General features: G+C 35.4%; 6 protein-coding genes across 10 annotated transcripts in view; 1 reads left to right on the top strand and 5 right to left on the bottom strand.

Moving 5' to 3' along the window:
• Positions 1-558, bottom strand: part of LOC149786915 (uncharacterized) — an 8,126-nt gene extending 7,568 nt beyond the window's left edge. For both annotated transcript variants that reach the window (XR_016425229.1, XM_089978292.1), the window contains exon 1: positions 1-558. This exon is cut by the window's left edge and continues 379 nt beyond it. The gene's annotated coding sequence lies outside the window, so the exon portion shown is untranslated.
• Positions 559-23,461: 22,903 nt separating this feature from the next.
• On the bottom strand, positions 23,462-57,793 carry LOC149786911 (uncharacterized). Of its 2 annotated transcripts, XM_089977437.1 has the most exons (5): positions 56,029-57,793; positions 42,893-43,018; positions 28,740-28,902; positions 27,087-27,256; positions 23,462-26,631 (listed from the first exon to the last, which is right to left on the bottom strand). In XM_089977437.1, exons 3-5 carry the CDS (start codon positions 28,863-28,865, stop codon positions 26,442-26,444), a joined length of 486 nt encoding a protein of 161 aa, XP_089833563.1. In that variant the 5' UTR covers positions 28,866-28,902; positions 42,893-43,018; positions 56,029-57,793; the 3' UTR covers positions 23,462-26,441. The 2 variants fall into 2 exon arrangements, with proteins under 2 accessions (XP_089833563.1, XP_089833565.1); XM_089977439.1 differs by lacking the exon at positions 42,893-43,018 and having other exon boundaries at positions 56,029-57,792.
• On the bottom strand, positions 33,601-33,963 carry LOC149786914 (uncharacterized). Its single transcript, XM_089975997.1, has one exon. It carries the CDS (start codon positions 33,961-33,963, stop codon positions 33,601-33,603), a length of 363 nt encoding a protein of 120 aa, XP_089832123.1.
• On the bottom strand, positions 48,863-51,447 carry LOC149786913 (uncharacterized; the record flags this gene model as incomplete). Its single annotated transcript, XM_089975996.1, has 4 exons — positions 48,863-50,175; positions 50,508-50,656; positions 50,865-51,036; positions 51,309-51,447. Coding segments are annotated over 4 exons (642 nt in total), but the record flags the coding sequence as incomplete, so codon positions are not given.
• Positions 51,441-54,898, bottom strand: LOC149786912 (uncharacterized). The gene is made up of 6 exons (XM_089977436.1): positions 54,687-54,898; positions 54,322-54,402; positions 53,705-53,822; positions 53,156-53,386; positions 52,291-52,819; positions 51,441-51,565 (listed from the first exon to the last, which is right to left on the bottom strand). The coding sequence occupies exons 4-6, from the start codon at positions 53,224-53,226 to the stop codon at positions 51,548-51,550; spliced, it is 618 nt and encodes a 205-aa protein (XP_089833562.1). The 5' UTR covers positions 53,227-53,386; positions 53,705-53,822; positions 54,322-54,402; positions 54,687-54,898; the 3' UTR covers positions 51,441-51,547.
• Positions 57,794-58,528: 735 nt separating the features above from the next.
• LOC149786910 (uncharacterized) lies at positions 58,529-71,795 on the top strand. Of its 3 annotated transcripts, none has more exons than XM_089978289.1 (4): positions 58,529-58,579; positions 64,568-64,667; positions 67,228-67,344; positions 71,152-71,795. In XM_089978289.1, the coding sequence occupies exon 4, from the start codon at positions 71,188-71,190 to the stop codon at positions 71,503-71,505; it is 318 nt and encodes a 105-aa protein (XP_089834415.1). In that variant the 5' UTR covers positions 58,529-58,579; positions 64,568-64,667; positions 67,228-67,344; positions 71,152-71,187; the 3' UTR covers positions 71,506-71,795. The 3 variants fall into 3 exon arrangements, with proteins under 3 accessions (XP_089834415.1, XP_089834414.1, XP_089834416.1); XM_089978288.1 differs by having other exon boundaries at positions 58,574-58,595; XM_089978290.1 differs by lacking the exons at positions 58,529-58,579; positions 64,568-64,667; positions 67,228-67,344 and adding an exon at positions 68,574-68,873.
• Positions 71,796-72,089: the final 294 nt, after the last annotated feature.

The following is a 72,089-nucleotide window of genomic DNA, read 5'->3' as shown; positions in this document are numbered from 1 at the left end:
AGTACCCCATTATCAAGAATGGCAAAACTTTCTTTAGAGTCGATTGCGTCCATTTGTCATTTCAGGCAATGGAATTGTGTTGATTTGAAGAGGCAATGAACTGAAAGTGATAAATGTTTCAATAGCTATAAAATCACACATTCATCGCAAGTAGTGAAGCTATTACATGTGGATAAAGCGTTTTTCCTGGACCAACGAGTGAATAATTGTGAGAAATGCTAAATATTACGGTGTTATTTCCAATTCAACATATTTAATCACTTTCGTATGTTATTTTCAAAATATCACTTTTAAATCACGAGATTGTTGAAAACATAACTCCAGCCTATGTGGAATGCTATCTATGCTATTATACGTAACAGCAATTGAAATTCTAAGTATAAGAATAAGACTAAATAGGAAGATTGAAGGTATTACAGTTCCAAATGTAAAAGACGAAATAAAAATGCTACAGCATGCAGACGATTGTACAAACTTTATTATAGACAAAATTCCTTTAAACACCTAGAGAAGGAATTAGAACAATTTGGTAAGGCCTCTGGGTCATAAATAAATCATGAAAAGACTGAAATACTGAAAATAGGGAGCTAGAGAGGAAATCACTCAGGATTACCACCACGACTAATTAAAGAAAGAGTGAATGCATTGGGCATTTATTTTGGGATAAGAGAAGAACAAGAAAACTATAAAAATATGAAACAGAAATTAGAAACGAATGTGAACACATGGGCACTTACGCCATTATGTCTAATGGAATGGGCCCAAGTGGCCAAAACGTACACGTACGCGAATATAAATTTTATTACCAAGTCTATTGACATAGAAAATACAAATTTAGAAAAACTAGATAAGGAGATTATTAATTACATATGGGATTTTAAGACCCACTACGTCAAGAGGGAAACTTTCAATAGAGCACAAGAGAGGGGGAACTAGCACTCTCCAACCCCATTTGGATAAAGACTGCAAATATTATAAATATATTTAAAAAGATTAAAGCAATACCAACATCACCATGGGAGGGAATATACGTCTACTGGTTTGGGTTCACAATGAGAAACAGGGGGGACATTTATAAAAATAATAAACTTGTAAAAAAAAAACTAGAAATGCCAATAAAATTTAGACATATCAAAGAAATACTAACCAAATATAGGGATATAAAAAGTTTATGGGACCAGGAGGAAAACTAACATATAGATACATTTGAGAGGAAATAACAAAAGAAAAACTAAAAGTAAAGTAGAACAGGAGAACATAGAGATTAACTGGAAAAGAGCATGGGGGCACTGGACCAAATATGCTCCCTAAAAATACAAAGCCTCTGCTTCAAATGCATGTACAATGCATGGTTGATAGGAGAGGTATCAGTGAGACGCGACATGGTCAGAGTATCGCCAAAATGTCCACTGTGTAAAAAAAGCCCCTTTTAGTAAACTACACACAATGATACAGTACGAGAGCAGGAAAACATGTAAATTGAAATTGATAGAAGAAATAAACAAAGGGAGGAGATATCAAAAGGCAAATATATATATGGATGGAGACTTCAATAAAAAAACTTTATACAAAATTACAGAGTACATAGCAGACACCATGATGGCCTGTGGGCAAATAATTGTGATAAAGAGATAAAGAGAAGTATAAGGGAAAAAAGTGATTTTCTTTCTATCTTTTGTGGATTGTTTTTTTCTTTCTTTTTTCTTTTTTTTAATTTATATATATATATATATATATATATATATATATATATATATATATATATATATATATATATATATATATATATATATATATATATATAATTCTTACCTAACTTAGAAAACGTAATGACACAATATACAAAGATACAGGGAACCTACATGGGGAAAGTAAAGACTATGATTTCATGGGGCTAAGTCACATGGCGCTACGCGAAGTGGACAGGCCCATGAAAGAGTTTTGAAAAAATTCTCCATGAAGAGCATAAACAGACCAAACTCAGACATAAAATACAAACAGGGGCTAATTCATAGTTTAAAATTTTACTTACTCTTTATCTATCTTAAAACCATACAGCTCCCGTACTGTATGGTCTGACCAACCCACATGTGGAAAATAAACAATTTTGGATTCTTTCTAATAAAATATTTAGATATATTAATAAAAGGAGGCCTAACTCGACTCAGGAGAAATACAATGAAAATAAAGAAGTGAGGACCTTGCATCGAGCGTAACCTACCTATTGAGTGATACTACTAGAGCTACCGCGAGGAACGACACATTAAATTAGATTAAAGCAATAGAAAAAAAATTCCCAACAAAAAACAAGGGGGAAAAAAATGGAAAAAAATATAGTACACCGTTCCATCGTCAAAATTCAAAAACCAAAACTATTTAATCGAATATATCAATAGAATACATCGGATCCTAAAGCCAAATTAGTAGAAAAGAAATACAACTGGGAAAAATAACACTGAATCTAAAATTGCGGTCTCAAACATATATATAAAATAGCATACACACAATACAGCATCACTACATATAGCAGATACTGAGACCTAGGCGACCTCGAGCAAAGGTCACAAAAAATACAAGAGAAGGAACTTCGAACAAGGTGAAAAAACACAGGCTTGGACGAACAACCATTTAGACAACATTAAGGAAACATAAATACCCCATCAAAAATTCTAAGACTAAATTTTTTATATAAAATTCTATTTTAAAATAAAACATACTACATATCTGAGGGGGAAACACAAAAACATAAACCTTTTCAGTTTTTTGGAACTGGGGGGGGGGGCATCTGTCTGGTCCCCCTCCCCCCCCCCCCCCCCCCAAGTAATTAACAGCAATCCAACAGCCATCAAAAACCACCTAGCTATGACTTGGAAAGGAACTACTATCACAATTTACCTTACACTCTCAATTTGACCAGCTAGAAAAAAGAAGAAAGAAACATAATATAGAACAAAGCTAAAATTGGAAAAGAATTACTATCCAAATTGCCTCAACACACTTAATCTACCCAAACAGCATTATCTCAGAGGGAACGTTGCCCTCACCCACAACATCAGATGAAGTTTCAGTAAAAAATTTCAAATAACATTTTGTGCTTGCGAAGCGCAGATGTCCACACTTACCTGCTGGACTATTCATAGTAAAATTAAATATGTTTTGCTTTCGTAAGTATGTTAATACAAACTCGAATATGATTAGTATTCCTATATATGGTGCAGCACAATAAGGTGTACATATAGTACAGCACAATAAGGTGTATATCCAGTACAGCACAATAAGGTGTAGATACAGTACAACACAATAACGTGTAGATACAGTACAGCATAATAAGATGTAGATATAGTACAGCACAATAAGGTGTAGATATAGTACAGCACAATAAGGTGTACACACAGTACAGCACAATAAGGTGTAGATACAGTACAGCACAATAAGGTGTAGATACAGTAGAGCACAATAAAGTGTAGATACGTTACAGCACAATAAGGTGTAGATACAGTACAGCACAATAAGGTGTAGATACAGTGCAACACAATAACGTGTAGATACAGTGCAGCATAATAAGATGTACATATAGCACAGCACAATAAGGTGTATATATAGTACAGCACAATAAGGTGTACACACAGTACAGCACAATAAGGTGTAGATATAGTACAGCACAATAAGGTGTAGATACGTGACAGCACAATAAGGTGTAGATACAGTACAGTACAATAAGGTGTAGATACAGTGCAGCACAATAAGGTGTAGATATAGTACAGCACAATGAGGCGTAGATACAATACAGCACAATAAGGTGTAGATATAGTACAGCACAATAAGGTGTACATACAGTAATGCACAATAAGGTGTAGATACAGTACAGCACAATAAGGTGTACATATAGTACAGCACAATAAGGTGTACATACAGTACAGCACAATAAGTTGTACATATAGTACAGCACAATAAGGTGTACATAGAGTACAGCACAACAAGATGTACATATAGTACAGCACAACAAAGTGTACATATAGTACAGCACAACAAGTTGTACATATAGTACAGCACAATAAGATGTACATACAGTAGAGCAAAATAATGTGTACATATAGTACAGCAAAATACATATAGCAAAGTTAGGAGCTACCACGACTAATAATAATAATAATAATAATAATAATAACATTATTATTATAATTATTATTATTATTAGAAGAAGAAGAAGAAGCATAACAGAATTAGAAATAGATAAAGCGATTTACCAATTAACTAGGAATAAAGGTTCTGGGTTAGATTGGATAACGCCCGAGTTTTATCAAAAGTTCAAAAAAATTTTAATTCCAATAACGAAAATTCTCAACAATATCATTTATTAAAAAAATCAAGAAATGATAGAAGGTATGAAAACAGAAGTTATTACACTCATCTTCACAAACAAAGGCTAGACTTCAGACCTAAACTATTGGAGACCAGTCTCGTTACTTAATATTGATTGCAAAATACTCAGTAAATATTTAGCAAATAGAGTTAAACCAATAATAAGGGTACATAAAATATCCAAACCAAACGTATGGTGAAGAAGGCAGAAATATACAGAATAATATACTTTCAATAAAGACAATAATAGATTATATGGAAACATCTAATATTGATGGTGCTTTAATCCTCATTGATCAGGAGAAGGTGTTTGATAGGGTAGAAATGAGTTATATTTTGCAGATAATGCATAAATTTGGATTTGGAAATGTATTCCAAAACTGGATCAAAACACTTTATAAGAATATAAAATCATTGGTACAGACCAATGGTGCAAAAGCCAATCCGTTCTCAGTAAACGGTTCTGTAAGACAGGGGTTTTCCACTATCTATGTTAATGTACGAAACAGGGATAGAGGCACTACATAATGCAATCCAAAATCATAAAAGAATCCGAGGAGTAAGAGTAACTAACATGAGGGAGGAGTGTAAAACCTTCCAACATGAGGACGATTGCTCCAACTTCATAACTTCAAAGCAATGGTATAAGTATTTAATGCAGCAGTACAACCTTTTTGGATTAGCCTCGGGTTCAAAGATAAACCGAATTAAAACCGAAATACTACTTATAGGCAAATGAAAGGAGAATTATCAAGCGCTCCCTACAGAACTCATAAGAAATCAAGTTAAAGGACTAGGAATAAATCTAGAGAAAGTCAGCAAAATGCTAAATTTTTTACAAATTAGGAAAAAATTAGAGAAACATGCTATAATATGGAATTATAGGCAAATAAATTTATTTGGAAAAATACAAATTGCGAAATTGTATTTATGCAACTCGATTTGGTACGAATTTGACGTATCGGACTTTGAATTTATATATCTAAATACATTTGAATCGTTAATAATAAAATTTATACGGAATGGGATCCAAAATTTCCAAAATACACATTATAAAAAGATAGGAAAAATAAAGGACTCAGTCTCATGGACTTGAGTTAAATAAGTAGTAAATTATATTTCCAAATTGAATAAACGTCAGGAAAATCCAGAATATCACTGGCAGGGCATATACCTTTACTGGTTTGGCTTTCTTCTATCCAGTAAGCCTGAAATTTATAGGAATAATAGCATGACAAAATTGCAAGTGCACCCCAAAATAGCGTAAAGAATAACACAAACAATGCAAAATTACAAAACAAGCAAAGAATATTGGACCATGTTTAATAAGAATGAATTGGAAAATATGATAAAACACAATACAAAAGTAAAGCCAAACAAGGTGGAAACACTAAATTTAGAGATTGACTTGAACATAGTATGAAAATCATTGGAAAAAAATAAAAGAGATAAGCAAACAAACGAACATTTACCAATATCTACATGATGTAGGGTGGACAGGTGAAAATGCCCACAAGAGACACCTTATCTCAAACATCCCTCCTTGTCCCATGTGCAAGGGACCACATAGCAAAAAACATAATTTTATACTACAGATCCTTAAATAAACAAAGACAAATATAAAAACTAAAAGTATAAGCAAATTGGGCAATTTTGAGCCCAAAAAATCTTCCTTATACCCATAAAATAACAGACAAACTTTTGTACAGAGAAGTGATAGGCTTCATTTATAATGCTATATAGAAGATAACAGCTTTGGATTACTGAATTATATACTCTGGAAAGCCTATAAGCGGCTAGCAAAAACTCCATCAGAAAAACAAACTAACTTTGAGAAACTAGGCCCCGGAAAAGCCACTTATAATGAGCTTGCTATAAGGACACCGACATACCTCGCACCCCCACCCCCAACCAACAGACAAAGACCCGACTTCGGCATTTGAAACAAATGTAGCCGAAATAGACTCGTTAAACCAGACTATTAGAAATTAATTTCAGACAGAGAGATTTACCGTTCCTCTAAAACAAAGTGCGGGAGAAACTGGACCGAAATCCCGCCAGCTGATGACAGAAGACAGCAGGCGGTGATTAAATTACCAAACAAGACCGAAAAAGCGTGCCCACATAAACCTGCAACGTAATGAGAAACGGTTAACACAGAAGGAACTAACATAAGGACACATACGAGTGATTCATAGTAAATACCACAGGGGAGAATTAGCAGTAAATGACCAGGAAATAGAGCCAAAAAAATACAAAATAATTATTAAACACAGGCAAAACAAGAGCTAATGAAACTTAGCCAAATTGTTTTCCTTATCATGCCTACAAAGAAACAAACCAAAATATCATATTGTCTCCGAAAAGCCATCTTAGGTGCCTAGTAAAATTACACCAGAGACTCTTTTGATCTGCATATTTTCCATCACGTCCGCGTGACGGAAAAATTTCAATCCCATCCCAGGGCAAAAGCAACCGAAGCTTGCTATCTAAATAGAACCCACATGAGTTGATGTAATTAATAACAATGTCATCGTGGTCACTTTGGCTCATATATAACTACATACCGAACAAAATATTAGAAAAATGGAAAATCAGGAGCAGGACTCCCCGAAAGTGAGAGTCTTGCAACTGTAATACAATAGAAAAAAAATGGTAAAATATAGAAATAAAGAAATAAAACAATTTGTGACATAATAGTAAACGGAAGCAGGACTCTACAGTGAACAAGCCACTCAGAAGTGACACGCCAATGAGATTTAATGAAAGAATTCTGCAACCGTCCATTTGAGAACTAATGACAATAAATAAACAAAAATGACATCTCTTCCTCTAGACGATCTCAATATGGACATGACGACAGACTGATGACAATATCCACTTTAACAAACATTTTTTCCATCACGTCCGCCTGATGGAAAATTTCAATCCCTTTTCGGGGAGAAAGCAACGAAAGTTTTGATCTATACTAGAACACACATATGACGATTTATTAACGTTGATGTATTACCCTAAGGGTATCACTTACAAATCGGTGATGCTGTTTTATGTTATTTTTTAAAAATTTGATAGAATCCATCGCCTTTCGTTGTTAATTTCATACATCATTAGCTAAATTTCAGGTTTATTCAAGCATGATCTGTGCTTCTTCTTCGCCATAAACACTCCAAGAAGGCAACTGTTTATTGTTCACGTATTAGTCTTTCAAAATGTATGACTAAGCCCCCCTCCCCATTTTCAATACATTTGGAAAGGAGTGTGGTGTTTCAAATGCACTAAGAGTCGCGAATCATGATTTCTAATAAAATTATATTCGATCTCCCAGAGGAAAACTAAAAGGAAAAAAAAAACACAACAGTAATATGTTAATGCAAACTAGATTAAATGGAGGAAAAAGAAGATTTCTTACATACAGAACTTGGACGAATAATGTCTATGTACGTATGACCGGTAACATAAGACATACAAAAAGTTGCGGACAACAAATTGTTGGTTTAGTGCGTATGCTACGTTAAGTCATTAAACCTGGTAATTACTATTGATCAAATACGATGAAGATTTAATCTGCTTAGCTGATAATCTAGCTGAGATGACGCATTGAAAACTCGTGCAGTACAAGGCAGATTATAAAATAAAATACACAGACATTCATTAATGTGGATAGTCATTTTATCCTGATTGGAGAACATTGTTCTTGTTTATATCAAATGAGAAGAAACACTAACCTTAGCTGTTAAATGTCGTCTACAAAAATCTCAGCCGAATTCTGTAAATACGCCTGTCGATTGTAAGTCTGCCTAACAGCGCCCCCCTGTGTTTGTTTGGATTTACGCTAGCTGATTTACACTTTGATCAGACCGTTTACATTCCATACATTTCATTTAATACCACATCATTTGGAATATGAGCTGATCATACCAATCTGTTCTTCAGACCATTTCAACTAATGCCAGATCATTTGGAATCTGAATACATCATTTCATTTTTTGGGTTAAATCTTTTAATTCTAGACTACATAATTTAATTTAATACTACGTCATTTGGAAGCAGATTTCATCAATCCGTTTTGTTCTTTAAATCATTTATTTAATACCACATCAATTGGAATCTGAATTCATCATTTCATTTGTTGAGTTAAATCATTTCATTTCATACTACGTAATTTCATTCAATAATATGTCATTTGGAAGCAGATTTCATCAATCCGTTTTGTTCTTTAAATTATTTTTTTTAATACCAGACCATTTGGAATTTAAATTCATGATTTCATTTGTTGAGTTAAATCATTTAATTTTAGACTACATCATTTTATTTAATAGCACGTCATTTGGAAGCATATATCATCATTCCGTTTTGTTCTTTAAATCATTTTATTTAATGCCAGATCATTTCATTTAACGCCATATTATTTGAAATCTGAATTCATTATTTCATTTTTGGGGTTCAATCATTTCATTTCATGCTACATCATTTCATATCACACAACATCATTTGGAATCTGAATTCATCATTCCGTCTGATGGGTTAAATGATTTCATTTCACTCTACATCATTTCACTTAATACCACGTCATTTGAAATCTAAATGCATCATTCGGTTTTGTTCGTTAAATCATTTCATGTGACAACACATCATTTGGAATCTGGATTGATCATTTCATTTGCTAGGTTAAATCATTTGATTTCATACTAGATCATTTGATTAATGTAATTTTGGCGGCGACGGCTGCCCATATAAGGCTGCTACTACAGCTTTCCTCTCCCACTATAATGACATCAGCACTTATCATCTTCTCAAAAAATATTATTGGAAACACTGCTACTGCTAATGATGTATTTATTGCTTTTACTCCTAAATTAACTGTATGCTATGTTTTATACAACCTCTCTGCTTGCTGTCGCTATTAACACCTCGTTGATATTCATACAAACGCCACCGTTTCAATTTTTTCTTTTACGTCTTTGCTCTTCTTTTGTGTTGTTGACACCAGCAAAGCTGCTGCAGATTCTTACTGATCGATAAAATAAAATCCACCAATAAAATCCACCAATAAAATCCACCTAAAATCCACCTAAAATCCACCAATAAAATCACCAGAGTTGCTGCATCTGCTTTAGTTATTTCATCACTTTCAAAATACGAACAGCATCATATATACTATAAATAGATATGCTCACATGACACATTGGGCCTAAGATATTACTTAATCCATTTGAAATTGCGGCGTTCAGGACGGTCTTACAGCAAAGTAGTATGAAACAAAATTATACGAATATACCCACCTGCCTAGTGCATAATCCTCATGTCCCGCTGTGCTTGTTAACACGAGCCATCACAGCGTTGACGACATTCACCCCGCTGTGCTCACTAACGTGGGCCATTACAGCGTTGGTGACATTCACTCCGCTGTGCTTACTAATGTGGGCCATTACGGCATTGGTGACATTCACCCCGCTGTGCTTACTAACGTGGGTCATTACAGCGTTGGCAACATTCACCCCGCTGTACTTACTAACGTGGGCCATTACACCGGTGGCGACATTCACCCCCTGTGCTTACTAGCGTGAATTATTACAGCATTCGCGACATTAACCTTGTTACCTTTGCTAACGTGAGCCATTAGAGCCCTAGTGACATTGACTCCGTTGTGTTTGTTAACGAGGGCCATAACAGCATTGTCGGCAATGACCCCGTTTGGTTTGCTGGAGTGGGCCATTACAGCGTTGCAGACATTACGCCAATGTGTTTGCTAACGTGGGCCATTATGGCGTTGTAGAGATTGATTAAATATATCTGTAACGTGGGTCAGCGTTGTAGACACTGATCCCGTTGTGTTTCCTAACGAGGACCATTACAACGTTGCCAATTTAGACGTTCACTGGCTGTGGTAGTGACGGCGGCGATCTTGGTGATGATGATTGTGGTGGTGATGCAAAGAAAGCGATTATATTAATATTGTTATTCCAACTCCACTATTTCTACATTTGGGTACCTATTTAGCACCCTCTCTTGATATACTATATTTTAAGGTCTGGTCTTAAGGTACAGTTGTCGAAATTAATGAGTATCCAAGCCAGTGCTGGTCATGCTTGATAATTTAAATCATGCTTAACTTTGCTTAGCCAATCAATGTCTTTTTATCGCCTTGAGTTCACTTGTAATGCGTAATTGTGGATAATTCGAGTTATTTATTTACATGTGTTTATTTTGCTTCGAGCTCATGCGAACTTTCCTTTTCATGTGGTCTACATCAGTGACGTTCATAAGCGGAACATCCTCGGTCTTTTCACTAAAGTCGAGAAATAACATTCACGAATAAAGGGAAATGGCCGAGAGCTGTTCGGATCGTAATGTTCGAAGAGTAAATCACATGCTAGGAACGCTTGATCTTATAATGAAAGTCATATAGGTCGTGTATGCGCATTTGCTCATCTTAATTTAAGAATAAATTGTTGTTTATATAATCTAGTACTAAATTGACCCAACCAAAGTCTATTCAGTCCTGAATATCGAATGATCTGCACCTTAACTGTTATCTATAAACTTACAGAGGAAAATTATCGATCGCTATGGACGTTTACAAGGGTTGTACTAAGCTTTGTGAAGAAAAAGAGCACGCCAAGTGTAATCGTCACAATATACAGTAGTACTAATTTGTTAATACTTCAATGTAGCCTTGGGGCCCCGAGTGGTCTAAAGCGCTTTCCGTTACGGATCACTGCCATCTCACCTCTGTCTGCGTGGGCTCGAGTCTAGGATTCGGCCAATGTGGGTATGTGAGAAAGCTTGCAAGTAGCTTCTCGTGGGTGGGTGGTTCTTCCCGGGGGTTTCCAGGGTTCTTCCTCCACCATTAATACTGGCCGCCATGCATAACCTATCGTGTGCTGAAAAATGGCGTTAAACCCCACAACAATAACAACAATGTAGCCTTCACTGTGACATTACAGCGCGCGACATTCAATCCGGATTGTAATGGATCACCCCTTTAGAACGATTCATCTAAAAATGTTCCAGATACATTGATTTTGCCGTGCTTACTTCTTGGGGCGTGTAAATAATGCCCTTCCAACGGGATATTGAGATCCAAATAAAGTGAATAATTGCCATTTGAATGCATGTGTAATCCAATTCTAAAATATTACACCCATTACTGCAATAATCGGTGATGAACGCTTACATGACCTGTACCATGTTTGCTATTGCAAACGTCGTCGAACGCTTGCTCTTAGCAAAGTAGCAAAACGTATAATTGCAACGAAGGTTTACCATCTAAAACTGATCATTTAATCCTATGGTGAGATCATCACATAAACCTTCAGTTAGTATCATCACAGGTGTGTGGCTGATTTATTGGCCTATATCGTGGCATAAACTAATATGCCGAATCACAGCAAACAATGCCCGAGGGCATCATGTAAGCTGTTTGAGTCGGCAACTGATAGCTTATACCACGATAAAGTCAGAAAAGAAATATTAAACCCTTGTAATTGCAAATCTTTATAATTTGATTAATTCTTTTTATTTTGCTTTTCTGATGATATTTCCTATCAGTTTTATAGCCTAATTTAAGCGTACGATTTCTTGTTAAAGGCGTCCGCTACGTGGGTATTTATCGAACAGGGGAGTCTCCATCAAGATATTAATTGCTAAGTAAACATCAAACAAGTAATTCCACCAATGGTAGGTAGCATGCGCGGAAGGCATCATCGACCAAGGTATGCGTAGCGCGTGGAGTTCCTAATAAGAAGGTGATACAATCCTCGCTAGACTGGTTTCCACTCGTAACTCTTACTTTGGGGGGACGATGCTGCCTTCCAGCACAAAAGTCAGACGTTTTATTAATAAAGTACGGTGAAATCTCTGACAACACGAAATCACCTTATCGGTAATATAAATTAATTTAGATTTAGTAAAAGGTTAACCGACGATGATATACAGGAATTCTATTCTGACATGAATTTCTAAAAATATGCGAATTGTTTTGAAGGATTTGCAATCTGCATGCACAGATCAAAATACATTTATTAATTACTAGCGAGCAGCCGGTAGTCCAACCTACAATTTATACACTTACCGGTATTCCTCGTAGCAGTGGAGCTACCGTCGGCTGACAAGGTCTTCTGGAAGTATGTACATTACATTTACGGAGCAAATCTTATGCCTTGTGACTTTTAACTCCACGTGGTATAGCATAATCCTGTCATGTGGCCCTTTTGAATTTCGCGCTGCACATGACTGTTACTAATTACAGGATGTGTCTAAAGCGTACACAGGTTTGTTCCGGAAAGATTTGCATGCTGCACAATTTCAAAGTTTAATGAACAGGTGACATAAGACCCACATATCCTCCATCAGTAACGGAGGTTGATTTATTGAACTAGTCCCACCTAGTCCCATTATCCTGACACCAGGCCGACCAGTTCTAAAAGTCCCGATATCCTGACACAAAACTGCCCAGTCCAAACACGAACCTCTTAATGGGACTCTCCGGCATACATTTTCCCAAATTAACCATGCTTTTATTTTCTCTGTTTGATTCGATGTCGAAACATATTAAAATTAAATTCATATTAAATCTAATATGACTGAAAATCACATGTAAAGGCTGCCAAACTTCGACGTACGTTGGAAGTTACCCGTCTAAAAATAGAGCTTAACTACGCTAATATGATCACGTGACAAATCCAACTATAGTAATCTACGGCACAAGTATGGCGGTTGATGCTTTCAGATTAATGTATGTGATAATAAAAGATTACGTACTGGTGTCGCATATAGGATGAAATAGATGTAACACGCAGAAACGTGCTGTCCTTTATGAATAGCAGTTGTATTATGCTGTTTAAGAGCAGTGGATAAAGCAAGTCGTTTGGTGCTTAATGTCATCATGGGGTCATCTTAAAAAGTTACTGATTGGAAGTGCAAGTTGTAAAATTCTCTCTCTCTCTCTCTCGCTCTCTCTCGCGAAATAAAAAAAAAAAAACAACAACAAAAATACTTATCTTGAATTCACACACAGTGCAAGTTTAATGTTAATATGTGAAGATTTATAGGAATATTAAGACCGACGGATCGACAGAGATAGATGGACAAAGCAAATTCCATTTACCTCCAACATAATGTCATGACATTATAAACATAACTATTATAAAAAGATCGTAACTCTTTATTCCTTTAAAAAAAAAATATAGAGAATAACCAAGGGGGTAGGGCTAAACGAAAAATATGTATAAGAAGCAAGTATTGAACACTAGGCTTGGTTTGAAGAAGAAAAAAAAAGCACAGTAAATTAAATAGTAATCTTTAGGTTCAATTTGGTTTAAAGACTTTTTTCCTTTTTGGCAACAAACTCCAGGACTGCCCATTTAGTGTGTGTGTGTGGGGGGGGGGGATATTTTAACACCATAAGGTATAAATTTCTATCCTTCAGGTATCGTTAGAAACACCTCGCTCTAAGTTGTGGAAAAAAGCATATTATATCCAGTTATAGTAGTTAAAAACTGAACTAGTTGGAGGTAAAGAGACGAACAATTTTGATCTGAAAGTAAATCCAAGGTCTGCCTTCCTCCTAGCCAAGATAATTGGTTCGTCCCTTAGTAGAATGTATATTTTCTAAGATCTCTCTCTCTCTCTCAATCTCTCTCTCTCTCAAGTTTGACTTAACTTGCCATTTTAAATTTTAAAAATAATAAAACCTGATGTCGAAGATGCTTGATTACTATGGGAGCATTCCAAACAACATTAACTAAAACATGTTACATTGGAACATTTCTTGATATTTTCACAATATTAAATGAAACTGTTCTTGTTGTTTTGGGGTTTAACGCCATTTCTCAGCTCAAGCCAGGCTATATATGGCTGCCGGTATAAGCGGCGGAGGAAGAACGCGGTAAATCCCAGTAACAACCACTGACCCACGTGAAGCTACTGGCAGCTTTCTCACATATTTACATTGGTCGACCCCGAGACTCGAACCCACGCAGAGAGGTGAGACGGCAGTGATCCGTAAAGACGAGCACCATAGAACACTCGACCACCCCGGGCCATTGAAGTAATTTTGAATATACGAACAATATGTTTCTCACCTAACTCTCATGGAGACATTGATACTTACATTTGTTTGTCGATTATTACATACTAAATATTTCGTCCAATACTTTAATAAAAATGTTACCAGTGTAATTTGACGGGAGCTATCAAAACCTGTATTTCTACCTGATTGCTATGGAGCTATCGAAAATATAACTTTTGTAAAAATTATTCCTCCAATGTTTAACTAAATATAGTATTTTCTTTAAATGTCATGGTGTATTTTTTATCCGATTGAAATGGGAAATACAATGTTATCACTTCATAAGTTCGTACAGGACAGTATATAGGAAGGAGAACGTTCGTACAGGACATCATATAGCAAGGAGATCTTTGGTACAGGACAGCATATAGCAAGGAGAACTTTCGTACAGGACAGTATATAGCAAGGAGAACTTTCGTACAGGACATTACATAGCAAGGAGAACGTTCGTACGGGACAGTATATAACAAGGACAACTTTCGTACAGTACAGTATATAGCAAGGAGAACTTTCGTACAGGACAGTATATAGCAAGTATATAATACTATAACAAATTAGCATACTTTTCATCACCCCTCAACCATCTAGATTTTTAGATATTTACCTCTGTAGCAGACACACATAAATACGTAAGCCAAGTCGACAGCTCATTCGCAGCCCAAGTTACGCATTTGATCTCCAATGCAAATCTAACTGTGACAGGCAGTCACCAACAAGCCAACCTATTTCCAAGCCTAACTCAAAGTAAATCTAAACCACCTTATAGATTTAGCTTATGTGTGAATTTATAATTGCTAGGCTTAAGATAATTTGGTTCATGCCTTCAACCTTAAAAATTAGCGACCTACTTTGCGCCATATTGCGGAAGTGAAAACAATTGCTTAGTAACAGTACAGCAGCGTTAGTTATGTTCGATATGCAAAACATTTTAGTTTACTTGTATTTTGTTTATTTCTGTTTTCTGTTCAGAAGTGCTGCATAGTCTTCTGTAAAAGCAGGATTTAAAACCACGAATGTGTCTGTTGAATATTGTTATAGACGTAATACATTTTAGGTTGATATGGGTGGTAGTGGTGCGTACGTGCACAGGAGTCTGACATTTAATCAATATAGTACGGCGAAATCTCAGAAAACATGAAATCACCTTATCGGTAACATAAATGAACACAAGGAGTGCAAGCATCACCACAACCCTCTGCTCGATTCGACTTTTTTCACGCGTTTTATCGCTTCAGAATTGAAAGAAGACTGAAAAACTAAATATATACACTCAAAAGACAGTGACGTACGCATAACTCTAGGACGATCTTCTCATGAATCCAATCCACCGAATTAACCTTTATTTTGACCATTACGGTCACAAACCCTTTCTGTTAGAATCCACCAGACGGAAGTAGCCCATACTACCAATGTGTCTGATTTTCTAGAGGTTCCACCTGGTAAGATTATCTGTTGTTTCTACTGAAATTTTTTTCGTAATATAAGTTTATGTGTACTGCCTGTCGTATATTAAATTAAATTTGATATGGTAGTGCAAATTGATGTGTACTGCCTGTGATATATATTACTTGAAATGTGCTATGGAAGTGTAAATGGATGTGTACTGTCTGTGGTATATTACATGTTGTATGGTATTATAACCTAATGTGTACTACCGGGGGTATATTAAATTAAATGTGATATATGATAGTATAAATTGATGGGCACTGTCTGTAGTACATTATATTAATTTGGGTATGGTAGCATAGTTTGATGTGTACTACCTTTAGTATATTAAATTAAATATTGTACGGTATTATAGTTACCCGGTCTGTTTCCCGACACATTTTCCTATGCGTGGGGAGTTCTAAAGTATTGAAGCCATTGAAAATAACCTATTAGCTATTTATATTTCGTTGCCTTTCTTTCCATTCATATGCATTGCGTTGTTTGCAGCACGGGTCAAATCAATTCCAAACAGAGCAAGACTAGCTGAATTTATTACTGTGGTATTGTTTTGTATTAGTGACAAACCATGTGATTGTATTTTCTCTACAGACAATATTTCGTTATTATTCAAAACAATCCCTACTAAGATAACGACTGAAACCTTATGGCTTATTCCTCTAAAAATGTACTGACTGACCTTGCTCTTTGTCTGTCAAAACATTGTATGTAAGTTTGGTTTAGGGAGCACATAGCATTATCGTGTGTACTGTATTGTTCACACCCGTATAGGTATGCATACATGTTGTAGTGTAATTATTTTTTTGTAATATCACCTTTAAATGTCAAAAGCAATCAATCATATACACGTGTCGTATGGTGTATGAAAAATAGCAGAATTTAGAAAATGACATTAAATGACTTAGTCTCAAAATGAAATCGCAGAAAAGGTAACTTTCATAACACAGCACGAATGGAATCCGCTCTTCCGGATTTTGGTGTATATACAATTTGACGTGTTAGTCTTACATTCGACAGACATTATTAAATATAAACACATCAAAAGAAACATTTACACTGTTTACGATATACTCTATATAGCTTGATCTAAATAGTATCATGGACAGAGTCCATATGACATGCACCAGTGTTACACTCAATTAAGCTAGCAGAACAAGTATCATGAACAAAGTCCACGTGACATGCACCAATGTTACACTCTATTGAGCTAGTAACAAAAAGTATCATGGCGAAGGTACATGCATTATCATCAATCAACGCTACGCTTCCTTTTTACTTAGCTGTAAACAGCACCAAGGCTAAGAAACATGAACCATCAAGCACCAGTTACACATTATTTAATTAGCTCCAAACAGTATCATATGCAAGGCTCACATGCTATCATTTCATGGACAAAGTTCACGTGATCTAAATGGACAAGGTCCATGAACCATCATCATGCACCATGGTTACACTTCATTTAACTAGCAACGAACGTAACCATGGGCAAGGTCCATGTCTCATAATCAGATGAAAGGTAACCGACAGCAATCTGTCACATTTCTGCAACTCTGTGATATATTTGTAAGAATGGGAATGAACGAATAGATTATCATGGATTATAGATTATCCCTGCATTGTTTACTCTTGAAATATTCTCAACTATCTCCTTCAGAAAAGAATCTAAGAAAAATCGTGCAGATCACTTTAGTAGAAGCTTTTCAAGCGAGACCCAAGTACGTATCAAGAAATACGTACATGGAAAACGGAAGACTAAAACACATTGTTTTGAATGATTTAATCACAACATTTAAGAAAGGTGAGACCGACTGATGGACGGAAGGAAAAGGGAAGCACCATGTGCCTTACATACTTTGTGGTACAGCATGAAGATACAAAGGTGGGGCCATCCATTATTTGTTTCATTGCGAGAAAATCTCAAAGCAGGTGCCCGGTCCAATCTAGTTATGGATGGACAGCTGGTCATTATAACTGCGATCTTGAATCCAAATGATAAAGATGTTTTATTGCACCTAATGTATATTCAGCAAGTTATTGTACTGGTTTGTTACTCACTTTAGAAATGATGGATGTGGTCGTGGTATATTAGCATAGATTTAAGTGCTATCGATAATGTACAATTCAGTGTAGGTGGGTGGGGTATGGTACTCTGATAGTGAAGAAATGGCCTCAAATTATGGCAATACTGATGTCCCATTTCTTTCAGTAGGGACCCTGCAACATTTAACAGTGAGTGCTTGAAATAATAATTTATCATTCATTACCTATTTATCCACATATTTTGATACAACTTACAGCAATATGGAGCATGTATGTAGAGAAAATGAAATGCCACTGACACCTATGAATAATTCATTTACTGGCAAGGAAAAATATTTTTTTTAATGGAAATTGAACGTGAACTGTGATTCTGCACATACTGTTTCCAAATAAAATTGATTCTAGGCAGTCATAAACAACCTTGACCGTAGTTCCTAAAACAGGTAGGGAGGCCTGTATTTGCAATAAGCAGCATTCTATGATGAAGACAATAAAAGAGTTCTCCATGTATTGTGGTAATAATAATAATAATAAGTACTCAAGTTTCAGTCACAAACATTACGATGATCCCAAACATAAACAATATGGGATAGTTTCATATTCTCTGCTCACGTTTCTGTATGTACATGATGTAAATCTCTTTATCTATTGTTCGACAATAAGTAATTAAATGTTCTAAACGGTGTTAATTAAAAATATTGAGTTTAAATTTCTAACCATTTTCTTAGCATCATGATAATATGTTCAAGGCCCAGCAATCAACGCGGAGAATTTCTCAAGCATGTAGCAGCAGGCCAGGTAACAAACAGACTACATCGTACCTGGCTGATTGTGCCGTTGGGAACTACTAGTTTAAGGACATTCCAGGGATCAAATGCATTGCCTAGTCGTTTGTGATTTGTTCAAACATGAAGGCAGTAACAATACAATAACATAAAAGAATGAACTAGAATCAAATTATGACAATAAAACTTCCTTGTTTGCATACACCTCTCTCTAATATATTTAAATATCTATCTACCTACTACATATGTATTTGTATGTATGTCTGTCTATTTATATATGTCTGTCTCTTTGTCTGTCTATCTACATATTTACTCATCTATCTTTCTAGTTGTCCATCTGGCAGATACTACTGCTATGAATTGAAATCCTCCTCCTTTTTGTCCTTATTTTCCTTCTCGTACTAATGAGACCACCACCACCACAACCACCATCACTACAACAACAACAAATACTACTGCAGATACTACCCCTATTGCCGCTGTTGCTACCACTACAATAAAATCAGAACTCAACTTCTCATCAAAAATTACTATCAGGAACAATACTACTGTTAATGCTGTCTTTTTAAGTCTTACTCTCGAATATGTAATGTACGTTATTTTTATACAGCCTCTACGGCCCCTGTTGTCATTAGCACCTCTTTGATATGCAAAGAAAAACCGATTCAATTTGTATTTTTCATGTTTGTTTTTCTCTGCTGATACTACCAAAACAATCGTTCCAGATGCATACTTTTCTTACAAGTGTTTTTTTTTCCTTTTCACTTTTTCACAACGTTCCTTTCAAAGTCACTTCATTAAAAGAATTTTGGTCATGATTGTCATATTTTGTGTACACGTATGCTTGTCTATATTATGGTTATCACTGTCATTTCTGGAGTACTTTTATGTGTATGTGCATCTGTGTTTACGTCATTCACATGCCATTTTTGTTTATGTAAGAGACTACTTGTTGTATTTTACGCATGGGTGCTCGTGTTATTCTTTTCTATATCTGTTCAGTACTGTTATTCCATCCCTTAATTGCATATTTTACTTCTAGTTTTATCGATATGGACAATAACACCGTGGTATGCTATCTCATATATAACAATAGCTTAACCAAACAGACAACTTCCACCCCACAGTATATGAGTTATCCACTGGTTTTCCTTTATGTATACGAAACAGTGAGTTCAATAGCAAGTATGTGTATATACATTACTTCATGTTATATTCATACAAACTCTGTAGTGATATTCTTAGTCCCATACCGTTTCAAACCAATAATACTAAATTGTCATACATTCCAGAAGTGGCCTAGTACTTATAAGTCCCTTACGACTTCACACCTCCTCAACCCAATGTCAAAATTACTATATATCCCCATTGTACCCCATAATATGAAATCCCCTGCATACCATATTCTAGGTTAAAACCTATACACATTTAGCATCGATTTCCCAAAGGACCTAAATACAACATCCAAATGCTGATTCCTTTATTATTCTAATTCTTACTGAGATCCCATAGTTTCACATTTTTGTACGTCAATGGCTACTGTTAATTTAATTATGATCCCCAAGTGTCATACTGTTTAACGAAGACTCCATACAGTCCCCTAAAACTACTGTCCAAGCTCCGGCAATAGTACTGAATGTTTCCCAATAGAATGTCATACACCAAACTGAATGAATCATCCCACATGGGATTGCAAGTTACCTGGTCTTTTTCCCAGAAGCATTCTTCTTATGCTTTGGGAATTCTAAAGGACTGACACCTTTGAAATCATAACCTAATGTTTCGTTTCTTATTCTTTGTTTTAATTCGTCATTTATATGCGTTCTGTTGTTTTCGGTATAGGTCAAAACAATTCCAAACAAACAAAAAAGGTACTTGCCGAACCGATTTCTGTGGTATTCTTTTATGTCATTGACGAACCACGTGTCTGTATTCTTTCTACAGCTGAGTAATAAAAGACAATATTTTATTATGATTAAAAAGAATCCCCTACAGAAACAATGACTGAGACCTCGCGCGCAAGGCTTATTCTTTTAATATGTATTGACTGACACCATACTTTGTCTATCAAAATTTTGTATGTGATTGTAGATTTTGGAGCACATAACATAAAAGATCAATTGCCGAATTATGGTATTGTATGGGAATGAAGTTTAGGGAGTACATAACATAAAAGACATTCTGTCAAGTGTGCGGTATTGTATGTGTTTGAAGTTTAGGGAGTACATAACATAAAAGACATTATGTCAAGTGTACGGTATTGTTCACACTATAATATGTATGCCAATCTCCTTCAGCGTAATAATTATTTTTCTTTGTAATATAACTTGAAAATGTCAGGCATATATAATTTATTTTTAAAAAATGAGAATTTAAGAACTAACATAAAACGACATATCTGTGAATGAAATCGTGGAATAAAAGAAAACCATATCACACCAAATAAAATCCAATGCAATATGTCGTTCTTCCACTTTTGGGTCAAGAAAAACATTAACAGGTTATTCTTATATTCGACAACCATGTTTATACATAAATAGGCCAAAAGGAAAAATTATAACTTGTTTCATATATCTTTTACAGTTTGATCTAAAAGGTATCATGAACAAAGTCCCCGTGACATCATATATCATTGTTACACTCTATATAGTACGAAACGATATTATGAACATGGTCTCTGTACGATCTTTTCATATTTTCACATTTCATATTTAGCTAGCACTAAACCACATATATGCTAATTTCCATGTGCTATTATAGACAGTAATTACATGTTATTTACCTAGCACCATACAGTATCATGGACAATGTATACGTGCCTCATACACCATGGTTACACTTTTTTACCTGGCACCAAACAATATTGTGGACAAGGCCAATGTGCCACCATACACCGTGGTTTTACTTTATTTACCTAGCAACAAACAGTATGATTGACAAGCCCCATGTGACATCATAAACCGGACACAATGTTTATATTTATTTTATAACCCTCAACAATGTGCTACGCAAGGTCCATGTATCATCATCTACCACGTCAGATGAAAGCTCAGCGACTGCAATATGTTGCAATTCTACAATTCCATAACATATTTGTAAGACTGAGGAGTAAAGTATGAAAGAATGCATTCACATGACAAACATTTCCCCTGCAGTGTTTACTCTTTTAATATGTTCAACTATTTCCATCAACAGTGTGTGAAAATCAAGCCAACCTTTCATAATCAACCTCATCGTAGATAGGTACTGAATAAAATCGTGACAATCGCTTTGGCAGAAGCTTATCAGGTGACACACAAATACGTATCAATAAATACTCTCATGCAAAATGGTTGCCCCGCCATAGTGCTTCAAATAACGTCAACGTAAAATTTAGGAAAGGTGTCCGACAGATGGACGGACGGACAAGGGAAGCACTATATGTCTGATCTCCTTTGAGGCAGAGCATGACGATACATTGCAAAATTGGAACATCCATTGTTTGTACGACATTATTACTATGAAAATGTCAATAAACATGCCCATTCTAAGCTAGTTAAGGCTGGAGAGCCACTCATAAGTGTAATCTTGAATCCACATGACCCAAAGGTTTTCTACACAAAACATATATTCCACAAAGTACTGTATTGGTTTGTTGAGCACTTTGGAAATGAGGCAGGAGGGATTGGTTTCTCATTACAGATTTAATAATTCTGTACAGGATGGTGGGGAATGGCACACTGATTGTCAAGAAAGGGCTACAGATTATGTTAATAGTGATATCCAATTTCTTCTAGTAAGAACATGCAACAAGTATTAGTGAGTATGTGAAAGAATAACTTATAGAAAGAAACAGTTGATACATTTTTATCCACATACTTTGGTGCAATGTACAGGATTAGTCAGTCTGTATGTAGTGAAAATGAAATGTTACGGACACAGTTGGTGAAACTGAGCATGCGTTTCTGTACAAACTGTTTGCAAGTAACATGGATTATGGAATGTCCTGTATAACCTTGACAGTAGGTCCTAAGACAAGGCTAGCATGGACCATAATCAGCATGTTATGATGACGACAATAACACAAACTCTCCATATACTATGGTAATAATAATAATTACGCAATCTTATGATGACTACAATAACACAAACTCTCCATGTTTTATGGTAATAATACTAATTGCACAATGTTATGGTTAAGACAATAACAGAAACTCTCCATGTTTTATGATAATAAAACTAATAACACAATGTTTAGTCCCAAACATTATGGTAATCCGTAAATTAACAATTTGAACTATTTTCATGTTCTCTGCTCACATTTCTGTCTGTACATGATGCATATCTATATATGTATTGCTCCACAATTGGTAATTCATTTTTGTATACTATATTAGTTAATTGATACTGACTTAAACTGTGTAACCACTTTCTTGGTATCCTAGTAATGGGTTTAAGGCAAACTGTAAGAAATGTGACTTTGGTCTAATTTGTCCCGTTTATGTAGAACATGACTTCGAAATGGACTAGGCTGTACAACGATAAAATTGATTTTACCACTGTAAATACACCAAACAACCTAGATAACTAGTTACCAAAAAGACAAATGTCACTAAATCGCCAATAGTCTCTCTCTCTCTCTCTCTCTCTCTCTCTCTCTCTCTCTCTATATATATATATATATATATATATATATATATATATATATAGAGAGAGAGAGAGAGAGAGAGAGAGAGAGGGGGGGGGGTATTAACTCTTTCCCTTAACATGACATATTTGACACAATAGAATCCAATGTAGGAAAGCACATGGATAAATACATGCTTATTATATACTTTATAAATAGTCCCATTAGTTCAATATTGTTGCTACGGGTCAATACCCAATGGTATTGCCTGGAGTTAAGTAAAAATATTTACCGCTACCTTGAATGGTAAATACGTGCCCGCGCTCAAAAATATTTTTCCTGTACGTTTAATTAAAATGGCAACCAACGCTGACCTCATTCTTCATCGAAGAACTTAAAATTGCAATAGAAAATATAGATTGCGAGAGAGAGAGAGAGAGAGAGAGCACACGTCATACCAATCTTTGATATAATGTATCAATCATCAGGTGCATACACACACTAATTTTTTACATACCTTCTACTGGTAAGCACCATGTGTCACTCATTTCACCATCATACATTGAATTTCTACATATGAACTGTCTAAATTAAAACAAGATTAATAGTCTAACTATAAGTCTTACTGTTAATGAAATTTCGTGGTAGAGTCCTCAGTCACTTTAAGACATATTCCATTACACTATTAGTACTTGTAGTTGTCTACTCGTATAGGCACACAGACGTACACACACATACAGGTAAACATATAATGATTGCAATCTGAAGTTATTGCAAATGTACACAAAACCTTTCAAGGCTGTCACAGGAACCACTCAAGCAGAATGTTAGACTCCGCTTTAGGTGGCGGAGGGACAGTTTTGAATATTGGCCCATGGTATGGTATGACGTTTTGAGCTATTATTGTGTAATAATTAAAGATATGGACATATTCGCGAAATTCGTCTTTACGCATATACTAATGGATGGATGGACAATGGACAGATGATGGAAAAAGACCATCCCATAAGCTCTTCTGGTCAATGATCAGTGGAGCTATAAACTCAGGCCCATGACACACAAAAATAAATAAAATCTCTCAATCACTCTAATAACTCTTTGAATTTAGAGTCCATCCATTATTGATGATAACAGATAATTACAAGACAAACTATGCTAATACATCGCAATATATCATACATCACAGCAAGCAGCACGACCTTGCCTTTCTAACATGTGCAAGTAACAAGTATGCATTATAAGCTGTCAAATTTTATCATAATATAGAAGAAAAGGATTGGTGCATTTTAACTGTACACAATATCCAAGACAAGCAAATAAGTAGTGTCCACTGTACAATAACCTGAAATGAACAGTGAGTGCAGTTTTTAATGATCAAATAGACCATCACAAAACACTGGCTTTGCTTATGATGGGAACAATTGGTAAGTTCCACAATTGCTAATTAAGATAACGCTGGTTATTGCATTATATCATTACTCAAATGCAAGGTTTAGGATGCAAGGCCCATGACAATATACCAAAGGCAATGGTGGACTATCATAGCCAAGCATGCTAATCAAGTATTTAAATATGTAATGTTCCATCAATCTGTATAAATCCAGATGAATTTTTTAAAACAATGAATACATAAATTTACAAAATGGAGTCATAGGGTAAATACCTTTTAATAACTTAATTTTGTATTCTTGATTCCCTCCCCGAGGAACAAGATCTCAAGCAAGCATGACCATCATTGAATGCTACATGAGGTAATCATAAGGGTAACAATAAATTAAGAAGGATTTATTTAAAATCGCTTCGTATACAGAGCAAGTTTGCTGATAAATTCATTGATTAAAAAAAGAGAAACTAAAATCTTAATTATTGAGATAACCAGATAGTCACTTAGTACATTCAAATACATGAGAACAAATTATAATGTCTTGTTCTATTTTCTTCATCACTCTTCTGTAGGGCAGTGACCTTAAACATTTGAGTTTTGTTGTTGATATGCACTTGGCATGGGAGACAAATCTTATGCAAGATTGTAATCAAAAAGTATAAAATTAAGTTGTCTTGTGTAATTAGAATAATGTTTCTCCAGAGTTCCAATTAACATGATATTTTCATACCACGACTGCATCTGGGCATAAAAAAATCACACACCCATTTAATAAATTCTGTGTGAAATTTACAACTTGCTTTTCAACAGATCTTTTCATTCTATTGTAAATATGTCCTAAACAATTAGATATAAATGATGCAAATAATATAACACATATGTAAACAAAAATGAAATATATGTCTTCTGCTACTGGAAAAAGTGACAAATAATTTTGAGGTGACATACATCCTGAATTAATGTTTTTTTCTATTTGTGATTCTTCAGAGAAAAAATTCCACTTTGTAACTCCAGTTACAGATTCAGAACAAGACTGTTGCACTTTACTGAAGGTTTAAATATCCAAATAACAAGTATGCATGCAAACGGTCATATTTTATTATCAATAAGAAAAAGATTGATGCCTAGTAACTTTATTCAAATATCCAATATAAGCAAAAAAGTGGAATCCACTGAATTATCAATTCAAATAAGCACAAAACACCCAGAACTTGTACCAAAAGCAGTTTACACTGATTACATGCACCATCAAAAAAAACCGACTGCACTTCTGGCCGGTGCACAAGATTTTGGTTTTATGATTGCCAATAAACACTGTAATACTAGTATTGCCTGACACAAATTTACACACAACAACAAATCTAGCTTAATGACGAATATCTGTAAAAATATAACCAGTATCAATCATCACAATCATTACAAAACAGAAAAACAAGCTCTTCAAAATTAAGCTCTGCTTAGACAAACAGCATCATCTATTAGCATACATACACACAGTCCTAAACAGAACATTATATTCTCTCTTTCTCTGCTAAACAATTAACCACCATTATGGGGTGGGGTGAGATGAGATAAACACTTCCTGGCAGACTCGTTCTGATATACATCCAAATTATTTAAGAGACGACTTCAATTCTCTTCTGTTTCTCTCTGACTCTTGATTCTCACTGTCCTAATCACAATCACCACAATGAAGAATCATCCTGAACACACTGCCAAGTTTATTCACAAAGGCTGTTGCTGCATCTAGGGTTGATACACAGGCTGTTGACCCCCAATAATCATACTGTAGGCCCCATAGTCACTAGGTAAACTTGTAACAGGTATGCTGTGTGATGTAGACTGGGGCAACATGTTCTGTGACACTGGTGGCACAGTCTGACTCACACTTGGATTCTGTGGTATGTGGAAGAGATAACCAGATGGCCCTGGTATGCTGAAAAATGTAACCACCATTAGCATGTATTATAATACTGGACACCATTCCTATTCCCACATCTTAGATTCATATATGTCACTCTTGTAATGCATATTTTTTTTGGACTTGAAAATATACTTTATCCAATCAAATATTTTCTCTCCTTGTCTCTTGCTCTCTTCACCCAAATTTTAATTTGTGCTTTCTAAGATTTCATTACTAAAGATGTATAACCAACTAGTTAAATATTATTGGTTTCATTATGCATTAAGTCTTATTTTATATACCGATAATTTTCATAATACATTAAATCTTTTAAAGAGCAAAATAAACAATGACATAGAATTACAGTTCGAACAACACAAGCATTCATTCCAAGAACTAAATTATTCATGGCATCCATCCATACATCTGCAGAGTACAGGATTTCACAAATACCTTTCTAATGACAGACAAATAAAAAATGAACTTACTTATTTGTGAAGTTTTGATATGATCCACTGTTCATTTGTTGTACTTGTGGCTGCTGAGGACCTTGCTGAATTGAAGGAGGGGGCATCGTTGCACCTGGACCTTGATTTACTGAAGGCATCTGACCTTGACCTGGCATTATGTACTGTTGCTGGCCATTGTACATTGGTTGCTAGAATAATAATAATAATAATAATAATAAACAATGGCATTAATAAAATAAATAACTGATAATGACAACAATGATAAAGAATTACTATATAAACAAATTTAAAACAATTAGTAGTTATTATGCATTAAAAGCAATCACATCATGAAAACTCTCATATACATTCCTGCAACAAAAAATATAAAGACTAAATAATGATCCACCTGTTGAGAAAACAATATACAATTTATAAATCCATAATCTATCCAAGGAGACAATAGTACACAATTTATAAATCCATGATCTATCCATGGAGACAATGGTACACAAGGTCTAAATTCATGATCTATCCATGGAGACAATGGTACACAATTTGTAAATCCATGATCTATCCATGGAGACAATGGTACACAATTTTTAAATCTATGATCTATCCATGGAGACAATGGTACACAATTTGTAAATCCATGATCTATCCATGGATATAATGTTACACAATTTATAAATCCATGATCTATCCATGGAGACCATGGAACAATGTCTAAATCCATGATCTATCCATGGAGACAATGGTACACAATTTGTAAATCCATGATCTATCCATGGAGATAATGGTACACAATTTATAAATCGATGATCTATCCATGGAGACGATGGTACACAATGTCTTAATCCATGAACTATCCATGGAGACAACAGTACAGAATTTCCAAATCCCTGATCTGTGGAGACAATAGTGCACAATTTCCAAATCTGTGATTTATCTCCATGGAGACAAAAGTACATAATGTCTAAATCAATGATCTAACTGTGGAGACAACAGAGCACAATTTCCCATCATCTATTTGTGGAACAAACAGTACATAATGTCCAAATGCAAAATCTATCTGCAGAGAAAATAGTGCACAATTTTCAAATCCATAAATTTATTATAAGAAATATTAGCCATTAAGTTTTTGCAAAACCATTGAAAGTTACACCCTCATTAATTAGTACAGTATTTTCATCAAACAGTACAACATCATCATCAAGCAAAACTACAGCCTCATGAAACATTATCATGGCCTCATTAAATAGTATTATGGCCTTGTCAAACAGTACAATGGCATCATCAAACAGTACAACAGCCTCATGAAACATTATCATGGCCTCATTAAACAGTATTATGGCCTTGTCAAACAGTACAATGGCATCATCAAACAGTACAACAGCCTCACGAAACATTATCATGGCCTCATTAAACTGTATTATAGCCTTGTCAAACAGTACAATGGCATCATCAAACAGTACAACAGCCTCATGAAACATTATCATGGCCTCATTAAACAGTATTATGGCCTTGTCAAACAGTACAATGGCATCATCAAACAGTACAACAGCCTCATGAAACATTATCATGGCCTCATTAAACTGTATTATAGCCTTGTCAAACAGTACAATGGCATCATCAAACAGTATGATATCCTGATCAAAAGTTTGGGTCAAGACAACAAGTATAAATTGTTACCTTGTTCATCATTGATTGTGGTGCAATTCCCATTCCCATTTGGAGGTTAAAGGTCATTTGACTCTTGTAGCCATATGGTAATGGTGTCTCCTTCATTAAGTTGTGGTACATCTGTAGAGCATCCATCACTTTTTTGTTAAATTCACACAAACTAGCATGTTTTCTGAAAAACATAATCTGTATATATGAGGTAACTACTTCATATTAGATCATTATAAACATTAAATGATAAAGACATGCACTTTCTCTCGAGTTCTAAATTGATCATTATGGGTTACAAAATGTACTTGCTGAAATGACAAAATGAAGTTGCATGTGAGCAATGAAAATTTCTCAAATCAGGAAATGTTATTGTCAGCTCATTTATCATTGACAAAAAGCTGAAGTAATGTTTTATCAGCAGCAATGAAATGCTGAAGTTTTGCTGTTGTTAAATGTTTGATCCCTTACAAAGGTATGTGTTCAATTCTTGGCTTATGTACCTTGTCTTTGGGCATTATGACTTCACATGAGCACATTATAAATTACACATTGTAATTAATTTTAAATGATATGAGTAGCTAAATTACATTATTAAATTACAAAAAGGAATGATAAATAATATCATTGTAATTAAAGTAAAGCATAATAAATAACACCATTGTAATTACAAAAGAAGCATAATAAATTCCTGTTTTTTTAATTGTAAATAGTTATAAGTAGTTTATCAAATGTCACTAGAACAGGCAATTTAAATCAATTGATTTAAAAACTTCACCAAAAAATTACATTACAGAAGATTCACTATTTAATTCTGAATTGACTCCCTTAAAATGAATTTGTAAAGTTGAGGAAGCTCATCTGTAACATTAGTGACTGCTGTGGAGTGAATGGACGTCGATTTTAACGGCATATTTAACACATTATTTGCTATATCATACCCAGAAAATGGGTGTTAAATGCCATTTCCAAGGAGACAGCTATACAGTTTAGTACCCAGGCTGGCCTGGGTGGGTGCTGAACCCAAGACCACTGGATTTAAGTCTGATGTTCTACCAACTGATCTACCACAGCTATATAAACAGGTCACAAAAGAAGAGTATGAGTCTGGGGGATATAAATGTGTGGGGAAAATTCAGAAAATTGTGTTTTCACAGTAAACTGTGAATGATCATTTTTCATGGAGATGCAATTGCTGAATATGATGTTGGTTGGTCTTTAGCAGAACTTTCAACACATTATTGGTTAAATCAGGCATAGGGACCTATGTGCCTTTTCCATGAACATGCCATGGCAGCTGGCCTGGATGGGTATCAGACCAAAGAAACTTGGTTAAAAGTCCAATGTTCTGCCAAACGAACAAGCACAACTCAATTACTGGTTGAATAAAACACTTTAAATGACCTAAAAGGTCAATTTCTTTTGCAATAGAACAAATCATGAATGAATATGTAAACAATGTGATATATATATATATATATATATATATATATATATATATATATATATATATATATATATATATATATATATATATATACATACATACACACACATACACACAGATAGGAAATAAACGATCAACAGAGGGAAAAAACAATGCTGACAGTCCAAGGCAAGTTAAACATTTTGCTGGGCAAGTAAAACTTTCTTTTTCCCACATTATTTTACAGAATATGAAGTAGAAATTATGGTTTTCATTAACATCATGAAATTGGACACAGTTCTTTTAGGATTTTCCAGCCCTGAACATAAAGTAACCAAGGATAAACATAATCCATGTGTGTTGGACATGATGTAACCAAGGATGAATATATCCCATGTGTGTTGGACATGATGTAACCAAGGATCAACATACCTTGTGTGTGCCAGACATGATGTAACCAAGGATAAACAGACCTCATGTGTGCTGGAAATGATGTAACCATGGATGAGCAGACCTCGTGTGTGTTGAACAAGATGTAACCATGGATAAACAGATCCCATGTGTGTTGGACATGATGTAACCAAGGATAAATATATCCCATGTGAGCTGGACAAGATGTAACCAAAGATAAACAGAATCCATGTGTGCCGGACATGATATAACTAAGGATAAACATACCTCATGTGTGCCGGACATGATGTAACCAAGGATAAACAGAATCCATGTGCGTTGGACGTGATTTCACCAAGGGTAAATATATCCCATGTGAGCTGGACAAGATGAAACCAAGGATAAACAGATTCCATGTATATTGGACATGATGTAACCAAGGCTAAACAGACCTCATGTGTGCCGGACATGCTGTAACCAAGGCTAAACAGACCTCATGTGTGAGAGACATGATGTAACCAAGGATAAACAGAACTCATGTGTGCCAGACATGATGTAACCAAGGATAAACAGACCTCATGTGTGCTGGGCATGATGTAACCAAGGATAAAGAGACCTCATGTGTGCTGGGCATGATGTAACCAAGGATAAACAGATTCCATGTGTGCTGGACATGATGTAACCAAGGATAAACAGACCTCATGTGTGCCGGACATGATGTAACCAAGGATAAACAGACCTCATGTGTGCTGGACATGATGTAACCAAGGATAAACAGACCTCATATGTGCTGGACATGATGTAACCAAGGATAAACAGACCTCATGGGTGCCAGACATGATGTAGCAAATGATAAACAGATTCCATGACCTTAATTCTGGTATAAGAACAAGAAGTAAACGAGGAATTTTAAATTAAATACATAACTGAGCGTGTATGTGTAGGGGAAATTACAGTTGTAAAGGGCAAGATTTAAAGGGTAACATCCCATATAATCAAGTCAAAATATATAATTATTAGTCCTTCATCAATATACCATTGTTACCCATAGAAAATAGAAGCGGTCATGCTTGCCATAATATGAAGGACAAAAAGTGATTTCAGACTAAATATATACTGGTATCATATCTCAGTCCTATTCACAAAAGGATTTTTTTTATGAACTGATTTATAGCAGATCATCAGTTATATAACTTATAATAGGCTCCCACTAAACCTGTTCTCTCCAAGATAGCCTGAGATACTGCAAAAATAATTTTTAAAAACCTTAATTTATTTCAGTCATTTTCTAGCACAAGCTATTTAATGGATCTAGCAAACTATTTTCTTTTAAAATCAGAATTAGCGGGCGTAATAATTCTAAAACTCATATCTAAAATAATCATTTTGCCGTTTGGAAAATTTCCACCCGTCAGTTGAGTCAGCAGTAAATTATTATTCCGCATACTTCACAATTATGCAAAAACTTCAGTCCGACGCATGGACTTGAAGAAATTCCATATCATCTCTCTATCCTGTGATTCATCCAACATACATACATACAAACATACATACACGCACTCACACACACATACAAACATACATACATTCATGCATGCATGCACGCATGCACACATACATACATACGTACGTACATGCATGCATACATGCATACATATATACATACATACATACAAAGGGGCCCTAATTACTGCAATAGCAACTCCATTTGAGTCTCTGACTTGGCCAGTGATGATATGTAAAAAAGCTTGCCAGTAGTTTCTCGTGGATCTATATGTGTGTGTGTGTGTGTGTGTGTGTGTGTGTGTGTGTTGGTAGTCTCTCGAGCCGAGGAAGAAAAGTTGTGCGATCTCATCTACAATGGACACGAATGTGGCTCCGGAGTCCAAATTCAGATGAAAACAGGCGGTTGTAGGTGGGGGATGGGACACCGGTGGTTGGGGGAGGCTGGGATACAGATATGTGACGTATCTCACGAGCTGCAGCAAGATGCTGGTGGCTATCAACCTCGAAGGTAGGACAGGCTTTTCTGGTCCAGGGTCGCCATTGGCTTTTGTCTGAGGCAGTGAGCTCGAGCTGGTGGGGTTGAATGTCTGTCCATTTGATGTGCGTCTTGAGATTGTCTTTGTACCTCTTGCGATAGTTTCGGTTGCCCTGGGCTAGCTCGTCAAAGAACAGCAGCTTTGGGATTCTGTCTTGATCCTAGCGGATGACATGGCCAGTCCAACGAAGCTGGGCCTGAATTAGTTTAACTTCGATGCTTGTTGTGTTGGCTGTATCAAGGACTTCTTGGTTGGTAATCCGGTCCTGCCACTTGATCCGCATGATGGATCTCAGGAAGCGCTGGTGGAATTGTTGCTTCTGACTGATATGCACTTGATAGAGTCCACATTTTACAGTCATACAAGAGAGATGTGAGGACAACTGTATTGTACACTTTCATCTTTATTGACAGGCGTATCTCCTTGTGCTGCAAGACCTTAGTTCGGAGTCGTCCGAGTGCTGACTGGCTTTTTGGATCCTCACAGTGATCTTTGTCCAGTGAGCCATCACTGGATATTGTGCTGCCAAGGTATTTGAAACTGTCCACATTCTTCAGCTGCGTGTCGACAATGGTGATGCAGGGTTGTGATTGGACAGTGTTTATGGATAGATTTGGAAGAGGACTTCTATTTTTCCTAGGCTAATTGTGAGTTCTAATAGGTTGTAGGCTTGAGTAAACCTGTCTACGATTGCCTGTAGGTGAATCTCTTCATGGGCCATGATGGCACATTCATCTGCAACGAGTGCTTCAGTGATGAGTCTTTCTAGCATCTTTGCTGTTGAAGCTAGGCGACGGAGATCAAACACTGATCCATCCAGGCGATATATAATGTAGATACCAAGGTCAAGGTCATTGGTGGCATGGAGCAGTACCCGTGTGAAGAAGAGGTTGAAGAGTACCAGATCGAGTACACATCCCTGTTTGACACCATTAGATATGGGGAATTCATCAGATGGTTCGCCGTCTGAGAGAATCTCTCCAGTCATGTCATTGTGGAAGAAACGGATGAGATTGGTAAACTTCTAAGTACATCCAAGCTTCTTGAGTACTACCCACTGTCCGTCTCTGTTGACTGTATCGAAAGCATTTGTCAGGTCCACGAGGACAGCATACAGATTCATGTTCTGCTCAAGGCACTTCTCCTGGATTTGTCTAACTGCGACGACCATGGCAACATTGCTGCGGTCTGGGCAAAAACCACACTGAGACTCGTTATCTTCTGACACTGCCGCAATAAGTCTGTTGAGAATGATGCGAGCAAGTATTCTGCAAGCTATGGAGAGCAATGAGATGTCTCTGTAGTTACTGTAGTCCACACGTGTGCCTTTGTTCTTATAGATTATCACAACTGATTCATCGCAGAGGTCGTCTGGCATCTCTTCCATCCAGATGCTGATTAGCACTTTGTGGAATACCCTCAGAGTCTGTTCACTGAGAGCCTTGTACACCTCTGCTGGGATACCATCCTTTCCAGGTGCCCTGCCATAGTTCATTTTTTAAATGGCCATCCATAACTCCTATATTCGTTGGAGGAACATCCAGTTGGTCGTGCGTTGGCTATTGGGGTATTTGTTCAAGAACAGATTGGCTGACCGATGAGGACAGGTTTAGGAGCTGACTAAAGTGTTGTTTCCAACTGTCCTTAATGCCAGCCTTGTCCTTTATTAGTGTACTGCCATCTGCAGCAAGCAAGGGGGCAGAACCAGACTTTGAAGGGCTGAAGATTGACTGAATGGCATTGTAGAACTCTTCAGAGTTGTTAGTGTCAGCATAGCGTTGCACTTCATCAACTTTCCTTTCCAACGAATGGTCATGAATCTTGCTGATTTCTCTCTGAGCCTCAGCTTGATACCATTTGAAGCGGTCATTTTTGAGGATGGAGTTTATGTCATTCTGCCAGCTCATGAATGCTTTGTTCTTTCTGGCAAGCAGATCTTCAATGGTACCGTTGTTCTCGTAGAACCAGTCTTGATGAGTTCATTTCTTGGGACGCAGAGTCGCCATAGCTGTTTCTCTTATCATGGCCCTGAGCTTGTTTCATTTCTTGGAGGCATTTCCATTGGTGGACAGCTTGTCATCTAGGCTCTTCTGGAAATTAGCTGGATGGAAGGCTGCTGGAGTTTGACAATGTAGAAGGCTGTGCGCACAAGCTTAGGACGCACTGGGTGATGTGGGGCGATGCGCAGCTTTGGGGTAGTTTGGACAAGTCTGTGGTTTGTCCATCATTCTGCTCCTCGCATGGCCTTGGTAATGAGGACATCCTGGGCACTGTATTGGCGGACCATAATATAGTTGATTAAGTGCCATTGTCAAGTTCTGGGGTGCATTTAGGTGTTCTTGTGATTGTTCGCCATTTTGAACATTGAGTTTGTGATTAGGAGGTCAAATTATGCACACTTGCTGAGTAGGAGCAGGCTGTTGTTTTCATCTTGTCAACACCGTGCTTTCCAAGCACACCTTTCCATCGACCATACGTGCAGCCAACATGGGTGCTGAAGTCTTCCGGTAGTATGATCTTGTCATCAGCTGGAACTGAGAACAATACAGAGCTGAGGTCCATATAGAACTGCTCAGTGGTTTCCGCTGGGCTCGAGAGGGTAGGGGCATTGGCGCTGATGATTGTTGTGTGGCGTTTGTGGCTGATGGGTAGTGGCAGTTTCATTAGCCTCTCAGTGATACCAACAGGCAGGTCTGGAAGCCGCTCCAGACGACTTGATTTCTTAGCCAGGCCGACTCCATGGATCCTGTCCTCGTTTCGGGATTTTCCTTTCCAGAAGAATGTTTAGCCACACGCTAGCTCAGTCAGAGAACCTTCCTCTGCATTCCTAGTTTCACTCAAGGCTGCACTGTCGATATTGTAGTGTGAAAGCTCCTTAGCAACTAGGGCTGTTCTCCTGTGAGGTCTTGCTACATTATTTTTGTCCATGAGAGTATGGATGTTCCATGATCCAATACTATTTTTCTTTGATAGTTTTGACTGCAGATGTGGATGATCTTGCCAGCTGTGCCAAGCTGGCCAGATTTTGATGGGCAGGCTACTTTTAGGCCACCTTCCCGAGGCCCCTCCCTATGCAAGGTGAGCAGCGCTGTCCTGAAAAGGTCTGCTCAGTCGCCCTGGATGCTGCCGAACTGTTCTGCTGACCTGGATACAGAGCAGAGCGACCACTTTTCCAAGCACCATCTACATGCAGGGCTATGACTGCAACTCCTAGTGGTCATCTCCACCTATTGCATCGCCATTCGCAATCGCCGTAGGACTTTGGTAGGTGCAAATAATGAATGATGAGTGTGATGAGGATGAATGATAGGTGCACAACATAACCTGTGCGTGAAGGAGGTTAAGATGAAGCAACCTTTGCACAGAGACAGCCTCACTCTCACGGCCTTGGTAATTGGAATTCTATGGTATGAAGATTCATCATGGCTGTGGACTACTTCGGACGCATTGGATGGCATTGACGTCTTCAGTGCCTTGTCATGCACTGTGCTCTCCACAAAGTGTCTGCAGATTTGCCTTCATGGCTGTTGTATCACTCGGTTGATCTCTTCCACCCAGTCTGTCGAAGCTGGCTTTGCATGCAAGGATAGGCAAACTCCTAAGTCATCCAGGGTTTGAGGCCCGTTGGTTACCCTCAACCTGGTTTAGCCGGCCAGTCCAAGCCATTGCCCATGGTCTGGCCACTGTGCATGCTACAGCTGCTTGGAGCTACAGGTGAGAGCTGAGCGCTTGGTGGGGATCAAAGGTGGACGAGCTACTCCCAAATAAATATATATATATATATATATATATATATATATATATATATATATATATATATATATATATATATATATATATATATATATATATATATATATATATATATATAGATAGATAGATATATATATCTTTTTCCAGCATATTTGCATACTTGTGCCCACAATTGTTGTTGGAAACATATGTATGTGCATGCATGTACTGAGGTATAGGTATGCATTCATATGTGTGTGTGTGTGTGTGTGTGTGTGTGTGTGTGTGTGTATATATATATATATATATATATATATATATATTTATATATATGGTAAATCTCCTTACATGCTTGATAATAGATCAATCCAACCCCTGGAAAGAGATGAAATTAAAGACATTTATGCATTCTGCTATCGATACAGAAGAGAGTAACTTGTAGAACAAGTAATAAACACTGATGTTTCCACTGATTGCTATGACATGTATGGCAATAAATGGATTCCCAACTTATAACACTCAAAAGATTTAAATAAATTTAGTATGGTAATTTACATGTTGAATTTATCATTGTCAGATGTCCTCATTTATTTCTTTGTTTAAATACAAACTAATTAATTTTTTTAGAATATTAAATTTGACATTTTAAGATGATCACACTAAGCTGTACAGATTGAAAAGTAGACAGGCAACAGGTAACTTAAAAAACAGTGTAATTAAAAACTTGTTAGTTCATGCATTTTATTTTTTTATCAGGACTAAAAAATAAAATATTGGATTTTTTACTTTTTAATGCATAACTTGTAAATCTAATATGTCATATGGCTTGCATAGCTTGATTCATGTTCACTAGGGCCATGGCCATTCGAAATGATATGTCACCAGTATGAATACTATTTAATGTGTGGAAAATCAGCCATATTCATTTTACCAGTAAATATCAACACATTTTAATTTGTGGAAAATCAGCATATACATTTTACCAGTAAGTGTCTATACATTTTTAGTGTTTGCCACCATTGACAAGTTTATTTGATTCTTAATTATAAATGACATAATTTCCAAGTGAACCCTACCCAGCCTTAGAAAAAAAAATGTTCAATAGAAAGTTCGGAAAGAAAATTCAGATGCAGAGCCTTTTAAGATCTTTTCATCCAGATTGGACACTTAAGGATGAAACCTGTGATGAAGTTGAAATGCTCATAAATAGTTATTCTGGATTAAAAGAGTAAAGAAAAATATGAGATAGAAAAGTAAAAATGAAAAATTACTCCAGAAAACGTTTATACCAAAAGGAATACCTTTATTTAATTGTTCCATTAAATCTGCCTTTGACCTGTGCTAAGGTCAAAATAGATGGTTCTTCATTGGTTGTTGGGGAAAATTACCCACCCTCCTCGTTAACCCACACTTAATTGTAAGATGGAAATAGCCCTACTATACAACTTTCAGAAGTGACAGACCTGACAAGTTTATATACTATGAATGTCTATTGGAAATTTGGAGTCATGAACTCATCTGAGACAAGAGAAATACAAAGTCGCTAAAATATACTTGTACAATAACTGTGCCGGTGACCCAAGCATGTGCATTCAAAAGTATGTCCTACATGATTCTGCTAGAAAACAGTTACAACCGACTGTGTGCTATTATTTTAACTGACAGGAAATCTGCAAGCACATAATACATCAGCATTTTTAAGTTATTCCCATATGTATGTGCTTTACTGGCAGTATATGAAAGCAGTTATAGCCTATTGGGTGCTTATATGTGAACTGACAGGAAATCAGCAAGTAATAATATATCAGCATTATATATATATATATATATATATATATATATATATATATATATATATATATATATATATACACACACACACACACACACACACATATACATACACTGCTCCCGTGGCCAAGTGGTTAGAGTGTCTGCCTCGGATGCGGGAGGTCGTGGGTTCAATCCCCGACCGAGTCATACCAAAGACTTACAAAAATGGTACAAACAGCTGCCTCGCTTGGCGCTCAGCATTAAAAGGTTAGTGTTAGGACTGGTCGGCCCAGTGTCAGGATAATGTGACTGGGTGGGACATCATGCTACATGTCTGCGGCATGATGTCCCTGTGCTAGACATCACTATAAACTGCCACATTGCAGACATTGTAGCGATATGACTGAAAAATTGTTAAAGCTACATTAAAAATCAAAATCACATCACATCACATCACATCACATATACATACATATGTGTGTGTGTGCTCTGCTGGCAGTATATAAAAGCAGTTATAGCCTATTGTGTGCTTTTATGTGAACTGACAGGAAATTAGCAAGTAATAATATATCAGCATTATATATATATATATATATATATATATATATATATATATATATATATATATATATATATATATATATATATACACACATGTGTGTGTGTGCTCTACTGGCAGTATATAAAAGCAGCTATAGCCTATTGTGTGCTATTGTGTCAACTGACATTAGCTCAGTAAGCAGATAATGCAACAGCAAGTTATGTACATATAACACATATACATGTACCAAATATACATATACCATGTAGGCCCTAATCTGCAGGTGCATTATGCTACAGCAGATCAGATCTTCGTTGCTTGTAATTTGACTTTACTTATAATCGAGTAAAGTTTTAGTATATGTGCTTTAATTGCAGTATATGAAATGTGCAAGGACTATATTATGCATATTGATAACTGACAGTTCTTTATATAGATATAGATATATATATATATATATATATATATATATATATATATATATATATATATATATATATATATATATATATATATATATATATATATACTACTACAAGTTGAGTCAAACTACAAACAACAAAGATCCCGATCTCGTATAGCATAATGCACTTGCTGTTCAGGGTCAGTGTTGTTTGTTCAAATGATTACTCCGAACAATTTACACAGTTCCAGATCTGCTGGTTCAATATGTGATGGCAGATCTGGGGCTCTGAAGTTTGCAGTTGGACTTGACTTGTATGTGAGTATTTACAGTAGGCATCACCCAGCCTTAGTGTTGGATAGAGTTTTTCATCATAAATGATTTTGGTTTAGTGTTTTGTGACAGAAGCAGAAGTAATTTATATGGTGCAAGGTCAATTGGAGTAAAGTGCCCAAGGACACACCGCATTAGATGATGTGGGCTGAATCACTGATAGGATTCAAACCTCTCCCTTTTTGTGATAAGTTAGACATAGTAAACACTGAACTGACTGTTCCTACACTCTAAATAATAATCAATAATAATAATAATTATAATAACAACTGTTAGCATTTTGTTAAACTAAATTTACCTTTCTCACCTGGTACAGAATTGAGAGACAAGCATACATTACATAAATAAAAGTAGGTCAATATTATTTTGTATATTAAAAATAGGTGGCAATTCTCTGCCCCCCCCCCCCACCTTTATTCAAGTACACCGAGTCCAAGTATATATCGTCTACATTTCCAAGCATGTTCCTGTTAGGTAAATATCATTCTGTTGATTCTCTACTGTTAGATTAAAGTAATCTTAGATTAATGCAGCAGTAGCTTAGGTTAGGTGCAGTAAATTTTCCATGCTGTAGAAAATGTTTATTATTTCAAAACCTGTTTTCATGTTACTTTTGCTAGTCCCCTTAAATAGGAACAATAATATTCATTTATTTATTTTTATTTATATGTCTGTCAATCAGAATACACACATTTGTGTAAATGATATAGTTTTGATCAATTTTGATGAATAGGCTTAAATCTTTTACGTCCTGGATGAGTACACTGATGAGCAGGATCGTTGAATATTAACAAGGTCATTTTGCATGTTATTGAAAGAGCTTGTTAACACTTTAGAGACTTTATTTCTAATCATATTTTTATTTTTGGTAAATAGGTTTATATCATTCAGATTTAGAATGTTTTATTATAAGCAAGATCACAACATATTAATAAAGTGATACTGCACATGATCAGTTGAACTTCACACCACTTGAGACTATATTTTGGATATGGTTTTAATCAAACTTGGAAAAGGTATTGATTATTTTTTATTATGAGCCAGTCCTAGTTTTATTTAGGACTTGGACTTGCAGCTGATTGGCTGAATTGTTTTGGAACTCTTGAAACTGTATTTTTTCAATAGGATTTTGATCAAACTTGGTAAATAGGCTTTTGTTATCATGATCATGTTTAAGCATGAATATGAGTGAAATGCATGTATATTAATTATATGACCTTGCACCTGATTGGCTGAAGTTGTCAACACTTAAACATCTATATTTGTGTACAAATTCTGAAACACCTTGTGAAAAAGTTACATATTATCAAAATTTTGGAAGAGTATGTATATGAAAATTAGGTGAGCATATAAATGAGGGTATTTCTTATCTGATTCACTAAACTTGTTGCCCATCTAGAGACTGAATTCCAGCAAGATTTTTCTCCTCCTTAATAAACAAGCTTATATTATTATTAGTGTCAAACACAGGTTCTATAAAAGTGTGATTTGTGTATATTAATGAATACTATCAATCTCATTTGCTGACCTTGTTACCTCTCAAGATATTGAAGATAATTTCTCATACAGTTGTTATCAGTGTCAGTATATAAGATTATAAAATAGGTGGGTTTTGATTTTGCACAAGAGGCTATGCATGTTAATTCTACCTTTATCATTAGAAAGAAGTTTTTTAATACAGGTTTTGATTTGGTGCTTTTTAGCGCAGCAACTAAAAAAGGTTAATTAATGCTGAGGCAATAGAAGCAAAGTGCTTTATCTAAGGTCACACCACAGAAGATAACACAGGCTTTTCAGACGGTAGGGTTTGAACTCACACCCTTTTGGTCATGGGTCCAGCATGCTAACCACTGAGCTATTGCAGTAAAATATGTCAAATCAAATTAAATTTGTAAGATAGTTTACATAGGTTGTGTTCTTAGTGCTAATCTATTCTAAAACCGAAAATTTAGGCTGCACATTCCCTGTTAGTTTGGAAATAAATCCCAAGCAATTCTCTAAATACAGAGATAATTACAAAGTTATACAGGCAGTGATTGCAGTTATGATAGGTGATATTTATGCATTCTGAGTATCTGGTATGTTTTTTTGTTGCTTTTTTTAAATTAGCATGAATTCCACAATCATGTGCACTACAATATTAACATAAAGTTATTTAAGCCATGTGAATAATGTCATGCCCACTTGGGACTCTAGTTTAGAAGTTTAGAATACCTACATTTACTTGGTGCTAATGAGCCAGGATTATGCTGCCATATATATATATATATATATATATATATATATATATATATATATATATATATATATATATATATATATATATATATTATACATCCTTCCGGTTGAGGTGTTCTGGCAAAAACTAGCTGGTATTAGATTTCTGATTCAACTACAAGTGATGTGGATGGTACTGAAAAAAGTTCAGAGATTACATTTGTTTTCTTTTCATATTTGTGATATTTAGATAAACTCAAGCAGACTAGTCAATACAAACTGCTGCCATTGAAAACACTGGATATACCCAACAACCAGGTGAATAAACTTTTTTCTGGTTCTCAATTTTCATACATTGCAAAATAAAAGACCTTTTTTTGTCCATACTTAAATTTATCAATTGGAAGGGGTACTTCTGTGTTTTCTTAAGCATAGTTTTAAGTTGATAAACTGTAACAACCATAAAATCTATAAAGTAGATTGTTGTTGTTGTTGTTGTAGGGTTTAACGCCATTTTTCAGCACATGATAGGCTATACATGGCTGCCAGTATTAATGGTGGAGGAAGAACCCGGTAAAACCCCGGAAACGAACCACCGACCCACGAGAAGCTACTGGCAAGCTTTCTCATGTACCCACATTGGCAGAATCCGAGACTCGAACCCACGCAGGCAGAGGTGAGATGGCCGTGATCCGTAACGGAGAACGCTTTAGACCACTCGGCCACTTGGGGCCCCTATAAAGTAGGTACCCGTTAGAAAAGGCGATAACAGTAATTTTATAAATGATTTGTTGAAAAAACGTCAGACAAGCAAAACAAATTTCAGCTTCAGTTTTGCCTCTGCTACAAAACATAATTCTTTAATTTTGTTCAGACATCATATGTATCTTACTTTCTCTAAGGCCATGCGTATTTTCATCGTACTCCAGAGTCTTGCAGCGTCATCTTTATCCAGGATAGAAAATAAATATATGATTCAAAAACCCATTAATGTACCAATTCTATCAGCACAATTATTGGATATTCATCCACCAATGGCTTCCCATCAAATTCCTTCACAGAATCTTGAACCCTTACAGGACCATAAATGACCATGATATCTCCCTGAGACTTGATTTCACTGAACATTGAATCAAAGGACTTTTGCCACCAATTGGCCTGGGAAAAAAAATAGACTAACAAGAGGTGCAACATTAATTGATCATCCTAATCCAGAGACTTGTTGCCATCATTATCAAGGATAGAGAACAAATCCATAAGTCAAAAACTCATTAGTTTCCCAAATTCCATAAGCACAATTATGTTATTCTCATTCACCAATGCCTTTTCATCATCTTCCTTCTCAGCATCATGACTCCCTCCAGGGCCCTAAATGACCTTGAGGTCTCACTGAGACTGGATTTCCTTGTGCACTGAAACCAAGGATTTGTCCACCAATTGGCCCTGGAAAAACAGATTAACAAGAGGTGCAACATTAATTGATACCTGCCTAAGAGCCAAATGCAAAAGCAGTTGGCCATAAATCTTGGCCAAATGAATACTTTCTGTTCCAATATTTCTAGTGGTATCGATTCCAAAAATTAAGAAAACAGGCATTTCAGTGTTTGTCCAGCTTTTTATCAGCATCACTGTTTGATTGCACATTGACATTGTTTGTTCTATATTGAAAGGTCCCTTTGACAGGATGCTTTGTGTCAAAGTTGGCCAACTTATGTTCCGCATTTATTTTACTGATAAAGTTATGTTGAAGTTACTCAAAAAATTTAAAACTGAAGTTACACTAAAATGTGAACATTGTTTAATCACTTGATTGTCTGACTGAAGTTACACTAAAATGTGACCATTGTTTAATCACTCGATTGTCAGACTGAAGTTACACTCAAATTTTATCCTATCTAAATACATGTACTGAGAGTTAGACTTAAGTTTATATCCAGCAGCAAGGACTTGATGTTTTTTATTACATTCAAGACTGGTTTTCTTGTTAATTGTTATAGTTTTCTTTCAGTATTAAAATCCAGAAAATGTGATAGAGTTGACTGATCACAGTTCCAATATATGGTCTAAGGACAGGAAGAACAATGGAAGATAGTGTTCTTTGCTCTACTGAGCACCTGTATTTAGAACCTCAGTCCATATTATAGTGCTCTGGCCACAGAAATGCTGGGGAAAATAACACTTGGTGTCCTGGATGCCACAGTCAGCCAAGAGTTTGATAGTTGATATGGAGAAAGTGCCACCTCAAAAAAAATGGTAGGATGTTGCTATGATAGAATTATATCAAATTGTTTTTTTTAATTGTACAGGTGTTTGTTGTAGTCATATTAGGCACCATTTAAACTATTCAATTATCAGGTAAATGTCTGTTTCACAGTAGTTTATGACTGATAATTATCAGGTACATGTCATTTCATAACAGTTTATGACTATAATAATTATCAGGTACATGTACGTTTCATGATAGTTTTTGGTTATGATAATTATCAGGTACACATCGGTTTCAGAATAGTTTATGAATATGATAGCTTATGAATATGATAATTATCAGGTATATGTCTGTTTCATAAAAGTTTATGGTTATGATAATTATCAGGTACACATCGGTTTCGGGGCCCCGAGTGGCCGAGTGGTCTAAAGCGCTCTCCGTTACAGATCACTGCCATCTCACCTCTGTCTGCGTGGGTTCGAGTCCAGGATTCGGCCAATGTGGGTATGTGAGAAAGCTTGCCAGTAACTTCTCGTGGGTCGGTGGTTCTTCTCAGGGTTTTCCAGGGTTCTTCTCCACCATTAATACTGGCCGCCATACATAGCCTATCGTGTGCTGAAAAATGGCATTAAACCCCACAACAACAACAACAACACATCGGTTTCAGAATAGTTTATGAATATGATAATTTTTTAATATGATAAGTATCAGGTATATTTCAGTTTCATGATAGTTTATGAATATGATAATTATCAGGCATATGTCTATTTCACAAAAGTTTATGAATATGATACTTATCATGTACATATCTGTTTCACAATGGTTTATGAATATGATAATTATCAGGTACATGTGTTTCATTCAGTTTTATTTTTGCTGAGTTACTTTAGAGGGACTTTACAGATTGAAATCATAGAAATTCAAGAATACATATTTCAAGCCATTATTGATTAGGAAATATAAGAAATGAGTAAAGACAACTTGCCTGGTACTTGTAAGACATGATATAATGCTGTGACAACTTGGCTGGTCCTTGTAGGACATGAGATAATGTAGTGACAACTTGGCTGGTCCTTGTAAGACGTGATGTGATTTTGATTTTTAACGTAGCTTTAACAATTTTTCAGTCATATCGCTACGATGTCTGCAATGTGGCAGTTTATAGTGATGTCTAGCACTGGGGCATCATGCCGCAGACATGTAGCATGATGTCCCACCCAGTCACATTATCCTGACACTGGGCCGACCAGTCCTAACACTAAGCTCTTAATGCTGAGCGCCAAGTGAGGCAGCTGTTAGTACCATTTCTGTAAGTCTTTGGTATGACTCGGCCGGGGATCGAACCCACGACCTCCCGCATCCGAGGCGAACGCTCTAACCACTAGGCCACCAGAGCAGTCCCGTGTAAGACATGAGATAAATAAATGTACTGACAACTTGACTGGTCCTTTTATATATTTCATATATTTTATCAAACAATGTGTAGTAAGTCCTGTAGTCAGTTTTTTTATCAGTACAATGGCACAGGTTTGGTCATGTGGGGTAATCTCTACATGTTGCATTTGATTTGTAATTCTGAAACATTCAGGCTTCGTCAACAACTTCACAGGTTTAGTATGATGCATTTGCAATAGTGCATATGACAACAACAGAAAACATGTTGGTAAATACTTAATCCTTCTGTGACCTTGTTTAACATCTCTTTTCAAATTCAGGGGTTCCCAACAACCAAGTTGTTCTCATCTGGTAATACAATTTGTGATGCAGAGAATTTTGAGGGTGGATGTTCCTTGTCAAACATCATAAACTGGGAAAAATGGTAGAAGGTGTCCACTTATACAAGTTTAAAGGTAATGAAGTTGTATTACTTGTTCAAGATTGAGGCTCACAGTAAATTGTTATTACAATATATTTTGACTTTGATTATGTACCTTGTCAAAGTAGTGTGGCTATTTATGTAAGCCTGTATGTAATTTCTATTTTTTTCTTTGTATCTTTGTCATATAAAGAACATTGATGTGGCAGACATCATCTAATTATTAAAATAAAAAATAGTAACTATGGTGCAAAGACATTTTTGTAAATCTAGTAAGGAAAAACATTGTAGGTCATCTGATAATTTCATTGCATGTAAAAATAAAATTCTTGAATGTTAATATTTCTTTTGAAAACTTGTATGCGCTAGGTATATCAGTGAAAGTGGCATATTGTACTGTACATCTTCTGCCATCCCTTCACATAATGCTATGTCTGTACATCCTGTCATGCCACTCTATCACATTATGCCAAGGCTGTGAATCTCCTGCCATCCCTTCACATTATGACATGTATATGTGTCTCCTGCAATCCTTTCACATTATACCAAGTTTGTGAATCTCCTGCCATCCCTTCACATTATGCCATGTCTGTGCATGTCATGCTATCCCAATATATTATGCCATTTTTGTGCATGTCATGCCACCCCATCCCAGTATGCCATGTCTGTGGTGAATTTTGTTTCTGCTCAATAACTTTTTGAATTACTTGATGGGATGATACAAATGTTTGGAATGATGGTTTACATTAACAAGATGTAATTTGAATTTTGTATGGCAAAAGTTGATACAGTTATTGCCCCTCTTTCATGTAGGACTTTTCCGTCCAATTTAATTTCTGCTGAGATCCTTTTGCTGTTCTTTAGACATTGAAGTCATGACTGGTATATGGAGTTACATTAGGATTGCACTGGACCAGCCTGATTTTCATCATGTTCTGACAAAACGTTCCCAAGTTGTGGTTTGTGTGTTTGACTTTGAATTTTGCCTTTAAATTTACACTTGGTAGCTTTTGAAGGACATTATGGATTGCAGTCAAATTGGGTATGATGCTTTATGTTAGGAAGAGACAGGACCAGCTTACCTGTCACCATTTTATGCTCAAGGCAAACAAAGCTATGGCCTATGTTTGACTTTTAACTTTACCCTTAAATTTACACCTGGCAACCTTTGAAACACTTTATACTTTATGGATAACAAAGTGGTTATGATGCTTTACATTAAGACCCATGACAAACTTAATGTTCCTTTTTTATGAAGGTGAACACAGTTATGGCCCCTCTTTGAATTAGAACTTTGCTCCTCAAGTTCCACTCACCAACATTTTAAAGCACTTAATTAGTTCAAACAAATTTTGGTTGAGGCTTTATATAACATAGTTATGTCTCTCTGTATACCAGAACTTTGCCTTTTAACTTTGCTCAGTAACATATCGAAGCAATTTATTAATTTCAGCTAAATTTGGTATGAAGCCTAATTAAGAAACAATGTCATGTCTGAGTTTTACTTTACAGAAATGAAAAGGTCAAGGTCCCTGTTGACTTTGAACTTTGCCCTTTAATTGCACCATAGTTCATGGTTTCTGATGGTTATATATTTTCTTTGTTTCTTCTTTTGGTTTTCAATTTAAGCATCCTACAAATGATTTTATTTTCATGTCTATAATTCTGAAAGTTATGCCAAAACAGGTTGATAATGTAATTGTCACTGGCAACAAGTCATATGGAGGGTCATGATGTCAGTCATGTCATTTTCTCATTGCATAATGTGGATTTTACTGCTGAACATTTTTTTGTCATCTTACCAAGCAGAAATAATGTTACATTCGCAATATGTAAATGTTTTGACATTCCATCAGTCAGGAAGAGTGTTACATTCAGTTTTATTGTACTTTTGACATTCCACCAATCAGGAAGAGTGTTACATTCAGAGATGCATTATATCTTGTTTTGCGATGTTTTGGACTGTCAGTTTCAATTTCATAACAATAACATCCAACTTACAAAACATGTAAGAAAGAAGTAACAGTTCAAGTTAAATAATAAGGATGTATGGAGTCACTACTTCGTCGTTGAATTATTAACTGAGAATAAAATAACAGAATACAATTTCAGATAAAGTCAATTTATTGTTTATTTTACTTACCCAAAATAAAAGTGTAATTATGTCATACAGGAGTTTTCAGTAAAATATGAGAAGTAATTATATGAAAACATTTGGAAAATATTATACTGTGTGAAATCAGTGAAAGTAAGCATTTTAAATTTCTTCCTTTTCATCTTATTTTATACTAAAATATTCCTCTTAATTGAATTACTACTTTCTATTTTGTTTCTTGGTATGCTGGTATTTATATTAAGACACTGTAGCTTAGTTGGTAGCATTCAGACTTGTAGGTATCACGGTACCAATTGTTTTTCCAAATACCTCAATGCTAATGTTTTGTGAAATAAATATACTTTCTGTCCTACTTGAGCATGCATGTCACACACTGTCATAGAGAACAATGCTAGATTGTCAATTTGACAATGACATAACCAGGTACTACAGTGCATTTAAGAGAGATAACTCTACTGGAACTAGACAGGGGTAAGAGTTATCTTGTCGCAACAAGCACATTTTCAGCCCTGTGTACCATATTTAAAAAAAATCATAAAAAATACAAAATATGATCTAGAGAGAAATTAACACAAACCCACATGTTGCCAAGAGGCTCAACTTTTCTTAAAGCCAAACAGGAAGTACAACTCTTACATAATGCACCAATCACAGCTAGGGTTGTTCTTTAATTCTGAATACAATGTTCCCTACACCTTAAAGGTAGACCTGAATGCTATATACTGCTTTCGGTAATCTTTAATCTTATTTAAATGGACATTTCAAGTACTCTGCGAAGACGGGACACACATTCGTTCACTGGATTGGGAGATATGACCCTTTTAATATCACCAAAACGCGACTTCTACGGAAACAACCGAGCGACTTTACGTAAACAACCTCATATGCACGCGCGAGCTTGTGACATCACAAGAGGAATCTGCAGTTGGCTAGCAACATGGCTACTCGTTGTGACAGTCAGAGCGAACATGAACCAGAATTGGAATATTCTTCCTCTTCGTTTGATGAAAGTCAAGAAGAGATTAGTGAAAAAGGCATCGAACCTTATCGTTTTGAACCATATACAAGTGAAGATTCGGCATTACAGGAAGAAAGGGAAGAAATTGAACGAGATGTCGGCAACAGGCTGAACAATACCGAATGGTAAGTAGGATCGGTCTTGTTTCTGTGATACTGAGGCTTATTTCTCCGATAGGTCCATTTGACTTTTTTCCCCGTTATATCATTTCATTTGTACATGCATAACATTGAACAGAAACGTGAATAAATACAATTCTTGCTTTATTTTCAATATTTGTATGAATATAGGTATATACCCTCGATTCACACAATTATGCCTAGGCAGTCGTTTTCATATACCCTGTCATTTGTCCAGAAATATCATAAGACTTCCAAGGTGACTTGCTTGACAGCATAAAATTTTATCAGCTATATTTTGGCACATTTGATAATACTATTTGAATATCTCAGATGTGGAGGGATATATTAAACGAAACTCGGACTTCCTGATATGGTACACTCTTTTGGCAATATTGCTGATTCTTGCATGTGTTTTGGGTGTAATACATATTTAATTTAATAAACACTTTTTACATGAGCAAGACATGCCTGAAATAACTTGCCTGGGATTTTTATTATTATACAGGTGTCTTTGTGCACAGTGTCAAGTTATGCCCACAGCAGAGGAATCTCAGTGCTGCCATGAAATTTCTAAAACATACAACAAAATCACTGGCTTTAATAAAGCATTGCAATGTATAACTGACCATCCTGGGTTCCCATCAGTTTGTCTGGACCGTTACGTACTCGAGACAGCATATTACCAGTACAGACAGCAATATGATCAACACATGGAAGACAGCAATGAGTAAGTACATCTTATTACATAACTGAAGTCTGTCAATATTTCAAAGTTAAATAACATCTTCACCCTGACACATATTTATACGATATTATTTCTGCTCATTAATTTGTAACTGTATCCTGACTTAGTTTTGAACATCAACAATTGGAAATATTAACAACTGCAAATATCTCAATATTAAAATGAATAATTGAATAAATTATAATTAGTATGTGTAATTGTATTTTCTTAATTTCAACTATATATATATAGTTTTTAATCAATTTTCAGGAGGAGGCGGTACGTGGCATATCGACAGTTTGTTCGATGGTGTTGGGGTTTCTTGGGCAAAGAAATTAGAATTCCACTGCCAGCATGTGCTGTCTACAAAATAAGACTCGCTTTCCCATCTGATACCTATGTTGGATTCAAATGGCCTAACTAGCTTTTGAATATCGAGACATGTGTGAAGACACAGCCAGCTCTTTTTCAGGACGCTGGTACTGTGCACACAGTGGAGGCGGCAGGATGTCTCCTGGCAACTGCAAGCCTGATTCTTCATTCATTTTGATGTTCTCTCCGAGCACCTCGGCCACTTCCATCAGACTATCAACATAGCCTAAAATGAATGAAATGTTATAATTAGTTGATCAATTGTTGGAAAGCATTCATTTGTTGCCCAATTCAGCTACTAATATTTATACCAAAAAGGAAGGAATAAATTTCATTGGTCATATTTTGAAAATAAAATTTATCTCGAATATCAATAAACCAGAACACTGGACCTGAAGGCATTTCAACCAATTGATGGAATTTCGATAGTACTTTGTAGTTGTTGAAATTTATGACTTTGTATTCATATTTGTTAAAGAAACAGCTTGCACGATCCATTTATAATACTTCTTAAATGCTGTATAGAAAAGTCAATATAATAATAAGTGCAAAACTTACAAAAAGTATTTTCCACTTTGACTTCTTTTACAGAGTATTCCCCACATTTGTACTTCGGTAAGGTAATCTGGTAACGCAGTTGTCCATTTGATGTTGTTGCTTGTGGTTTTCGGTTGTTCTCTTCAAAATGTAATGCGGTCAAAAATGCTCTGACATGAAAACAGAAAATATATTCTGTAATGTAATTCTTCAAACATTTTTATACACCTTATTCTTTTAGAAAAATATATATTTCATGTTCTTTTACTCTACACATTACTTCCACATTAAAATTTGCTTCATGAACTTATATCGCCTTTTTACTTATAAATGTTCAAACACCTCAAACCAATTATGAAGAAATAATGGACAAAATACCTGCAAATTGTGCCATAGTAGGAAAACCCAATAAGCTTTGGGGCAAAATGATTCAACACACTGTGGAGGCATTCCAGCTCAAAAGTTTGGTGCAGTGGTGACAGCTGTTGTATGTCCTTTGTCACTTGGCGACTGTGAACCAAATCACAAAATCTGGCAACTGCAAGAGAACCTGAGGAAGAAATTTGTTATTTACTTAATTGTTCACCTATATAATGTTAACTTGTATACGTTGACAAATATACAAACACTTAATCTCAACCTGAACATTATTGAATAATCTTGCAGATATACTGGAGATACTATCTGGATTTCAAGGATTTATTCTGTATCTTGGCAAGTTCTGTAATTTTCAATGACAGAAAGGTCCCTTTAAATTTAAATAAATATCCAACTGCCACAAACTATTGATATTCCCTGAAACAGCAGGAAATTAGGTCATACCTGGCTTAAGCCATTTCTTCTTGTTTTCACATGCCACTAGTTTATCATGTAAACATTTTGGGAAGAGGTCTCCATGTCCATCATGTATATTCTGAATATGGTTCACAATTGAACGCCACTTTCCAGCATCACAGATTTGTTACCATCAAGGGTTGATGCTGCCACCCAGTACATGTGATTGGTCACACTCTTGGTCCAAAATTTTAAATCATGGCATTCTTTCTTCTTGGCCAGCAAGTTCATCTTCTTCTTAAAGCCTGGTAAAAAAAGTGACTTTTTGAACAACAAATTGGGGCAGTTTTGCTTGATTTACAATGTTTGATTTTGGTTCTATTGTCACCTGAACAATGAACAAACGGGTGATTTTATTTTCTCTACCAGCCTTTTATATACCAAGTTGTCTAAATTTGTCAAATGTTCAAGTACATAATCTCCAAATATTGCCATTAATAAAAATGAAATATATTTATCCTTAACACAGTGCCAAATATCATAGTAGTGGGTGCAGTCAGATAAATTCTCCTTCACCCACTTGCTGACTTGTGTGTGCCTGTCTGTGATGATGGACTCAATGTGAATTCCATTCTCCTGTAAAATATCATTTGTTCGCTTAAGGCCCTCTAACTCCATATGATAACTGCTATGGACTTCATTGCTCTGTAAGAAAAACCAGATTTTGTTAATTTTAAAACCATTTAAAACTTTCGCTATAACATGCAGAGGAAACTAGAGGTAATTCACTTCCCCAATGACACGTCGAGGCAGTTGACACTGGCTGGTAATGAATCCGCAACCATGGCATTACAAGTCCAACACTAGACCACAGCTCCCAAAATAAAACATAAATATGTTGAGGAATAAGAAGTTCTTTTGAAGACTGAACAAATTATATACTTTTGCCTGACTACTTTATTATAACATTCACCCTCTACCCTACTGAAATAGACCCTGTATATGATAATATATTGGTAAAGCTGATTACCTGCACAATTTCCATAATGACTACTTTCCCAGTATTGACATCCACAGTAGAATAAATTCCAAATTTGGCAGAATGACCAGGTGAGTCAGCACGACCATCTCCAGCTACAACAATACCACCACCACCAAGCCTCACCTCCTCAAAGTAACTCTCTTGCTTTTGCTTCCAAAAATGTGCAATTGTTGGCTGGAGGTAGTACCTCTGGTGCATATAGAAAGTGTCCATGTTGATATGGGCCATTTTTAGGAATTCAAAAATCCTCATGGCTTGTGACGGAATGGCTCCAGCAAACAAAATAGCAGCTGAAAGCTGAAGGTTTACAGCTGGAATGGATCCAACGAAGGGCTGGCTATTCCATGATCTTTTGTGGTTACAAAAGTCACATTTCTGGACAATATTAATGAAAGTTCCCATCCTGTGATTAATATTTCCTTGAGCTTCATTTCCACAGTTAATACACATACTGAACAGGCTTAGAAGAGCACTCTCTGCTACTAAAAACTTCTTTTCTTGATGAGTTGACCTTTGTCTGTAAGAAAAATAAACATTTCTTGTATGATACGGACTTCATGTACAGCAAGGGAAATTGCAAATAAAAACAGAAATACTAAAAATTCATAATTAGTCCTATGACATAAATGCTGAACTATGCTTCCTTTTCTCTCTAGCATTTTGAAATTGTTAAAACAACAGTCCCCTGTACAAGAAAACCACATCTGTTGTAAAATTAAATCATTCAGGACTGATCTTGACACATTTCATATAAATGAACCTCAATATCGAGGCCACTTTTATAATATAGCTAGATGTTGCCAATACTAAAGGTGGGCTGGTGATTGTATTACATAGGCATCATTGTACTTGCCCATGATCCTCATTAAAGCTGCTCTGCCACGATGAATTTCTTGAACTGGTAGCAGCATAGGAGGAGTCCATTGAGTCGCTGAGGTTGACTGTTATTTCACTGGACTCGGATATCGAAGAGGTAATCAAGTCATCCACAGTAACTGTTGTGTGATGTGGTTCATCCGTGTTATTAGGGTTATCAGTTTGGGTACCGCAGCTCCTTACTTTGGGTTTAAACAGGACTGTAAACCTGAGAAAAATATAAAAATATTTACTTATACTCGAACTGTGTGTGTGTATATATATATATATATATATATATATATATATATATATATATATATATATATATATATATTGCTGTTGGTATTATAATTGTTATGCACACATGTGGAAATTAATTAGTTATAAAAGAATATCCATTAAGTCGGATTACAGTGAGCAATGAGCTTAAAGTGATGCCTCTTTGGTATAAACTCAGGCTTTCATACAACTAAAGGTTTGAATCAACACTGCTGGGCCACACTGTGGTCAATTTAAGATCTAGACCATCAATCATCTCCATTACCTTTGTCAACTTTCCTTGGTCCACTGTACTGGGTCCTAGCAGATTTTCTCTTTGGTCTGAGTGACGTCTGAGAACCAGTTGTTACTGTTTTCACCCTTGAGTCACAGGCATCATATGTCTGGAAAATTTTAGAAAGAATCAAGTATAGCAACTGCCATGGATGACTACAGCCTAATTTCAACCAAGCAGATATCCTGCCCACCCACCCAACCTCCTTTCCACCACTGCTAGACTGTGACACTGGGTTTATAATGCAATAGAAGTTACTATATTTTCAAGTTGTGTATTTCTATATATTACTTTTATGACATTTTACCCAAAACTTTATTTAAGGAAGAATACTTAGATAACTTAATATTCAAATAACAATCTGTCAACTTTAGGACATGCATCATTGTAGAAAAAAGTACAATAGTACCAAATCACATGGGTGGGATAATGATTTAACAGAAATGTACACATTATTTAAGTGTGTGACAATTTTGTCACATATTTGCATTAATCAAATTCAATATTTGTTGGTAAAATAAATTAATACCCAATTTCTTAAAAACGTCTATTTCTTCCTGATTATTGAATGCTCTGCAGTGCTTACAATCTTGCTAAGTGAAACCTACCATATCTGGGTCAGAAAAAGCAGTTCCATTCTCTGCCTCATCTTATGCTACTGAACTTGTAGCCATAACATCCTGTAATGTCTGAAAGATAAATTTAGCTGATGTTATACTGCCAAGCATAATACTGATGCAATTGTCATGTGAAACTTTACATGAAGAAACTATTACATACATTTATATAAAATATTTTCCACCTCACTATTACGCCAATGAAACCTGTCCATATGAATGTGTGACAGCCTATTCTCTCTCTCTCTTTCTCACACACACACACTCACACATGTACACTAACATGAAAAAGAATCATTCATAAAGCAATTAAATAAAAAGAAGACAATTTGCAAAAGTTAGACATACTATATTACCCGTTCTGTTCTCTCTCCCTCTTCTTGTATGCCGATCTCGGGCACTTGGGTGTCTGGCCTGTACTATTGGTTGTGGTGGGTGGGTGGCTTTCATCCACATCAGGGCTGTAAGCACACTTTGCTCATGGCGTAATGGATGGTACTGCGTCATGGAGAAGAGTAGCGTTTCTCTTTATTCCAAACGTAGCCATCAAGCTCTGATTGGGCCCAAAAGAATCGGGTTGAAAATGAAAATGCTCACTACAGATTGTGGCATGTTTTGAAGGCTCTTTCCAATCCGCTCTTGTCAGCCGCACAAACCGAGACCAAAGTCCTTTATATTTAATGTCCGAAGGAAACAAGTGCAATGAAACACCATCTTTTGGTGTATTGCTACATCCACCAACGATACACCTCTTTCCCATAACTAGAAATACACGCAGTCAGAATACAATACAGAGACGCTTCACGCTTGACAACGGTACAACAATGGTTCCTTACAATGTCGGGTTCCTCTTGTGACGTCACACTGCCTGATATCACGGAAACTGCCGAAGTTGTACTTGATTTACGGAGAATATTCATGACATGTACATTTAAAATAAATATCTCGCCATCCGTTGATCGCATAGGGTAGAAATTTTCAGATACTACATAAATAATGATATTTAATAATTTAGAGTTAAGTGATAAGGGGGTCTCAGGTCTACCTTTAAGCTCCGCCCACCTGGACCAATAGCAGACCGTAATTTTTCCAATAATCTGTGAAATAGTTTGGGACTGTATAAGTAACAAATATACTTAGTCTCACTTGTGAAAAACAATATTATGAGGTACTAAGCTATGTCTTATATGAATGTGTATAGAAATGTCATTGAGCTGTTTGAACTATTGTTTTCATACTTTTGCTTCACTAATGAAATCATCTTTTGAAATAAAATGAATTCTTTTAACTATGAGTTGTATCTTATTCATATCAGCACTTATTAAACTTCACATGGGTGGTATGGGATAAATCACATTATGTCACATTATGTAATGACTAGGTCAAAGGTAAATGTACCACATAGTATAGTAAGCTTTCCTCCTTTGTAATGTGAATAAAATTGTTTCAATAAGCCAGTCAGTCAACAAATATAGTAAATCACAGCTTCTAAGTGGTTATGTTGGATTGGGGTGGTGAAATTTGGGGAATAAAATACAGAAAAATGCCAAATATAAACACTAAGTATAGAGCGTCAAATGGAGGTAAAAACAGGAGGAAAGTTTTTATCTAAAAGGGAGAGGTAGCTTATGATAAAGGAATTAAAGGAGGCAAAATCAGCAATGCAAAAAATGACAAGTGAAAGTTTGATGACCTTACCTTGGACAAATATATGGGGCAGGGCCCAACAGGTCCTAGGAGAGCCCAAAGGGAACTGTGCTATAACATCCCTTACAGGTACCCACATTTCAGGTGGTGTTCATTTCCATCTAATATAAAAGGGTGAATAATTTAGATAATATAGATACATATAAAGTATACTTCTTCTACATAAGAAATTAATAATAACTGACCTAAGATAGAGATGGACTTATCTCAGAACCAAACAGAACATACCTTATCAGTTTTTAAACTTGCAAACTTTACTGTGAGAAATTATTAAATTGCTTCTACTTACATCTGCATCAAGATTGAGGGCTAATATAATACTTCATACATCTTCTCTTTATTTTTATAACCAGTCACTGAAAATGTGAGATTTTATTTCCTTGAAATGTTATGACTGGTGTAAGGGAGATTACTGAATGATATACATAAGGTGTGGTAACCTCTAATATATTATCCATGTAATATAGATGAGTTCATGAACAACCTGTATTATCTTCATTGCAATTAAATTATCCCAAAATACATTATTGATGAAGTGAGAACCTAACAATTAGAATGCTATATAGTGGAGACCTCAAGAGTCATGTAATTTTAATTTCTAAGATGGCGTGGCTCTTTCATATCACATAGTTCATATTTTCTACAATGCCGGCATATAGAGTGCAGCCTTCCATAACCATGCAGATATGATCTCATGCCAATTTGGATTCTTGCAATGGGATGCAAAGTTTCAAGAACTGTGGATTTGAATGGAATGAATGTGTACTGTGTGACTAAAATGGTTATCATTCAATAATGTTGGTTTTAATATGGAAATTCCACTAGAACAGCTGGACAGAAAGAAATAGAATTAATGGAAAGTCTATAGTAAATTATAATTGGACTTGTACAAGTGTCAATGGGAAATGCTGACTTAAAGAAACTGTTCTTGTTTGTTGGTATTCACTGCTACATCAACAAAAGGGAATGCAAGAGAACTTAACTAATTGCATGAACAATTTCAAAGCAAAAAAAAAAAAAAACAATTGACAATTAGAGCAGGACAATTTAAATCAAAGTGGGAAGGAATACCATATCTTTAATAAAGTACCTAAAATTAATCATGCCAGAACACCCTGCATGGTACAAGTGATCTATCATCTTTTGCAGGTAAAATAGACAATATTTGGCCAAAATCAACAATATTATGTTTACATAACTTATTTTGTTGTATGTATTCCAAACTAGGAGGTAACAGCACATACATAAAGGCACCAGGCAACACAAATCTATATATATCATAGCTATAGTCATCAAAAGTCCCCATCCAAAGCCAACTTGTGCTACTTTCTAAAGATTTCATACATTTTATTCTTAAAGAACTTTCAATATTTAACAAAAACTGTTCAGCACCCATTTGATTTCCCACATCAAACTAGTAAAGTTCATAAATGCTGCCCACATGTATGCATTTCTATGGATACACTGTGAGGCTATTCTTCCCTTTAGCAAACCTTAATTTTTTTCAATAATCTGTGAAATAGTTCGGGACTGTATAAGTAACAAATATACTTAGTCTCACTTGTGAAAAACAATATTATGAGGTAATAAGCTATGTCTTATATGAATGTGTATAGAAATGTCATTGAACTGTTGGAACTATTGTTTTCATACTTTTGCTTCACCATCAAAATCATCTTTTGAAATAAAATGAATTCTTTCAACTACGAGTTGTATCTTATTCATATCAGCACTTATTAAACTTCACATGGGTGGTATGGGATAAATCACATTATGTCATATTATGTAATAACTAGGTCAAAGGTCAATGTACCAAATAGTATGTACCTGTCCTACTTCAAAATGTACAATTCACCTAAAAGAAAGGAATTTATACGTACGTCCATTAATTATGTCAAAAAATTTTAGGCAATTTTTTACCTCCTCCCCCCTGTCAAACTTTCAGTGCCCCCCCCCCCCATAAAATTTTACCTTCCTTAAAAAATTTTGATAATCAAAAGTATGATAACAATCTTTCAAATTTTACCTTCCTTAAAAAAATAATAATTTATACGGCTGGCTTTTATGCTAAAAATAGAATTATGGAAATTAAAAGGTCTACAAATAAATTTTAATACATTTTGTTTACTTGTTTAACAGATTTCAAATTGACTATAACACTTTGAATGAAAACAAGATATGATGATGCAAGATTATGACTTCCTTGGCAAGAGCTCAACCGGTTTAGGATTAAACGGATGGGTAGACCAACAACTTGCTGGTCTAACAGATGGGCTGTTGACGGGCGAGCGAGTGTCTACCAAACCAACGCACCGACTAATTTCCTATTTTTTGATTTATTAAATTTATTGTAAAAAAATAACGTTGACGTCAATTTATCTTGAACTCCCACCTCCCCCATGTCAACAATTGTCAAACTTCTTCAAACCCCTTCCCCCCACGCACCCCCCCCCCCGTTTTATTGACATAATTAACGGACGACCCCTTGAGTTGGTATTCTTGGACTATCTTTTTGCTAGCAAGAACAGTAACTCTTCGGCAGGTGGGTCTGTAAAAATGTAAATAATGGCAATAATACGGCATTAATTGAGTTTATATACACATTTTATGGCAAAACGAACATTTATACCAAGGAATGTGACACGCGTTTTTATTTTACTAAATGTTTTAAAAACGTTGGGTAAAGTTTTTTGTGTAATGTATTTTCGAGGTTAGTATCGGACTTGTATTTACAAATGACTCGTGATATCTAAAGGCATTGGTCGGCCTATTTAGGTTAAAAATTTACTGTTTAGTATATGCAGAAAGAGGTTAAATCTAAATTATTTGAAGAAAATAAAACGTATTCATGGCATATATTGTGAATATGAATCTATTCTGAATATTGACATTATAAAGTACAAACAGTCGATCTGTAAATATCACTTGATTTAAAAAATAAAATAATCATAAGTTTCGTGAGAACTCTGTACCAGTTCATCACACTCAGAAAATGTCATCCCCAGTTGCTATCATTACTGATTAGGTTAATAAACTTGTCACATGGTTAGGTATGGAATTATTTATTTTATGGTCTGGAAAAGGTTTTAAATCTTTTTCTTACTTGGGCAGGAACCCTGGTATTAAAATGAAGCATGTGCCTAATGGAACACGATTTTGTGTCAAATGTCAAAATCGAGTATTCTTGAAATGCTTTTAGAAATATGAAATTACATATTAACGATTGACTTTTTAACTTGAACAATAAGGAAATTACTGATTTCAGCCCATGAAAATTGAAATTCATTACATTTTGTACTTGTCTGTGTCTCCATTTGTTTATGCATCTGTTTATTGATGGATCTATTTGTTTATGAAAGAATAGCAAAGATGACTGAAATGTCACTGTTTAATTGAAGAAATTATGGACAAAGTCATGAATTCGGTCTCGAACAGTTGACATACACAATAGATCGTAGTGTATTAAGATATCTTTATGTACATAATTATACATGCCTTCATAATTACATGTTTGGACCAATGTTTGTATGTGTCGGTTTGTGTGACTAGGGAATCAATATGGCGGATATTGAAGTGCACACGTTTTGTGACATCACATAAAAACAAAAGATTGATTAGTCAGTGCAACTTGGTATATTATGATTGTTTGCAATAGTGCCCATATTATTATTGTTTAACCACTCAGCTCATTTTCTTGTGTTTGAATAAAAACATGGCCTATTAAAATAAGCAGATTTTTATTGCTCCTCTTTTCAGAATTTATGATGGGCAAAATGCATATTTAAGAATTGTACATACAACATAGAAAGTGATGAAAATAATATAAATAAATGCTATTAGACTATTATTGTTAGAATGCAATTTGATTACTGTAATTAATGTTTTACATATTTTATTTATACAACACGTACAAAGAGTTTGCAAAAAATAACTTTCAGTGTGAAGTATTGTCGTTACAGACATGAAATATTCTTAACAGCAATATTTACTTTGTAGAAAAGAATGAAAAAAGTACTAAAAGAAGATAAATGGTGCTCTCACATCAGTGCACACATCTGCATCACATTTTCTTTGTTGTTTTGTCTGTCTGCTTTTATTTCTGAACCGTCAGAAAATGATTGTTAAAATGTATCCTTGACAAATATTCATTAAATCACCAGTTGATATTATTCCCTTGTACCTGTTAGCCCAGGGCGTTTAATTTTTTTTCTTCTTCATATTGTGTACCTTTTACTTCTGTTGCTGTTTAGCAGTATCTCAAATGTAGGTGTTATCATCAGTGTGAATCTCCAAATGAATTAAATGTTGTTGTGAAAGGCACAGTTCAGAGGGCGACTTTCATTTTTATTATTTTTCAAATCCAGAGTAGTTGAAGACCGTGATATTTATCGTATATTATCTATGTTGTTTAAAGAGAAGAAGGTTTCTTAACCCTTTACCTCATAGAGCATAGTTACAAAGTGCAGCGCACTATAAATAGAACACCTGTTACCTAGTCGAGCCCATACGCATAGGCCTGCCTGTGAACTGTTAAGCAATACATTTTTGGTACACATCTATTATATGTGAAAAAATTTAAGAGTAAAGTCTTATTATTATAGCTGTGTAATTGTTTTTCACGGAAGAATTTTGTATGTGCTTTAAAATCTTGAGAGAACTCGTTCACCGTCATGTTAGTGAGGCCACATGACTAACTGTAGATGCCATTTCTCATACTCGAAATTTACATGTTTTTCATCTGCACCTACATCACTAAGTTATCTGAATTTGATAATTTATAAAAACTAATTGCTGCCTGCATCAATATCAGAGCCTTTACCTAAGTTATTGAATCTTTCATACTTGTGATTCTAATCGTGAAAACTTCGTAAGTACTGAATGAAATCTGCGACTGCCATTTTGGAGAGTGGAGATTACGACCCAGTTACTTTGTATAGCAGATATCGACCAGTGCATAAACAGCGACCACGTGATCTGACGTAATTTTCATTCGCAGAAATGAATGTAGTATCTAATAGGGGGGTTTTCCCCGAAGGTGGCGCTATGAAAACCAGCTCAAAATGGCTGACTTTTACAGCAGGCGTCAAATGGCGCTTCCATGCGAATGGAGTAGAGGCGTCAAAAGGTGCTTCCATGCGAATAGAGTAGAGGCGTCAAAAGACGTTTGCATGAGGTAAAGGGTTAAATGATGAAACAATCACTAACCTACTTTTGTTGCTTTACTCCAGTAAATTATAATCCAGGTACGAGACTATTCGATCTACAAAAAATTGAAAATGAAATGTTCCTATCAAGTATTATACCTCATGGGCTCTTACTTTATTTAAAAGTGTCAGCTGAGATGTTTATCAAACCATGCTTAGAAATATCCTGTTAAAGATATAGTATTGTCTTTGATGTAAGTAATAAAATCTCAGTAAAACAAAGAAGGAAAAATTAGAAATGATCTCAACACTATAAAGCATATTTGAAATGCTGCTAGAAATTGATGGCGAAAATATGGTTTTTGTTCGTTTTGTTTGTTTAACAGTATCTTGCATGAAATTATGGCACCAATAATTTACCCCATTTTATTTATAAATGAATGCTCTTAATAGCTCTCGCTAGGATTTTAAAACTAGGAGTACATGACTCCCATTTTGGTAAAAATCGAAGTCCCACCAGCAAAAGTTGCAGTCCAGAAAACTATGCAAATAACTATTGGTTTAATTTAATTTTTACATTCTTTATAACACTTTATAATACTGAGGCTGAATTTTGCCAACCCAATTTCAAGCACTAAGCAAGACAACTCACACTTTGTTACTCTCTTCTACTGCCCCATCCGAACTATCAGTTACAGCAACTTTAGCACTCTTCTGAACCTCATTACAATCTTCGTCAGATTGCAGTTAAACCACAGAATACTTATCCAAGTTTGGGAATGGTGTTTTGTCTAAGTTTCAACATATCTTGATTCTGAGGTCATGTGCACTATTTATTCTGCTACACCGGGAAATGAACACAATAATGAAAGCTAAAGTTGTTTTTTGATGTACTCTTATAAATAGTCACATGTACATATCTGGGTCCTTCTGCGTCTGACTTCAGTCACTGTAAATATCGGTATTTTCCCACCGAGCTGCCAGTCAAAGTCTTTGAAATTGCTGCACAACTATTGCTTCATATTTTTTTGAGGTACTCTTATAATGGCAACATGTACAGCAGGGGGTCTTTCAGCCACTGAATTCTGTCATTGTAAATATTGGTATATTTTCCCACTTAGCCACCAGTCATAGTCTTTGAACTTGCTGCCCAGCTATGACATCACGTTCTTTTGATATACCCTTATAATGGCAACATGTACATCAAGGGGTCTTTCAGCACTGAATTGTGTCATTGTGAATATCAGCACAGCTAATTGATCAACACACTTTCTCACTAAGCAGGTGGCTGAAGCAGGACTAGCATGTCTTTGAATTTTGGCGCCCACCTAGTACATGCATATGGAGGGCTCCCGCATAAGTGATTAAGTGATTTTCTGCATCCCATATAAAAAATTGGTGTCCAAATACGCATGATTTAGCATTTCCAAGACCTCTGTCAGTATATGGAATTTTATTTTCCTTGAAAACAAATCTTGTGGACCTGTGGACAGTTTTGTTATGCATGTATACATCTTATAAATGAATTGTACAACATCACGTCAACTCCTTAGAGATCAAGCATAATTAACATGTACGTCAGAAAACAATAATATTGTATTTTTAGCTTTTTTATTATGGAATTTTTGGTTTGTTCCTGGTTGTTCGGTAAAAAGAAAAAGTTTCATCTCTCATCAATTGGTCCCTAACACTGTCAAATTAATCATGTTTTAATGCAAACAGAATATCTGGATGTTAACAAAGAGAGAGAGTGATCAGTGTCCATTTCTTGTTTCTGGAATAGTCTATTTCAGTAAAAGCTGTCATCTGCATCCAATTGTATACTTATAATATTTGTAAAGGAACCTGAACAAATAAATAAGATACAAGTTATAACTATAAAATGTATGGCATTATTGAGATTATCAGTGATGGTGAACATCACTTATGTGGTTTGAATAGAAGGACTGCAATCTCGGCAATCTTTTTTCAAAAGAAGCTCCCGTTTCTTTAAAAGCGCCAAGTCAACAATGTTTGGGACACCTTGACAACAATCAGGTTAGAATTCATAAATCAGTGAAATGACTAATGTGTTTGCATTTTTTTTTTTATTGATGCTTTTTGTTTACAAAATTGGTAGTGGGTAAACTTTTTTATAGTAAAAAGGGGGACAATAACTATAGTCTGCAAAGGAAAGCAAAAGTAAAATTCATAGCTCAAGTAATGTCATAGCTCTAGTAATGTATGGATATCTCCTATATGTATTGGGAAATTGACATTTGACCAGATCAAAACTTTTTTTCAACATACCAGGTGATCATGTGATAATGTTTTGCATGGAATTGTGGGTATATATGCAAAGCAGATATCCCAAATCTTGCACATCTGCATTCCTATACGTTTAGTGAAAATACATGAATGTAATTTTTATATAGCAAATGTGCATATTGTACATGTATACAACTCAGACAGTTTTCTAAAGTATTGCTTAAAGACAATGTTAAAAGCAAATATGCAGATTGGGAAATATGGGGCATATTTCAAATAAGAGAACAAATGCATGCATGTACACGGCTACTTTGTTACACTATGTAATGAGACGTCATTTTTGATGTAAAAATTTGGCACTGGTAGCTTTGAAATAAAAAATGGTCTTCGCCATTTTCTTCCATATTTGTTTCATGTTCACAGCCATATAGGATGCACCAAATTCACTATTTCCAACACGTCCTTGGCAGCGATTGTTTAGCATTAATCTGTGCAGGTACTACTTTGGTATGTCATCTGACACTGGCTCTTCGACCTTGAAGGTGGTCTTGTGCACTCACTTTAAAGTTCAATCTCATTAAGGGGCAACATATACAATTTTCAAAAATGTTAATATGGTTAAAATGTTCCTCACAATGCCATTTAATATTTAAACACACCCAACACATTTCACCCACTGAAAGGATCAGATCTGAAGATTTCGTCAATCTTTTACTAACCCTAAAACTACATGTGACTGATGCAAGCTTGATGTTGAAAAACAGCAATATCCTGATGGAAAAAAAATCATACTGCGTTAACAAATCACCTTAGATACCCCCACATACTCTAAGCCACTATAATTGCATAATGTTATTTGCTCAAAAGGTAATACTTCATTGACATTCATGCATCAGGTTCATGATTTTACATTTTGAGCCAATCATATTATGCTATCTTGTATATGAACTATCAGATGTTTAATTATAAAAGAGCTGTTAGTCAGCATAAGAGAAAGAAGATGATGATTCTGCAATTTGACCTTAATTTAGACTTGTCATTTTGACTCTTTGTTTTAACATTACTACTATTATATGAAACATTGCAGCTTAAATACCAAACTCATCAAATGTACAATTTAGCCATATTTTTCATTTCAGAAATCATGATACAGTAGATGACATCGACTCCCCCCTTACCGGGCCCTCAACCCTGGTGCAGGAGAGCGGCGAAACAAGACCTGAAAATGACTTAAGTTTAGTGAGTAATAAATATATACGAAAGTTGGGATATTATATTGTTATCGTCAGTTCATGTGCATGTTATTAAATCAGTGTTACAAAATGTTATTGAAACAAGCCTGCATGAATAATGATCACATTACCAGTGAACAAGTTGAAATAAGCCTTTAGAGTTCTTAGACTTGTTTTAATTTTGTTTTGGCTAATGCTTTTCTTTTGTCTTTGTTTTGAATGTTCTTTGATTTTGTGATCATGTTCAGCATTGTTTTCTGTACAGCCATAATCCATTAGTTTCGAGAAATGCAACCATACAGTTCGTATTGTAATGTTGTTTAGCTGACTGTTTATCACTTTATCACAAGGTGTCTCACTCTTGTCACTTTCCTCATGCATACTCTGGATTCAGTAATTATAGTAGTCTCGACCAATCATCATTGATTGTGCTGTCTTAGGTTAAATTGTCTTGAAACTGCACGTAATCTTTGAGGATTGACCTACGTGGTAAAATGGGAAGGAAGTCCTATTCTTCACTCACTATTCTCATCCGTGGCTGAAACTGCACTTCAGATATCCATTACCAGATACCACCAGTATTTGTGTGGCATCTTCCCCTATCCATTTCTTGACTGTTTTTCAGTATGAGAATCACCTAATTTTGCATCTGGTGGGTAAATACAAAATTAAATCCTTGCAGTAATCAGTGCAGATGTGTTCTAGATTAGTACAATAATCAACATAAAAGAAGAGAAATCAGTAACATTTTAAAATGGAATTGAGCTTCAAATTATGATCTCACACTTCAAAATGAAAATGTCCAGAGACAGATATTTCAATTTTAAATGAATGTCATGTCTAGTTATAATGAGTATTTTTAGAAATAGTCAACAAAATATAACGCTATTGCTTGTCGTTTAAAGTCATCAGTAAACAAATGGTATTGATACCTGTGTAATATCTCATAAGAAAATTAAATTAAAAGCTAAGATGTTCAAGAAAACGCTAAGGACTTTGCCAACTTTTATTATGTTTGTTCCATTTATGCAATTGAAGGGTGCATGTCTTATTGAAGTTGCCACAAAAGGTCAACAATAGATGACCTAATAGCTAGCTACTGTGGCATCCACAGCAAATAATTGTCAAATAAAGAATCGGAATTGGCTGATTGTCTACATAAAAGATTACAAAACAAGATTCGTTCAGTTTATGACCTGTGGCTTATGTTGACATAAACATGATAAATATGATATCAATAATAGATCACGTGATAATGGCTTTGCATTTTGATCAACATATGTGGCTTGTCTACACAAGTGATGTCAATATATGTGGGTAGGAATGTACATGGTCTCATATGTGTATATTTCAAGAATGTAATCCAAAGAAGTCTTTCTAAAGGGACACTGATTTGAAATATTTGAAATCTGTTAGCGGTGGCATCTTCTTGTAGGTTGGTAGATAAATAAGGTTGTTTATTTTTAGTGTCAGATCATTTACGAATCTGAAAGGCTCAGGATTGATCCCTGTGATGCACCATATGTGATTGGTACTTTAGAAAAACTAATTTATTTCAAGTTTTTTTCTTTGTTAAATATGATGTCAAGCAATCATTCATAAAAATTTCACATTGATAAATATTCAGCTAATTGACAATAATATCCATATCAATTAGGTCAGATGCTTTTCTCTGATCAGCTGCTGTGGACTCATCAAACATTTTTGTTTTGATCTAAGGCAATCACACACTCGCACACCAGTGTGGGTGGTGTATATTTGTATTCATATTTGTTTTTTCTTTTGATTTGGTTAGGTATTATCTCCCTTAATTGCCATAACCTCGGAGACCACCTTACAAGACGTTCTTTTTTTTTTCGTTCTTGCAGGCCTAGAAATTAAAAAGTATTCCCTTGTATCCAGAAGAACTAGTAGATTTAGAAATGTGCCAGTCCTTCTGGCAAAAAATTGTCAGACATGTATCTAGATTAACAATACTTGTGCTTTAATTATCACTATCATTCATAATTCATGCTTTATTTAATTATCTGGAATGGATACAAAGACAGCATTGTCATTAGGCCTGCATCTGAGGATTTACCCTGGCAACTTCGTCGCTAGCATCTGCCTGTATTCAGATAATAGCTAAACTCTTTGGAAGTCGAAACAAATATTTAAAAACCTACTTTTGTGGAAAAATCCGTTACTTGTTGGTATGATGAACACTGCAAAGACCTCGTTCACGCCATTTATTAAAGTGCATAACTGTATTGATAGATCATAAAGTGACCAGGATGACTTAAAATGACCAATTTAGGTGTTTTATGACGTATTTTCAAAATGTGTCAATGCATTGATACAACATACAAAGAATCCCATTTCATTTTTTCATGAAATTGGAATTATTAAAACTAATAAGGATGGGTTGTATATTGCCAATGGTGTATAATTAAGCATATGTAAAATCAGACAGATTTTATTCTGTTATATTTCACATAAGACGTTTTTATTTGCTATTGTACATGACTTTATTTAGACTTTAGCAGGAATATGATCATTGAAAGCAGTTTCTTTTCATTACATTCCAGTTATGCTTTGCTGACAGCGACAACTATGACCAGAATGACACACTCGTCTCGAGCCCAATAGAAGATGTCATTTCAAACCAGAAAAATTATTTTCATTTCCAGTTTGATGATGATGAGGTAGCTGTTATTTTTGTTACCCTGAAAGATTTAGTTGTTTTCCCATTGTCTTCTCTGATGCTAATATTCAGTCTGTTAATTGTAACCCTAGGTAATTAATGCTAATCATGGCCATTCAAATTGGATGAAAAGTGACTATGGTTATTATTTTTAGCTGCAGAAAAAACTATCGTTAACATATTTATTATTATTAATTTTATTTCTTAGTTGTTCGCTATGCTGGCAGACCTGCCAACCCTTATGATTTTACCGCAATTCTTACAAAAATGTTCGGGGCCCCCGAGTGGCCGAGTGGTCTAAAGGCTCACTGTTCCAGATCACTGCCATCTCACCTCTGTCTGCGTGGGTTCGAGTCCAAGGCTCGATTAGCCTGGTTACTTGGGAAAGCCTGCCAGTAGCTTCTCGTGGGTTGGTGGTTCTTCACTGGGTTTTCCAGGGTTCTTCCTCCACCAGCTATACTGGCCACCATGTATAGCCTATCTTGTGCTGAAAAATGGCGTTAAACCCTAGAACAACAACAACAACAAAAATGTCCCTTACAAAATGGACGAGTGCAATAAAAGGAAAATTACTGGGAAATGATTGTTTGTTAAAATCTGGATAATTGGTTTGTCCAGGTTTGAGTTGGATCCAAGTTTTAAATTATTCCTAGTAGAATTATAGAACCAAACTAACTTTATTCTTGTACCTCAGACACCTTAAACTGCACATATTTTTCCATGCAAGCATTTACATGATCAAATTATCGATTACATATTTTTTTTAAATGACCCTTGCTACCTATACATATAACAGATGAACAGGAAAAATAAGATTTTGAAAAATGTTTTAATAAACAGTACAGAAGAGAAAAAAGGAATCTTCAGATTGTTCTGAATAAAAGCAGGGAGGGACATAATCACATTTATTGGATATCATGTGTCGATTTGAATTTGCCGCATGGCAGGAGATATGATTGCTTTCATGTGAAATGAAGAAAAATATTCAAGAATTACATCAGGCTGAGAGATAGCAACATGACACTAGGCTGCTTAGGGTTTAAGACTGAAGTTTGCAGCTGTACTGGCGGTTAATAACGTCTATGTATACATTACAAACTTTTCATATCAGCATAATACTGACCATCGATGCATCAGTTTGAAACACAGAACTTTATATATACACGTTTTCCAACAGAGAACTGTGACAGTACACGATACTTTCTTAAACCTTACTGACAACTGGGTGGCCGAGTGGTCTAAAGCGCTCTTCGTTACGGATCACTGCCATCTCACCTCTGTCTGCGGCGGTTCGAGTCTAAGATTCAGCCAATGTGGGTATGTGAGAAAGCTTGCCAGTAGCTTCTCGAGGGTCGGTGGTTCTTTCCGGGGTTTTCCCGGGTTCTTCCTCCACCATTAATACTGGCCGCCATGTATAGCCTATCGTGTGCTGAAAAATGGCGTTAAACCCCACAACAACAACAACAACAACTGACAACTGGTAAAAAATTAAGGAAAAAATCAGCTGCCTTACTGAGACGATCTTTTTAGGTCTGTACTGGTCATAGACCCAATTAGCATACTGTATGGTCTCTCTCTCTTGTGTTGTTTGATTGTTTATTGTCAAATGTTTATCAGTTGTCTTAAACTACTTGCTTAAATATGAGTGCCAGAAAGCAATCTTTGAAAGTTTGTTATTAATACTCCTACAAGGATGGACCCATGAATATTGGGTTTTCATTAAAAGACTTCAAGTAATGACTGTTTGGTCCTAAATGAAATTGTGCAGATCTGACATCAGTATGCCAGCCATCTTGAAAATATTGTTATACTCATGGATAGTTGTATCAACACAATACTTATGATGTATATTTGATGCTAGGTTGAAATGTTGTTGATCTGATGTCAAATATGGCCTCAAATACTTGCTGGTATGTCTTGTGAATTTATGGTCCTAAAAACATGGGCTGTCGGTGAAAGACTTGTCTAGCTTGTCAAAAATAAATCTTTCCAATCCAATATCCAAAATCTTTCAGTCTGTTTAAGATCATAAATTTTTTATGAAGTTCCTACATATTCTCAAAGGAATATATAATGAAGATTTTTCTCTTTTTCTTGTGCAATACCTGTTTGTGAATGCAATTTGTGTTGGGTGTGTGAATAAATATTAAATAGCATTGTGTTCAACTTCATAAAGAAACTTTCTGCACCACTTACTGTAACATATCCATCACATAAGTTCTACGTGATATACAGCAATGCCAACTATTCTGATTTAGTCAGTGACCTAGAATGAACTCGATTCGTTTGCATGAATATTACTTCCTGGATTTTCACTTCTGGAATGCGAGGAACGCAGTGAATTTCAAAACTCTGTTAAGGAGATAAGCATCTTAGAGTAAATGAAGCCAGATTATCACTTTCCTCAATATTAATATATTATATTCATGTCATTAAAGAAACAGACTTCAACAAAAACTGAATTCGATATTCTTTGGCTCACATTACATTTCAACCAACTGAAATGTTTGTTGTTGAACTTGACATCTCATCTATTTTCTTGTCAGAATTTGAATTTATTAGGAAATGGACGATATTAAGCATAGTCCGACTAAAGTAACTAGACTTTAATGTATTGAAAGATGTCTATATGGGCCAACAATTGTGAGGAATTCTGAAAATTCTATTCCCGTCATTGGATGGAGTGACGTGCCACACAGGCTCATGTCATTGTTTACAATTAGTATTTTCTTTTTAAAGATTAATTACATTTAGTTCACATACGTTGATTTAATTATTTCACATGGCAAAAAAGATAATCACCGCTGCTACTGTCCACATTGTTTTAAGGATTACGTTGAGCTCTATAGGGTTTGAAATGGCAGTTTGTGAAACTGTACTGAGGTAAGTGAGGTTCAAGTAAACTTTACAAACTTTTGAGGTGAACACAATATTCACCGACATCTGTCTTGAACCACACTTATGGCCTGTTCAATGTACGTTTTCTACCATGACAATGGCAGTACATGACATTTTGTTTCTCCTTCCTGAAAACTGTCAAACTTGTGGGAAAAGCATTGACTTTCTTACCGAGGTCATCATATAGTTGGCATTTCTGATTGGAACATCTGTTGCTGTGAAGGACTCTTGTTGATTTTGATTGAGATAAGTGTTAATAATCAACACAGAAGAATAAAAAGGAGTATTCAGATTATTTTGAATAAAAGCTGGAAAGGACACATTTACGTTTATTAAACATCACATGCCAATTTGAGTATGTCTCATGGTGGGAGATATGATTGCCGTCAAGTAAAATGATAATTTCCAAGAAGTTGAGAGATAGGAACAAGCCATTGAGCTGCATAGGGTTTGGAATTAGAGTCTGTGTAACTGTACTAGTGGTAGATAAAGTTTACGCCTACTTTACAAACTTTTTTAGTTGAACGTAATGTTTATCGTTGATGCATCAAACTTTCAATTACATTTTCCAGCTTTACAATAGCAGTTATTGATATTTTGCTATACCTTACTGAAAACTGGTCAATGTTGCGAAAAAATAAACTGCCTTACTGAGATGGACTCGTCAGGGTTGGCAGGTCTGCCATAGGGATCATCCCATTTTAATTTTTAATGACTCAATAATTTAGATTGAATTGTTATGGTGTGGTTGCATAGTACACATCAAATTAAAGCACACATAAACACATACATAATTTTAACGTCGGTTATATTACAGTTTGTTTGTTCATATAAATAGTTGCACATGATTTAATTTCACAATTACAGGAATATATATTCACTAATAATAGGAACTTATTTTTTTGTTAAGTTACCAACTGTACTGGAGGAGCAGGACATCTGAGAGATGGACCATCAAGCGCATGCAGCTTGTTGCCCCAATGCAAATACTGAGGTCGATTCAGAGGACTCCAGTGATGAGTGGGAGTCTGTTGATTGTGATGATGACGTCAACTCAGACTCGGACGATGATTCCAATTCAAGCATCTACTCCGAGTACTATGATTCTGAGTACTATGATTGCCTCTCAGACCACAGCTCAGATGATGATTCCAACATCAGCCCTAATCATAATTCATTCACAACAGATGTCAACACTAATGAGCTACAGCTGTACCCGAGTAATGGTTTCCAAGAAATCAACCCCCCAGGAGATAATAGTTAATGCCATGAAAAGCATTTACTACGCAGCAATAGATGAACTATACCAAAGAGACATAACACCACTCTCTTCCAACTTCATCCCTGATGATGATTCCATCACCAACCCTAATGAAGTCAACACATGAGTAATGCTTTCCTGGAAATCAACCCCCAGGAGAAATTAACTTTTGGCATGAAAAGATTTACCACACAGCAATAAACAAACTAAAACGACAGTAAATTATGTTCCTGTTACATTTGTCATCTTGAAAATGTCACCCATTGCTTTCGAATAAATTTAACGAAAACATGCATTGTTCAGTTAGATTGTACATGATCATAAATCTTAAGTTCTGTAACACTATCAGTATCTCTTTATATATGACTTACCATCATTATGAAATATGTCAAAATTAAGCTTGGACAAACATTCTGTCTCATCACACAACCTAACCAGTAAATTGGCATAGCCGAAATAAATAACTTGGATGAAAGAATATATATTATTTTTAAATGTACAACAATTTTCAAGGTACTTGCAGTATGAGTTCACATGCAGTCTATTAGCTTTTTATTCTAATTGGACTATAACTACAAATTAACATT

Source organism: Sinohyriopsis cumingii, chromosome 12 (genome assembly GCF_028554795.1).
Source record: "Sinohyriopsis cumingii isolate HCF-2022 chromosome 12, ASM2855479v2, whole genome shotgun sequence".
In the NCBI taxonomy this organism is placed as follows: Eukaryota; Metazoa; Mollusca; class Bivalvia; order Unionida; family Unionidae; genus Sinohyriopsis; species Sinohyriopsis cumingii.
The sequence above is the reverse complement of the archived record's forward strand: the minus strand, read 5'-3'. Positions and strand labels throughout refer to the sequence as shown.

Excerpts from the sequence above, each read along its gene's own strand:
- LOC149786911 (XM_089977437.1), bottom strand. The coding sequence starts at position 28,865 with ATGGATGCTCTACAGATGTACCACAACTTAATGAAGGAGACACCATTA. Across the intron at positions 27,257-28,739 it reads CACAATCAATGATGAACAAG|CAACCAATGTACAATGGCCA; the intron begins GTAACAATTTAT and ends TTATTATTCTAG. Across the intron at positions 26,632-27,086 it reads TATCAAAACTTCACAAATAA|CATACCAGGGCCATCTGGTT; the intron begins GTAAGTTCATTT and ends TACATTTTTCAG.
- LOC149786914 (XM_089975997.1), bottom strand. The coding sequence starts at position 33,963 with ATGGAAGAGATGCCAGACGACCTCTGCGATGAATCAGTTGTGATAATC.
- LOC149786912 (XM_089977436.1), bottom strand. The coding sequence starts at position 53,226 with ATGGACTCCTCCTATGCTGCTACCAGTTCAAGAAATTCATCGTGGCAG. Across the intron at positions 52,820-53,155 it reads AGCTTTAATGAGGATCATGG|ACAAAGGTCAACTCATCAAG; the intron begins GCAAGTACAATG and ends TTTTTCTTACAG.
- LOC149786910 (XM_089978288.1), top strand. The coding sequence starts at position 67,292 with ATGTCATTTCAAACCAGAAAAATTATTTTCATTTCCAGTTTGATGATG. Across the intron at positions 67,345-71,151 it reads TCCAGTTTGATGATGATGAG|TTACCAACTGTACTGGAGGA; the intron begins GTAGCTGTTATT and ends TTTTTTGTTAAG.